Source organism: Bos javanicus, chromosome 24, assembly GCF_032452875.1.
Source record: "Bos javanicus breed banteng chromosome 24, ARS-OSU_banteng_1.0, whole genome shotgun sequence".
Classification (NCBI taxonomy): domain Eukaryota; kingdom Metazoa; phylum Chordata; class Mammalia; order Artiodactyla; family Bovidae; genus Bos; species Bos javanicus.
The window spans coordinates 2043564-2115652 of record NC_083891.1 but is presented as its reverse complement, the minus strand read 5'-3'; the positions used below and the strand labels follow the sequence as shown (position 1 = coordinate 2115652).

Genomic DNA, 72089 nt, shown 5'->3' with positions numbered 1-72089 from the left:
CTTACAGCATCGATGCCAGAAAACGTTTGAGGGTGGGATCTGGCCAGATGTACTGTCACCGGGCCTGGGTCCAAGAGCAAGAACCATGCACTGTGAAATTCGGTGATAATCTAGCCAGCCAACCGGATGGCTTGGGGACTCCTTTTCACTCTTAAAAATCTTCAAGGATCTCAAAGTAATTTTGTGCACATAAGTAATATCAAAAGGGACAAAGCTCCTCTAGGTAAATATCATCCACAGAGAAGAGATAAAATAAGATGTTTTTTTGCTCCAAACCGAACAAAAATGTTCAAGTTTACATTAGGTAAAGGGAAACTTTGAACCGACCCTGAGATGGTCTTAGAGAAAAAGAAGTGTCTTTCCTCAAAGAAGTCTGCATTGAACCTATTTTTCTTTTCATTTCTTAAGTGTTGAGACATTGTAAATATTAAATAGACATTTAACATATGCCTTAAAGAATGAGAATTAAAAATGTACATGCATGGATTGAATTGGACTTCCTACCAATGTCAGTGGTAGAAATGTACTAGATGGCTTGCTGTCTAGACAGTGAAGTGACTGACTTAGGAAGGACCACCTTCTGCTTGGGCTTCCCAGGGGGAACTAGTGATAAAAAACCCGCCTGCCAGTGCTGGAGACATGTGACCTGGGTTCGATTCGTGGGTTGGGGAGATCCCCTGGAGGAGGGCATGGCAACCCACTCCAGTATTCTTGCCTCTAGAATCCCATGCACTGATGAGGTTAGAGAGCTGCAGTCCATGGGATTGTAAAGAGTCGGACACAACTGAAGTGACTTAGCGTGCACACACGCGCCTACTGCCTGATGACCCCACACCCATCTAATTGTGTGCTCCTAAAGACAATGTGACTTCCTCCACTGAACTGACGGCACCACGAAAAATAAAGCAGTTGATTCATCTATCACTAAGGAAGTGAAGTCGGTTGCCAGGCATGACTGTGTTGCCATGGGAGCCATGTTTAGAGGCTACCTTGGTTATTAAGTTATATTTCCATCTGCAATTAACACTCGCAGCCACGTCTGACATCAGCTGAAAGGACACTTTGCTTCTGACCAGGATCATGTTCATGTGCTGTATTCACTTTTCCCTCCTTCTTCTCAATGTGGGGCTCCTTGCTGATTAAAAACAATAGTTGTTAACTGAACTTTTAAGCTATTTCCTTGTCCAAAAAGCATGCTTTTTATATTACTTCTCCTAAACACTAGAGCTTCTAAAATCTTATCTCTTCTCGACAAATTCTTTGACTTTGCTTCCATGAGGGTCTTCCAATTTTGAACTGAATGAGAATGGTAAGACATTGAAACACACACCCGTGAAAGTGTCTTGTGTTTGTAGTTCCGGTCCACACAGTCCTAAACATTCAAAGGCTGTTTTCCAAATGATTAAGTGTTTGGAGTGGGCTATGGCTGGCTGGACTTTTCCATTCACTGGAAAGAGACATTGCTATGGAAAAGGGCCTGGAGAGCAGGCTGAGGCTGGGGGCTCTGTCCTGCCAAGAGAAGGATGGAGCAGGGATGCCACACCTTAGAGCTCAGGGGTGGGAAGGTCGCTTTTGGTTACCATATTTCAGAAAATGCTTAGAACAGCTTGAGAATGGAGCTAGGATTCACTGGTGGTAAATCTATTTTATCTGCCTTGAAGGAAAAACCAGAGAGAACGATGATGTAGGAGACACTTAGGGGGCAGATGAAATACCACCAAGTGAATAAGCTCGCTTCCTCCATTTCTGGTGGCAGACAGGAACGTTCCCTGCAGTGGAGTTTTCTGTATGACTTCAGTTGTTTTGTTTTTTGTTTTTTGTTGAGGGGTGGGGTGGGGAAGATAACAGCTCTAACTGGGTCTTCCCAGGCGGCTCAGTGCCAATGCAGAAGACTCAGGTTCAATTCCTGGGTCAGGAAGATTCCCTGGAGAAGGAAATGGCAACCAGCTCCAGTATTCTTGCCTGAGAAATCCCGTGAACATGGGAGCCTGCAAGTCCATGGGGTCACAAAGAGTCGAACAAGACTTAGCAACTAAATGACAACAGGGCTCTAATTACACCAGCAGTTGTAGGACTCTCCCCTGACTCCGGAATGCAAATCTCCCCCTTTCCTGGTTATAAACCAGGAAGCTGGGGCTGCTCTCATTCAGTGCTACCCACGTTCATTACCAATTGTCTTTAACATGGAGTATGGAGACTCCCTGTAATGGGATCATTGTACTGCCAAGTAAATGATAATTCTGACAACTCAATAAAAGCTTTTCTCAAGTTCCATATCTTGCAGAAGGTGAGAGGAAGTCACTGATCTGTGCAGAAAAAGCTCTAAAGATTTATCACACGTTGTCAGACGCTGTTGAGAACCCACCGCAACAGCCCTCAGGCAAACTGAAAGTTTCTCAAGATTACAGCAATATTTATAGAGCAGCAAAACAAACATTTCAGGTACTGAAATGCAAAGATATGTTGTTGCTCTGACTCAAATACTGAATTCACTTGAGAAGATTGTTTTCTGTGCTGTAAACATGCCACCATTCTTTGGGCTGACTTTTATAAAGGATGCGGTAAATGTCACACAGAGGTAACTGAAGTGGGAAATGGTAAGAAAATTCAGAAAAACAGGATATTGTTTTCCTGGTTTGATTCTTTAAAAAGACTGGTGGCGTTCACTCTTTCGGGCTTTTTAGTACCCTTTCTGCTCTTCAATTATGTTACGTTTTCTAGGAATGATTTAGGTTCACCTTGATTCATTTTACACTCATCAAAGTATCTCAGAGTCGTTCTTAGAGAGGCTTTTTATCCTTTTTCTTTTTAAAAATTTATTTATTTTTAATCGAAGAATAATTGTTTTACAGTATTGTGCCCTCAATCTTTCCCAGCATCAGGTAGCCAAAGTATTGGAGCTTCAGCTTCAGCATTAGTCCTTCCAATGAATATTCAGGATTCATTTCCTTTAGGATTGACTGGTTTGATCTCCCTGCAGTCTAAGGGGCTCTCAAGAGTCTTCAACACCACAGTCCCTTAGCCTTGGGTTTGAAATTTCATTGAGATGTTTTTCAGCTGCATTAGTCTCCCAGGGCTGCAAAAACAAATTACCATAAATCTGATGGCTAGAAAATCAGAAAATTTATTTCTTCACTGTTTTGAAGGTCATAAGTGCAAAATCCAGGAGGTGGCAGGGCTGTGTGCCTTCGGAGGGTTCCGGAGGGTCCCTCCTGCCTCTCCAGCTTCTGTTATCTTCATCTCTTGGCTTGTGATTGTGAAATTCCACTCTCTGCCTCCGTGCTCACATGGCTTCTCCTCCTCTGCTTGTCCCTCTGTGTCCTTTCCTACTCTTGTCAGTGAATTTAGGGCCACCCTGAATGGAGGATGGTTTCCTCCTGAGATCTTTAACTGATTACATATGCAAAGACCCTACTTCTAAATATGGTCACATTCTGAGGTTCTGGGTGGACGTGAACATTCAACCCAGCACACTATCCTGTTCAATAAGCTGGTGTTTCTTGTTTCCTTGATCCTTTTCTTTTCTTACTTTTAAGAACATTGACAGTTCTTTTTTAGTTAAGCCACCTAGACTCTGGATTTTCCCTGGTGGCTCAGATGGTAAAGAATCTGCCTGTCAATGCTGGAGACCTGGGTTCGATCCCTGGGTAGGGAAGATCCCCTGGAGAAGGAAATGGGATCCCTGCATGGAGAATCCCATGCACAGAGGAGCTTGGCAGCCTACAGTCCCTGGGGTCACAAAGAGTCAGACATGACTGAGTGACTAACACTGTCACTTAGAAATCTATATCCATCCATGGCCACAGCATGCACAGCTAACAACCCCAGAACTCATTTGGAAATCACTCTGGGGGCTGTTTTTGGGGATTACAGATAAGCACACAAATTCAAGAAGAAATCCCTGTGATGTCTTTCCATGGTTTCTGAAGGACATTCAAAACCAAAATAAAAGAGGAGTAAAATTCAATGAGCCGAGCTAACACTCCCGGCACCAAATCTTCAAGGATGGTGTGTCATGACCGCTTGCAGCATATGTGGGACGCTACTTAAAGTTTGAAGTCTCTGCTACTTAAAGTTTGCAACTAGGATGTTTAAAAAGTTTAAGTTCTTTCAACTATGATACCTAGCTCAGTAACTAGTAAAAGCAGCAAATAATTATTCTTCTTTCTAGTGTTCTAAGGTCTATATGGGAAAAGTTTAGTATTTCCCCTTAAATACATTCTAATTTTGACTAATCTTTTACTCAATTCCAAGACCTCTTTACTTTCCTACTTTCCAAGTGGATGAACCACTCAGGTGGAGAAACAGGTGATCTGGACTCATTCACTGGTCAGATGATGACTTTGATGCTTGTTTCTGGCACTGAGCATATTTGAGAATTATCTTGGTGAACTGAGTCCTTTGGCAAGATAAACAAAGTGCCAGCTGCTGTTTGAATGGAGTAAAATCCTTCATGTTTTGACAATAGAATGTTATCTGTCCTAAAGGGTTTCTTACACACAAGTAAGTGATGTTTGCCTGAAAAAGAAAGCAGACCAAATGAATACCTTTAAAATGCTTAATCAATGTTTTAGGACTTCTCTACATAAATTATTAACCAAAGCAAAGTAATTCAGAGGTATTCTAATTATCTCAAGCTAATTATAGAACAATGTTCTAAATTAATATTTCCCTATTGTCAGATAGCAGCAAAGGTCAGTTCAGAAGGTTACAATCTACTGTTAAACATGGGGACATCTCTCTATTACTATCTCACTGTGGGAATTTAGTCATGATTAGTGACCATTATTTCCCATTGCAATGGCACGAGATCACAAAGAGCAGAAGGCTCAGTGTCAAAAGTCTTCTGTATATTGATGACAGGTCATTCAGTATCCCCGCGCCTCAGACTGGCCCAGCCTATGGTCACGTTGCTTCTGCCTGTGTGTTTTGTCTTTTGACATCAAGTTGTATGAGTTATTCGTGCATTTTGGAGACTAATCCCTTGTCGATCATATCATTTGCAAGTGCCTTCTTCCATTCTGGAGGCTGTCTTTTCATTTTTTTATGGTTTCTTTTGCTGTGCAAAAACCTTTACGTTTAATGAGTTTCCCTCTGTGTTTTTATTTCCATTAGGAGACAAATCTGAAAAGCGGGTTGTGCTGATTTGCATTCTGGCCAGTGGTGTGTGTTCATATTTGCTAAGAGAATTCAGGGTCGTATTTGGTTTTAACTCTTAGCAGTCTGACATATGAGAAATGGGTCTCTGTTGCTGTGATGTGTGTTCCCTAGTGAAGATGCTCAACCTCGATCGTAGTTCTTCAGCATCCTTGGGTTACTCTTCTCCTCCTGGGAAGCTTTAAGTGGCTGTGTTTAACAGCTCCGTGACTCAGGCCTTCTTAGGAGCGCCCCCACCTGTTCTAACCTAACAGGGTTAGGTTAGAGACCCTAACCTAACCTTAGACCCTAACAGCGTCTCCTGGCACACAGGGTGCTGCCCTTGGTCCCAGGCTACCTCATCCGCAGGGAGTGCCCTGGAACAGCCACATAATGTTCAGGCGCGCAGTTCGGATTGCTGTGATCTCAGCAAACAACTTTGAAAAAAGCAAGGAGCGTTTATCAAACCAAATGCACATTAACTTCTTAAAGCTATATTACATGCATTCATCTATGAAAGAGAGTCTGTAATTACTACCAATAGCAGACTTGAGGGAAAAAACCTTTTAAGACAGTGACAAAAATATTTTACTTAGCTATTGTATTAGTTTGGTTTTTAGGTCACGTTGAATTGGGAGACAGAGAAAGGGAGCAAGTGAAACAGAAGAACTCTGAAGAAGATGGTCTTCTAAAATGATGCAGTGAGTCAGTTAGAATTACCAGTGTGGAAAATTGTAGGAAAAGCATGGGAATAAAGAGGTAACTTTTGTAGCAGACACTGTTAGGCTAGTAGATGAATATAGCACTCCAGTTTTAATCTGACTGTGAACAATACAAACTAATGAGCTCTGTTTTTACTGTTTTCTGTAATTTTTTAAGGAAGACTAAAGAGAAAAACACAGGCAACAAATAACCAGAAACAAAAATTGTACCCATGGATGTGAAGCATTCATAATGTGAGCAACAATAAAGAGAAATGAAATGATGATTTGAACTTTCACTGTGGGTCAACTAATATTGCAGTGCATTCATTGTTCTAAACCACCGAGTTTTAAGAGGGATACAAGTACACACTTCAAAGAAAGTAGAATCCACAATTTAGCCTTAAGAACTTACACATTACAAAGAGAAATGGAGTGGAGAAATGGGCCATATGTGACTTTTTTTGTAATGAAGTATCAACTGAAAAAACAATAGTCATAACCTAGAAGTTGAGAGTTATGTTTTACTTGGTGGGAATTTTTAGGGCGTCCCTAAAAATTGGCTCAGCTGGTAAAGAATGGTGGCTTAGATGGTAAAGAGTCTGCCTGCCAATCGAGGAGACCCGGGGTTTGATCCCTGGGTTGGGAAGATTCCCTGGAGAAGGGAATGGCTCCTCACTCCAGGATTCTTGCCTTGAGAATTCCATGAACAAAGGAGCCTGGTGGGCCACAGTCCATGGGTCGCAATGAGTCGGCTATGATTGAGTGACTAATACTTTGACTAACTTCTTTTCGGGCTTCAAGCCTGGGAGGCAGCATCTCAAGTAGCTGGAGAGAACTGTTCCAAGAATTCGAGGGGAGGAGTCAGGTTGTATAGAAGTTTTACAACAAAGGGCAGGTAATTGAAAGACTATTGTTAATTAAAGAAAAGTAGATATCCCAAGTTAAGGAATTTGGAGCTTTTCTGTGTATGGGAAGCTGCAAGCTCTGTGCTCACTGAAACCATTCCTTTCATAAGCACTTCAGCTACCTGGGGCCCAACCCGTATTTTTCACACCCTCTCCCCCACACCAGCTCCTCAGTGCTCCCCCTGGGGAGTGGAAGCCGCCAGAGAGCAGGCAGTGTTCTTCCTGGACGCCCTCCTGGCTCAGAGTTCACACTGGAGGGCTGGATGAACCGCTCACGGCGATGCCATCTCTGTTTGTTAATATGGCAGGAAATTCTCCATTTTTCAGATAGAATAAGGAGTGATGAATAGATGGCAACTGTTAATTTCCCTACTAAGTTATCAAAATGTTAGTGCTAGGTTGCCCCTAATCTTTGAATAAATTATGAAATGAATGATACTCTGGGGCAAAATGTTTGGTTTCTTCTTGAGAGTGATTAAAGGGGAACTTCATCTGAAGTTTATTAGTTACAAAACAAATTTAATTTGTGTCTTACATATTGTGGGAGAGGGCAAATGGGGATAATTTAGGGCAAAGAGTAGGCATTTGAGCTAGCCAGTGAGCCATGCTCCTGAATGCATAAGTGGGGCTGTTAGTGGAAAATGTTTATAGCTTTGCACTTTGCAAAGTGGAATGGAATCCGGCAGCCCAATGATGCTGGCGGCAGGGTTCAAAGACCCTACAGCATGGCTGGCTGGAAAGCTGAGTGGGAAAAAGTTTCAGTTCAGTTCAGTCCCTCAGTCGTGTCCGACTCTGCGACCCCATGAATCGCAGCACGCCAGGCCTCCCTGTCCATCACCAACTCCCGGAGTCCACCCAAACCCATGTCCATCGAGTCGGTGATGCCATCCAACCATCTCATCCTCTGTGGTCCCCTTCCCCTCCTGCTCTCAATCTTTCCCAGCATCAGGGTCTTTTAAAATGAGTCAGCTTTTCATATCAGGTAGCCAAAGTACTGGAGTTTCAGCTTCAATATCAGTCCTTCCAATGAACACCCAAGACTGATCTCCTTTAGGATGGACTGGTTGGATCTCCTTGCAGTCCAAGGGACTCTCAAGAGTCTTCTCCAACACCACAGTTCAAAAGCATCAATTCTTCAGTGCTCAGCCTTCTTCACAGTCCAACTCTCATATCCATACATGACCACTGGAAAAACCATAGCCTTGACTAGATGAACCTTTGTTGGCAAAGTAATGTCTCTGCTTTTTAACACACTGTCTAGGTTGGTCATAATTTTCCTGTGGGAAAAGAAATAAGGAGGAAGTAACGTCAGCCAGGAGACACCCAGATAAGATGTTCATGGAGTGGTGTAGGGGGCAGAGCCAGGCTTCCCCGTTTGCCCAGCAGTAAAGAATCTGCCTGCAATGCAGGAGCTGTGGGAGACATGGGTTCTATCCCTGGGTCAACAAGATCTCCTGAAGAAGGGCGTGGCTACCCACTCCAGTGTTCATGCATGGAGAGTCATGTAGACAGAGAGTTGGGCTTGACTAAGCATGGCTGTTTCCAAAGGGTGGAGCCAAAGGCTCAGGGTTTCTGTGGGGAGAGGCAAGCTCACTGCTGGCAGTGAGGTGGGGAGGGTGAAGAGGCCAGGGCACTGCTTCCACAGACCGCCTCAGCCCCAGGCTCATGCCGGTCACAGGGACAGGGACACTCAGCTCAGATATTTCTGAAAACCTCTTGTCACTTCCTTCACATCAGCTCTGGTGAAGATACAGATGTATCACAGATGACTAATGTCCTGGATAAACGTATTCATTCAGAATAAGCTGACTCATTTCAGAATCACACACTCTACCTTGCTGTTGCTCTGGACTGAACGATTCCCAGCAAAATTGTTTGTTAAAATTCCAACCCCCAAGGTGACAGAATGAGGGAAGGGGACTGTTGGAAGGTGATAGGTCATGAGGCACTCACAAATGAGGCTCCTGCCCTTATGATGAGATGAGCTCATGGTGAGCCATAAAGAAGGCCGAGTGTGGAAGAATTTATACTTTCGAACTGTGATACTGGATAAGACTCTTGAGAGTCCCTTGGAGACTCCAGGGAGATCTCCAGGGAGATCCAACCAGTCCATCCTAAAGGAAATCAACCCCTGAATACGCACTGAAAGGACTAATGCTGAAGCTGAAGATCCAATACTTTGACCACCTGATTCAAAGAGCCAATTCTTTGGAAAAGACCCTGTTGCTGGGAAAGTTTGAAGGCATCACTGACTCAATAGACATGAGTTTGAGGAAACTCTGGGAGATAGTGAAGGATAGGGAAGTCTGGCGTGCTGCAGTCCATGGGGTCGCCAAGAGTCAGACACGACTGGCGACTGAACAACGACAATATGATGAGAAGCAGTGGCAGTGTCTTCCTTCAGGGAAAGGGAGCTGAGTCTTCCAGGTACACCTCACATCCTGATCCCAGTCCCACACAAGAATGAGGAGTGGTTATCATGTTCTTAGACTGATTTTCTCTTTCTGGAAAGACTTCCTTGTGGAGGAAGGATGAGTGACTTAAATCTTTAGAGGTTGTCTTCACTTCAAAGTTCAGTTCAGTTCGGTCCAGTCACTCAGTCGTGTCTGACTCTTTGAGACCCCATGGACTGCAACACACCAGGCCTCCCTGTCCATCACCAGCTCCTGGAGTTTACTAAAACTCATGTCCATTCAGTTGATAATGCCATACAACCATCTCATCCTCTGTTGTCCCCTTCTCCTCCTGCCTTCAAACTTTTCCAACATCAGGGTCTTTTCCAATGAATCAGTTCTTCACATCAGGTGGCCAAAGTATTGGAGTTTCAGCTTCAACATCAGTCCTTCTGATGAATATCCAGGACTGATTTCCTTTAGGATGGACTGGTTGGATCTCCTTGCAGTCCAAGGGACTCCCAGAGTCTTCACCAACACCACAATTCAAAAGCATCAATTCTTCGGCGCTCAGCTTTCTTTATAGTCCAACTCTCACATCCATATAGGATCACTGGAAAAACCACAGCCTTGACTAGGTGGACCACTGTTGGCAAAGTAATGTCTCTGCTTTTGAATATGCTGTCCAGGTTGGTCATAGCTTTTCTTCCAAGGAGTAATCGTCTTTTAATTTCATGGCTGCAATCACCATCTACAGTAATTTTGGAGCCCCCCAAAATAAAGCCTGCCACTGTTTCCACTGTTTCCCCATCTATTTGCCATGAAGTGATGGGACCAGATGCCATGATCTTCGTTTTCTGAATGTTGAGCTTTAAGCCAACTTTTTCACTCTCCTCTTTCACTTTCATCAAGAGGCTCTTTAGTTTTTTGCTTTCTGCCATAAGGGTGGTGTCATCGGCATAACTGAAGTTATTGATATTTCTCCCGGCAATCTTGATTCCAGCTTGTGCTTCATCCAGCCCAGCGTTTCTCATGATGTACTCTGCATATAAGTTAAATAAACAAGGTGACAATATACAGCCTTGACATACTCCTTTCCCGATTTGGAACCAGTCTGTTGTTCCATGTCCAGTTCTAACAGTTGCTTCTTGACCTGCATTCAGATTTCTCAAGAGGCAGGTCAGATGGTCTGGTATTCCCATCTCTTTCAGAATTTTCCACAGTTTGTTGTGATCCACACAATCAAAGGCTTTGGCATAATCAATAAAGCAGAAATAGATGTTTTTCTGGAACTCTCTTGCTTTCTCGATGATCCAGCAGATGTTGGCAATTTGATCTCTGGTTCCTCTGCCTTTTGTAAAACCAGCTTCAGCATCTGGAAGTTCACAGTTCACGTACTGTTGAAGCCTGGCTTGGAGAATTTATAGCATTACTTTACTAGCGTGTGAGATGAGTGTAATTCTGCAGTAGTTTGAGCATTTTTTGGCATTGCCTTTCTTTAGGATTGGAATTAAAACTGACCTTTCCCAGTCCTGTGACCACTGCTGAGTTTTCCAAATTTGCTGGCATATTGAGTGCAGCACTTTCACAGCATCATCTTTCAGCATTTGAAATAGCTCAACTGGAATTCCATCACCTCCACTAGCTTTGTTTGTAGTGATGCTTCCTAAGGCCCACTTGGCTTCACATTCCAGGATGTCTGACTCTAGGTGAGTGATCACACCATCGTGATTATCTGGGTTGTGAAGATCTTTTTTGTACAGTTCTTCTGTGTAGTCTTGCTACCTCTTCTTAATATCTTCGGCTCCTGTTAGGTCCATAGTATTTCTGCCCTTTATCGAGCCCATCTTTGCATGAAATGTTTCCTTGGTATCTCTAATTTTCTTGAAGAGACCTCTAGTCTTTCCCATTCTGTTGTTTTCCTCTATTTCTTTGCATTGATTGCTGAGGAAGGCTTTCTTATCTCTCCTTGCTATTCTTTGGAACTCTGCATTCAAATGGGTATATCTTTCCTTTTCTTCTTTGGTTTTGGCTTCTCTTCTTTTCACAGCTATTTGTAAGGCCTCCTCAGACAGCCATTTTGCTTTTTTGCCTTTCTTTTTCTTGGGGATGTTCTTGCTTCCTGTCTCCTGTACAATGTCAGGAACCTCCATCCATCATTCATCAGGCACTCTTTCAGATCTAGTCTCTTAAATCTATTTCTCACTTTCACTGTATAATTGTAAGGGATTTGATTTAGGTCATACCTGAATGGTCTAGTGGTTTTCCCCACTTTCTTCAATTTAAGTCTGAATTTGGCAATAAGGAGTTGATGATCTGAGCCACAGTCAGCTCCTGGTCTTGTTTTTGCTGACTGTATAGAGTTTCTCCATCTTTGGCTGCAAAGAATATAATCAATCTGATTTCAGTGTTGACCGTCTGCTGATGTCCATGTGTAGAGTCTTCTCTTGTGTTGTTGAAAGAAGGTGTTTGTTATGATCAGTATGGTCTCTTGGCAAAGTTTTATTAGCCTTTGCCCTGCTTCATTCTGTACTCCAAGGCCAAATTTGCCTGTTACTTCAGGTATCTCTTGACTTCCTACTTTTGCATTCCAGTCCCCTATAATGAAAAGGACATCTTTTTTGGGTGTTAGTTCTAGAAGTTCTTGTAGGTCCTCATAGAACCATTCAACTTTAGCTTCTTCAGCATTACTTGTTGGGGCATAGACTTGGATTACTGTGATATTGAATGGTTTGCTTGGAAATGAACAGAGATCATTTTGTCATTTTTGAGACTGCACCCAAGTACTGCACTTCAGACTCTTTTGTTGACCATGATGGCTACTGCATTTCTGCTAAGGGATTCTTGCCCACAGTAGTAGATATAATGGTTATCTAAGTTAAATTCACCCATTCAGTCCATTTTAGTTCGCTGATTCCTAAAACGATGTTCACTCTTGCCATCATCTGTTTGACCACTTTCAATTTGCCTTGATTCATGGACCTGACATTCCAGGTTCCTATGCAATATTGCTCTTTACAGCATCGGGCCTTGCTTCTATCACCAGTCACATCCACAGCTGGGTGTTGTGTTTACTTTGGCTCCATCTCTTCATTCTTTCTGGGGTTATTGTCCACCGATCTCCAGTAGCATACTGGGCACCTACCGGCCTTGGGAGGTCATCTTTCAGTGTCCTATTTTTTTGCCTTTTCATGAGGCAAACTGCTCACGGGGTTCTCAAGGGAAGAATACTGAAGTGGTTTGCCATTCCCTTCTCCAGAGGACCACATTCACTTCAAAAGACCTCAGTAAACACCCTACATTTCTTCACTGTGTCTGCAAACAAATGCATGCCCCGGAGGGAAAACACCCTGGAATGTTGCGCATGGCAGGAATAAAGCTCCAAAGGAACACTGAGGTCCCCGTCACTAAGGTCCTTTAGGACAGACCTGAAGTGAGCCGGCAGACAGTCTGTCATCACCCTGCAGAATTCACCCTGAATGATTTTGCATTGTCTCACCTACTCTCTGCTTATGAAACAGAGGTGCTACAGAGTGTTCTTAGCATCTTGGTCATTTCCGCGGGGGAATGTCACTAGCTTTGCAGCCTCTGTTGGAAAGGTTCCCTAGTTGACTCATCTAAAGTAAGATGTAAACAGAGCACTTAGTAAAATTATATGAGCCTTGGAGTTCATATACTTTGAAAGTAATTTAGTATTTAATCATCTGAGTGCTTATAGAAAACTTAAAACTACTTTTAACTTTTCTCATTGCTGACTAAAGCTGCTGTAGAAAACATTTTTTTTTTTAGGTTAAAGATGCCCTTTATCTTTGATTTTTATGAAGTTTGAGTTAAGAAAGAATGAAAGTGAAAGTGCTGGTTGCTCAGTCATGTCCAACTCTGTGGCCCCATGGGCTGTAGCCCGCCAGGCTCCTCTGTCCATGGGATTTCCCGGGCAAGAATACTGGAGTGGTTGCCATTTCCTTCTCCAGGGGGTCTTCCCGACCCGGGGCTCAGAGTGGTCGGTAGATGGTTTCCAGGGCACAGGAGAGATGAAGAGCCCAGAGACCGATCAGTGGAACGAGAGGCTCCAGAGATGAATCAGTTCATCCGTGCCTCTTCTGTTCCCTAGGAACACAGCAAACTGGACTCAACCAACCCCCTCGCCAACCTTCCTGTGCCAGTCCCTCCCTGAGCCTCATAACCTGGTGATTATGATCTCATAACCGCCTAGTAGGCCTACAGTACATGGAAGTAAGGCAGGGGCCCCTAATAACCAAACAGACCCTAAACGAAGCCAGAATGGAGATCTTTCCATGAATAGATACTTCCTTTATTTGACATCAACTTTGTCCAGTTTGGGATGATGGCTTTCCTGAAATTAGATTGTGATGATATTCTGTAAGTATAATTCCTTTTAAATATGCTACAACCCATAGAATCAAACACTTTAAATGAACAAGCATTATAGTATGTTAATTATATCTCAATAATGCTATTTTAAGAGGTATAAGTTCAAAATTTGCCCTTTCACCCTATGAGGACACCGCTGCTGTATGCAGGGGAAATTTCTTTTTCATGGGATCTTAAGAAAATGTGTTATGATAAAATAGAAATGCTACTTTCTTTTTTTTAAATGATAATTTTCAACCATCTTTGTGATACCATAAAACAATAGTTCTTGAGAATTTTCTTCCGTAGTCAGTATGTCTGATTTTCTTGTAGCTTTTGGAAAGTTTCTGAAAGACTGTGCATGTTCAATGATCCATCTATAATGAGCACTTTGTGACATAGCACAGCAATTCCCTTCTATCTAATGAGATGCGCGTCTACCCAAGGGGCTCCTCGGTTTCCCTTCTTCTCCAATCCAGCCAGTTGCTCAGATTGACTTATTGGTTCTGTTCATTTAGCAGAACACATTTTCAGAATCTTCATTTTTAAAAGACTGATGTGTTGTGGTTTATTTGGGGCTCCTTTCAGGTGCAACTCTGGTTTTTCTGATGCTAAATAGAAAATTGTAGCTACCACCCAGAACTCTGAAATATCACAAATTCCCATTAGCAATTTTTGATAAGGATAATGCATTTCAGAGAGAAATATTTTACACTTTATTTTTCCTCTCACCCATATCATGTCAACACTTGAAAAAATATATATTTCAAAACACACTCAGAGTTTGAAGCATTACTGTTCCTGATCACAATGGTGATCTCAGGCAAAGAGATTGGCTGAGCTCCAGAATGAAAGGCCACTCTCGGCAGAGAAAGACACTCCAGACAGAGAGGCCTCTTCAAAGTGGAGCTCCCCACGGCCTCCTGCAGGACAGCTGCACACCCAAGGGGCTTCGAGAAACAGCTGTTAAGTGGTGACTGCCTGGCCCACCTTCAAAGGAAGGTTGCTAGCAATCACTTGTGTAGACGGAGATTTCTTTCCTTGCACATGTGAGCATATATTGTATGTAAGTGTACTCTTGATGCACGAATTGTTACATTCACACACAATGCATATCCACATTTCATGCAGTTTTTTATGAACATTCTCAAAAAGACAAACTCACTTACCCAACTCTTAAGTACTCTTAGAATTTTTTCCAGTGGACTCTTACATTCTGAGGATCTCTTCTTTGGAATAATTGTTGGATTCTAAGATCGTTGACTATATAAAGCTCTTCCCTGGTGGCTCAGTGGTAAAGAATCTGCCTGCAGTGCAGGAGCTACAAGAGACATGGGTTCGATCCCTGGATCAGGAAGATCCCTGGAGAAGGGCATGGCAACCCACTCCAGTATTCTTGCCTGGAGAATCCCATGGACATAGGAGCCTGGTGGGCTATAGTCCATGGGGTCTCAAAGAGTCGGACACAACTGAAGCGACTTAGCAATGGCAATGGCAAAAGATCATTGACTATATAAAGCTTTGGTAATTTCACCAAGTACTAAATTGTTGTGATTCTATGAACAAGTTATTTTGAAGAAAAATTGCTGAAGATTGAACAAAACAGTGTTACTTAGTGTCTTGTATTACATTGGGCTTCCCTGATGGCTCAGATAGTAAAGAATCTGCCTGAAATGCAGGAGACCTGAGTTTGATCCCTGGGTCGGGAAGATCCCCTGGAGAAGGGTATGGCTACCCGCTCCAGTATTTTTGCCTGGAGAATCCCATAGACAGAGGAGCCTGGTGGGGTATGGTCCATGGGGTTGCAAAGAATGGGACATAACTAAAGCAACTTAGCACACATGTTGCCCAAAGGAGGCACAGAGGTTAGAGTCAGAAAGGCTTGGGGGACAGTTTCATCACAGCTGTGTGAATTGGCTGATCTTAAACCTTCAGTGTCATTATTTTTTATTTTAGAAATGTTAGTGATAATATCAGCATATTAAGATTGTTTTGAAGATTAAATAAAAAAAATCACAAGCCTTATATATTTAAAAATTAAATTTAAATTTCTTTCTTTTTCTCTTGCCATCCCTCAAAGCACTCAGATTCTCAAAATAATAATAGTAACACTACTATGATGTCATCTACAGAGAACACTTCTCTGTAATCATCTTTCATTTCTTTTGGTGATATGGTCCGGGCACCTGACCTTCTCACTGAGAATGTAGCTGAACACAGCTAATTAATGTTCATTAATATATACTTCACTTTTTGCAAATTTAAAGATTATAAAGAGTCAAAGGCAGAAATTACAGACCCTTGAGAGAATGTTTCATATTACTTGAAAAAGAGTTTAATCAGTCTTATCATGGGGACTGGAAGAAAGAAAAAAACACTGTTTTAGCAATGCAGGCTGTAGAATATTTTAAATATTGTTTACTAGAGACTAAACAAGGAGAAGAGTGGCCTGACTACTCAGGGAGTGAGGGTGAGGGTGCAGTGAGCAGTGTGTCCACAGGCGTGTGCTGATGGGTTTCTATCAGTTCAGTTCAGTTCAGTCACTCAGTCGTGTCTGACTCTTTGCGACCCCATGAATCACAGCACACCAGGCCTCCCTGTCCATCACCAACTCCCGGAGTTCACTCAAACTCATGTTCATCGAGTCGGTGATGGCATCCAGCGATCTCATCCTCTGTCATCCCCTTCTCCTCGTGGCCCCAATCCTTCCCAGCATCAGGGTCTTTTCCAGTGAGTCAACTCTTTGCATGAGGTGGCCAAAGTACTGGAGTTTCAGCTTTAGCATCAGTCCTTCCAATGAACACCCAGGACTGATCTCCTTTAGGATGGACTGGTTGGATCTCCTTGCAGTCCAAGGGACTCTCAAGAGTCTTCTCCAACACCACAGTTCAAAAGCATGGATTCTTCAGTGCTCAGCTTTCTTCACAGTCCAACTCTCACATCCATACATGACCACTGGAAAAACCATAGCCTTGACTAGATGGACCTTTGTTGGAAAGGTCTCTGCTTTTGAATATGCTATCTAGGTTAGTCATAACTTTCCTTCCAAGGAGTAAGCATCTTTTAATTTCATGGCTGCAGTCACCATCTACAGTGATTTTGGAGCCCCCCAAAATAAGTCTGACACTGTTTCCACTGTTTCCCCATCTATTTGCCATGAAGTGATGGGACCAGATGCCATGATCTTCGTTTTCTGAATGTTGAGCTTTAAGCCAACTTTTTCACTCTCCTCTTTCACTTTCATCAAGAGGCTTTTTAGTTCCTCTTCCCTTTCTGCCATAAGGGTGGTGTCATCTGCATATCTGAGGTTATTGATATTTCTCCCGGCGATCTTGATTCCAGCCCAGTGTTTCTCATGATGTACTCTGCATATAAGTTAAATAAGCAAGGTGACAATATACAGCCTTGACTTAGTCCTTTCCCAATTTGGAACCAGTCTGTTGTTCCATGTCCAGTTCTAACTGTTGCTTCCTGACCTGCATATAGGTTTCTCAAGAGGCAGGTCAGGTAGTCTGGTATCCCATCTCTTTCAGAATTTTCCACAGTTTATCATGGTTCACACAGTCAAAGGCTTTGGCATAGTCAATAAAGCAGAAATAAATGTTTTTCTGGGACTCTCTTGCTTTTTCGATGATTCAACAGATGTTGGCAATTTGATCTCTGTTTCCTCTGCCTTTTCTAAAACCAGCTTGAACATCTGGACCTTCATGGTTCACATACTGCTGAAGCCTGGCTTGGAGAATTTTGAGCATTACTTTACTAGTGTGTGAGATGAGTACAATTGTGCGGTAGTTTGAGCATTCTTTGGCATTGCCTTTCTTTGGAATTGGAATGAAAACTGACCTTTTCCAGTCCTGTGGCCACTGCTGAGTTTTCCAAATTTGCTGGCATATTGAGTGCAACACTTTCACAGCATCATCTTTTAGAGTTTGAAATAGCTCAACTGGAATTCCATCACCTCCACTAGCTTTGTTCGTAGTGATGCTTTCTAAGGCCCACTTGACTTCACATTCCAGGATGTCTGCCTCTAGGTGAGTGATCACACCATCGTGATTATCTGGGTCGTGAAGATCTTTTTTGTACAGTTCTTCTGTGTATTCTTGCCATCTCTTCTTAATATCTTCTGCTTCTGTTAGGTCCATACCATTTCTGTCCTTTATTGAGTCCATCTTTGCATGAAGTGTTCCCTTGGTATCTCTAATTTTCTTGGAGAGATCTCTAGTCTTTCCCACTCTGTTGTTTTCCTCTATTTCTTTACATTGATAGCTGAGGAAGGCTTTCTTATCTCTCCTTGCTACTCTTTGGAACTCTGCATTCAGATGCTTATATCTTTCCTTTTCTCCTTTGCTTTTCGCTTCTCTTCTTTTCACAGCTATTTGTAAGGCCTCCTCAGACAGCCATTTTGCTTTTTTGCATTTATTTTCCATGGGGATGGTCTTGATCCCTGTCTCCTGTACAATGTCACGAACCTCAGTCCATAGTTCATCAGGTACTCTATCAGATCTAGTCCCTTAAATCTATTTCTCACTTCCACTGTATAATCGTAAGGGACTTGATTTAGGTCATACCTGAATGGTCTAGTGGTTTTCCCCACTTTCTTCAATTTAAGTCTGAATTTGGCAATAAGGAGTTGATGATCTGAGCCACAGTCAGCTCCTGGTCTTGTTTTTGCTGACTGTATAGAGCTTCTCCATCTTTGGCTGCAAAGAATATAATCAATCTGATTTCGGCATTGACCATCTTGTTATGTCCATGTGGAGTCTTCTCTTGTGTTGTTGGAAGAGGGTTTTTGCTATGACCAGTGCGTTCTCTTGGCAAAACTCTAATAACCTTTGCCCTGCTTCATTCCGTACTCCAAGGCCAAATTTGCCTGTTACTCCAGGTGTTTCTTGACTTCCTACTTTTGCATTCCAGTCCCCTATAATGAAAAGGACATCTTTTTGGGGTGTTAGTTCTAAAATGTCTTGTAGGTCTTCATAGAACCATTCCACTTCAGCTTCTTCAGTGTTACTGGTTGGGGCATAGGCCTGGATTACCATGAAATTGAATTTTTTGCCTTGGAAATGAACAGAGATCATTCTGTCATTTTTGAGATTGCATCCAAGTACTGCATTTTGGACTCTTTTGTGACCATGATGGCTACTCCATTTCTTCTAAGGGATTCCTGCCCATAGTAGTAGATCTGACTAAAATTCATCTGACTTAAATTCACCCATTCCAGTCCATTTTAGTTCGCTGATTCCTAGAATGTCAACGTTCACTCTTGCCATCTCCTGTTTGACCACTTCCAATTTGCCTTGATTCATGGACCTGACATTCCAGGTTCCTATGCAACATTGCTCTTCATAGCATCGGGCCTTGCTTCTGTCACCAGTCACATCCACAGCTGGGTATTGCTTTTGCTTTGGCTCCGTCCCTTCATTCTTCCTGGGTTTCTATAGCCATTGCTAAATACATGTACTTTGTGCATGTTGCACCAATCTGTACCTAAGATGAATGTACAAGCTAAAATTAAGTAAGATCTCTTTCCATGATGTGTAAAGAACATGCAGATTGCTGGAAGTAATGTTATTGTAGTTTTTTCTTAACCCGATACCTTGTTCCAGAACCATCTGACATGCTGGTTACAAATGTCAAAAGTAGACCTGCTGACCCAGAATCCCCAGAGATAGGTTAACAAGCCCCCATGCATTTTTATGCACCTTGAAGCCTGAGGAATATTCTCTGTTGGCTCTTCTCAAGTAAGCCCCAGGAGAGGTAAGTCTGTGCATGCTAAGTCACTTCATTTGTGTCTGACTCTTAGCGACCCCATGCACTGTAGCCCACCCAGGCTACTCTGTCCATGGCATTATTGGCAAGAATACTGGAGTGGGTTGCCATGCCCTCCTCCAGAGGATCTCCCCAACCCGGGAATCAAACCTGTGTCTCATGTTTCTTGCATTGGCAGCTTGGTTCTTTACCACTGATGGCATCTGGGAAGCCCAATGGAATACTACTCAGCCATAAAAAAGAACAAAAAGTTGCCATTTGCAGCAACATGGATAGACGTGGAGGGCATTATGCCAAGTGAAATAAATCAGACATAGACAAATGCTGTACGACCTCACTTATGTGTGGAATCTAAAAAATACAATAGGCTGAGGCTCTTAACTCTTAATCACAGTTAAAAGTGCCCTGTCTATTTCATTCTCTTCATATTACTCTTAGGTTTCTGCATTCCCGACTTCAGTTTTGATAATTACTCTTTCATCATAAAAGAACAAATTGGTTTAAAATAGGTGTACTTGTGTCTCTTAGAGAACACTTGCACACATTAATGCTATTTCTTAATCTCGATATTTTTATACAAGGAACCACTTTGAAATTAAAGAAAGATGAGAGACATAGCAATATAAACCTCTTTTAATCAACATCATCTTTATTATGTCCATTTATATAGTAAGATTCCAGGATCTGATTAGTCTAACAATTTCCGCTCGTGGCTTACTTGAACAGGTGACTAAATTCCGCTCAAAAAAAAGAAGTCGTTGATTTGTGTTTTTCTCTGGGATAGTTCAAAACTGTTCCTGACATTATGGGATCATTGTCTTTAGGGTCATAATCCGCGTTTGACCTTTAACCCCCCAGTGGATGCTAATGCTTGAATTTTGAACCGCTGACTCCTCTCTTCTTTTACCATAAAAAGCCAAGGGTCGCTGAACAAGTGCTTTTGGAAAGTTTCCAGCAGCAGTTGTGGTTTTCCACTGTTGTGGTTGATGCTGCTCTGCATGTTGCTCTAGGATGTGGGCTCTGGCTGACTTCAGATGCATTTAATAATTCCTGTCCAAATGCAGATGGGCGGACCCACAGCCTCCCTTCGGAAAATGCTGCAGTGTCCCCAGCTCCAAAACAGGAAACGACCCACTGCCAGAACCACACCAACAGACCCAGGGATGACAAACCTCCGGCTGCTTATGATTCAACCTTTTAGTGCTGTTTGCATTTTGCTTTATTTTTGGCTGTGCTGGGTCTTTGTCGCTGCCCAGGCTTGCTCTAGTTGTGGGAGTGGAGGCTATTCTTCGTTGCAGGGCGCCGGCTTCTCACCGGGGTGACTTCTCTTATTGTGGAGCATGGGCTCTAGGGTGTGCTGGCTTGAGTTGTGGTTCCCAGGTTCTAGAGCACAGGCTCAGTTGCGGTGGCTCACTGGCTTAGCTGCTCCACAGCAGGTGGGATCTTCCTGGATCAGGGATGGAACTCATGTCTCCTGCTCTCACAGGCGGATTCTTTACCACTGGGCCACCAGGGAAGCCCTTCATTTCCTTGACTTTCTTACTGTCTCTCTGCAAAGAGCTGAACCTCATGTTAGTCCTTACAATGTAAACACTAACATCCTGATTGAATTCTGCCAACATTATCTGTGCTTAATTATTTTATTCATTATGCTGATTTAGGAAAGATGTGGAGCCATGCGTTATATAATCCTGAAAGCCAGACCTCTGGTGGATAAGCAGGGGCTGCCATTGTTTCTTTCCTTAGAAAATTAACATCTAGGTCAGGAAGGAGAGGCTGTGGATTGCCGACCCCAGCTGCTTCACTCTGAATGGAAAAATACATTAGTGACAGTAGTGAATCCTCATTTGACAAGTAGAAAGAAAGGGAGGTTGGATTACAGATGCATCAATTTTTAGCACTCAGAGAATGGATGGTTTTGCATGGCCCATATAACTCCATGTAGCTATTTTATGAGTCAAAATGCTCATTTAGTTATGAATGAAAAGTACTGTTGATATGAACATACAGCCTTGCTCCTGATCAATTAATGAGTCGCCACTCAACAAGCTCAAATGAAGAGATAAAAGAAACAGTGATTTCCATTTAAAAAACAATAGCAACTAAAAATTCCTTGACTGTTGTGTGGGCTCAGGGCAGGCCACCCCCAAGATGCCAGGAGGAATATTGATTATTTTGGATGTAAATTACTAGAGAAACAGCTGCCTCTCATCCCCTCCGTCTCTCTGAGAACAGGGAATGGATCTCCCATGTGAAAGTCTCTCTCTCTCTAAAAGTGGGCAGAGAAGCACCTTTATTAGCAGAGATGGGAATTTAGGGCCAAGGAGGTCGCATAGACAAACGTGTTACTTCTTTGCTCTTTTATGACCCCAAGGCCAAACTCTTTTTTTAAAAATATAAATTAAGTACCCAAGCCTAAATTTCTTTGTTCTGTCAATTCCTCACACATTTCATCCTCCTTTTTCTAAAATGTAGAAAAGCTGGCTACTTTGGCCCCATCTTTGTTCTTATTTATTGGAGATCTTTGTGCACACAAATTAATGTTTTTTCTCCTGTTAATCTGTCTTTTGTCAATTTAATTATGAGAGCAGCCAAAAGAACCAAATGGGCTAGAAGGAAACATTCCCTCTCCCCAGCACCATCTAAGACAGCAATGATAATAAACTGATTTATATAAAACATTCTTTGGAAAAACCATGGGGACACCAACTCTGACTGTGCAGACACCCTGTGGGAGGTTAGGTTGACAATATTTACAAGGGCTGCAGAACAGCTAGATTTCTTAGAAAAGTCGTTAACAAGATGTTTTGGTGGATGCTAGTGAAGTAATCGCTTCAAATATAAATAGCAAATATTTTGAACCCTAATTTTTAGTATTAACTGGAATGGAGACTTTACTAAAGATACACTTTAAAGGTCTTAGAATGATGCATTATCTGACCTTAAAAGTTGAAGGAGACGCTGTGGTTCTGCATTGGGAGAACGCGCGTGGCCCTCGTGCACGTTTCCTGTCCTGCTCTGATGCTTTCTGCTCTAAGGCACTGTCACTGCTTGGCTTTTCCATTAGTTTGCAAAGTCACGACAGCCCATTCTTATCTGCATTTTCATGTCCACAAATCTGATAGAAAAGAACACTTGGACCCAGACACTTAACCTGGCAAAGATCTTTCCTTCTTCCAATCACTCAACAAATGTTTACCATTGAGGTGCCCAGCACTGGGCTGTTTGCGGAGATGGGGCAGAAGGGGCAGAGGTGGATGGCGACCCAGGTCCTCCTGTAGTGATGCGGGTGCCGGACAAGCGACAAATGATTGTGGAAATAAGCCTTGAGGCTGGATGTGGGGGGAGTGACAAGGTGTCAAGGAGAGCTGAGCCGTCTCCTTACTGAGTGGCGAGGGGGCATCTTCTGGAGGGGTGACCTTGCATGGAAATGTGAGATGGGAAGATTGGGGAAGGGGAAGAATTGAGGTGTTGGGCTAGGCATGCCTGCATCTCTGAAGAAGAAATGAAGTGGCCTGTCTGAGCGTGTGAAGACCGGTATTCCAGGGGGAGGGGCAGGTCGGGGAGCCGCTGGAGAGTTTGGGAGAAACTGACTGCAGAAGCTGGAGGGTCCGCCAACGATCTGCGTCCTCAATCTGCATCATGCAGCCCACGAAATGTAGGAAGCAGAGAAATGATGTCGGTAGGTTTTCATTAAAAAGTAAATATCTGAGTGCTCAAAGCTTGAAAACAGCCTTGGGAAAGGGACAGTAGTGCAAAAAATGCAGAGCTCTTTGCACATATCAGAGACACAGCAGAGGAAGTGAAGACAGTGGGTGGGATTAAGAAGAAAAGGACATTATGACCTTCTAACCACAGGGAAAGAGTGGTCTAGGGTAAAAGCAAGTCACCCATCTCCTTGACACAGCCGGTCCCCACTGCAGGTAAGAGGGAAATGCGGAAAAACAAAAGTGACATGCGCAGCCTCTCCTGGACCGGAACCGGAAGCAGCCCGGGGCCGGGCTCCCCGCTCTGAGTCTGTCTTGTGCTCGCCGGTTAAGTGAGAGGAGCTCACAGCTACGCCAGTGGGAGACCAGGACCCTCTGCACACCACACGCCCATCCCTTGCATCTTCCTTTCCTCTCCCCAAAAGAAGCTTACGCCAGCAGGAGCATGCTTATCTCTTATGATTTTATATCCTCCGAAGATCCAATAAAATATGTGAGGATCTAATTACCCCTAAATGAACTACTCTAACTTATTTAAGGAGAAAAACTGAATAGAATGGAACTTTGTTTGGACCAAGTAATGTTAATAACTACAGTTTGTCTTGATTTATGATATACTTGGAGCTTTGGGCTCCAAGTTATTTCAAGATAAAATGACTATATCTCTGCTTTTATTCTCTAGGAAGAAGAAAAAACAAATAATTATAATGCATTATGAACATTTGCATAAATAGATTGATATCTCACCTCCCTTTAAAATCCAAATCTTGAGTTCTACATAAACACAAGCATGATTTTATAAAAATTTTCATATGGGAACAAGTCAGTACATTTCTAATAGAGCTGAGTAAATTCATCCCTTCTAAATGCCCTGCAAATTTTTTGTGCCTCTGCAAACACTGTGCAACAGTTACTCATTCAGTCATTAATTTGCCAAGTCTCCACGGAGACCCCATGGCTTATTAGAAACACCCAGGGAATAATGTGTGCAACCGTACCGTTCAGCCAGCTTGTTCAGAAGGGCTCGGGGTGTTCCCTCCATGTGGTTCATTGCTCTGAGTAATGGGGATATAGATTTTAATAGGACTTAAGTCCTGCCATCAAGAACCAAACGGTCTAGCCTAGGGTTTGTTTTTTTCCTTTCTTTGAATTTTCCATGGCAAGTTGGAGGTAAATATGTTGAAAAGACATTCACTTCTCAGGCCACAGGGAACTCTTCAAAGAAACAAGACTCCAATTCAGTTCACAGGTGGCCGTAGCCTCCAAGAGTGGTAAAGACCCCCAAACTGTGAAACTGAACACTGGGAAACAGGGAAGGGAGTGAGGGTGCTGCTGTGGGCTCTCACCTCACGCTCTCACCCATGTGGCCGCCGATGCTGGTAGTGCTGGCGCTTGAATGGAGAGCGAACCAGTCAGTCCTAAAGGAAACCAACCCTGAATAGTCACTGGAAGGACTGATGCTGAGGTTGAAGCTCCAGTACTTTGGCCACCTGATGCAAAGAGCCAACGCGTTAGAAAAGATCCTGATGCTGGGAAATATTGGAGGCAGGAGAAGAAGAGGGCGGCAGAGGATGAGATGGTTGGATGGCATTGCTGACCCGATGGACATGAGTTTGATCAAGCTCCAGGAGATGGTGAAGTACAGGGAAGCCTGGTGTGCTTCAGCCCACGGGGTTGCAAAGAGTGGGACAGGACCGAGCGACTGAAAACACAACTTGAGCATTGGGGTGCCTGTCTCAGGTGGTGTGATGACTGGCCCTTTCTTTAGAAACTTAGTCTGAGTTGCTCTGGGAGTAGATTTAGTAAAATAGAATATAAAAGGAAGGATACACAGCAAATTCAAAATTATATCCTGGAGAAGGAGAAACTAAGGAGCTGAACCTTTTCTCCACACTGGGCTGGTGGTATGGCTGGGCACGTGCACCAGGGCTCCCTGTGTTTCTGCACCCACGTTTGCTCTTCTGCTGGTCCGCTGGGTCGTCAGGGTCCACAGACACGTCATAGCCACGGTGAGCATCTGCACACATCTGTCCGCCAAGAGGCTGAGGACCCGTAGGATGGGGCCAGTGAACCGGGTTGTTCTGTTCAGGTAGGATGACTGATGGATGGTCTGGTCTCAGAGCCATGGGCTTAGGAGGAAAGTCCAGACCAAGGGTAGACGGTGGTCCAGGAAGCAGGTGCATGTGATGCTAACGGTCAGATGGGATGACGGGCGGACACTGGAAAGGAATGGAAATAAACCCAGGTCTTCTGAAACAGAAAGAAGGACGACGTGGAGACCAGGGTCTGGAGAGGATGGCAGGCCACGTCCCTCAGGGACCCCAGACCAGGATAAGACCTGTGGGCTTTATTTTATGGGCAGCAGGAGAGCCATAGGAGAGGAGGGCCAATGATGTGACCGTTGTTGATGATGGTGGTATCTTTAGAGAGCTAGGACAAAAACTATTAATTACTTAAGAAATGTTTCCAAGATCTTAGCAACCCTATGACTTTATAACCACTGAACACATAAAAAAGCTTTCAAGTATTTTGGTTATATTTATCTGTGAAAGTGGTCTAAAAAACTGGTGATGTGGACATTTTAACTGAGCATTTCAGACTCTGAATAAAGAGGAGGTGATTTGTCTGACAGGACCATGCTCTCAGTTCTGATTACTTGTTATGAACTCTGTTTATTTTTAAACGTTGACACTAATCTGTTGGAAAGAGAATTAAAAATAACTTTCTCATTAGATTTAAATCAGACATTTAATTTCATCATGCCTTAGCTTTATAATGAAAATGGCAAAATCCCCATGAAGAACGCAGGAAAATAAGTTGCTACATGATCGAAGTCAAAGAAGATATGTTCTATTCACAGAAGGGTCTTTATACAGATACCCACCTGAAAGGGAACACTAACTTCCATCATTATTTATTGAAATTAACTGGTTGGACTGATGAGCATTTGGAAGTTCTAATTTGCTATTTTGCTACCTCATGATACAAATATTTTATTTCTTCCTGGGAATCCACACAAACTCTCTAAGCCAGAAAGGACCTTTCCCTTAACTTCTTCTAGTTTTACTTACCACCCTGCCACACACAGGGAAGGAAACACATTGACTAATTTGAAATTTGACACGAATATTATGTTATGTATCCAAAATTGGCAGAAAAGTTGTGTAAGATGGTTTTTTTATTCAATGTTTTGAGACGGAATTTCTCAACTGAAGGTGTGTTAGTCACAAGCACACACCTTTCACAGTCTAAGCACGTGTAACACAAAAGCCTCTCAGGAGTGGCTGGCAGCTGCCCTTCCTCGTCAGAGAGGAGGAAGAGAAGGCATCGAACTGGAGGGACACTCACACGCTTAGACCTCCCCGAGTCGTCTGGAGCTCAGTGGAAAGATGAGAATCTGGCAACCATAGCCCAGACAGCTCCTGTGTGATTCACTATAACATATTTAAATCTCTTTAAAAGCTGAGATAAAAGGTACAGGGCAGAAGAGCAGACGTCTTCTCAAAATGTCTCAAGAAAGGGCTGGTGCCTCTTCTTACCAAAAGGCAGTTCAGAGCCTTGGTCTTGGAGAAGCGCTGGGTCTCACTTCACCAGGGCTGTGCACTGTCTCTCTGCTCAAGCCAGGAATTGGGGATCCAGCTGCTGGGCAATTCCATTTGAGGTGGAAACCAGCTTCCTGGCTTGTAGAGGGGCCTTCTCTCTGGGTCTTCATACGGCAGAGACACATGCACAGAGGTCTTCTTGTGATGAGGCCATGGATCCTCTTGGACCAGGGCCCCCCCTCTTATGATTCATTTAACATCGATTGGCTCCTGAAAGCCTTATCTCCGAACATAGCCACGTGGGGGTTAGAGCTTCAACAGGTGAATTTGGGGCACAATTTGGTCAATAGCAGCCTGTGACTTCAGATGAGTTGGTGACTCTGAAACTGTTCAGGGCAGGCTTTGCTTGCTGCACAGAGTGACTGGGAAGACTACATGAGAACAAAGCATGAAAATGTCCCAGGGCCCCCGACACCGAGCCAGCCTCCCAGTACTAAAGGTTCCTCCCGTGACTGGGGGTGGTGCCGGGGGCAGTGCTAGGGAGCCCGTGGCTCCCACTGACCTGGGATGAGATTCCCTACTTCCCATGAGGCATTGGTCTTAGGTCCTTTCTTTTTTTTGCCAAATAGGCATTTAGTTTTATTCAGTCAAGACCTAACATCCTGAATGTGAAATTGCTGTAAAGCCTTAGAATCTGGCAGGATGATAACAAACATTAAGAAGTATCACATTCTCAGGATCGCAGTTTTGGCCAGATCTGTATGTGGGAGAGAGAGACACACAGGGTCCATTCACATACATCAAATGGGCAAGAAGGAAGCTCAAAATATAAAGCACAGTGGTTAATCAGATCTTAGGACCAAATATCCCACTTGTTATTTATGTTTCAGCTCCATCTCTCTAAACCTGAGAGGTTCACGGACTCTGAGATTCTCTTAATGAAGTCTATTAAGTGACCGCAAAAGCAGGAACCAGACTCAGGAGTACAAATCTAAGAACTTAACTGCCCACAAGAGCTCACACATAGGTAAATATACCCAGGCGCCGATGAGTATGTTTGCTTTCGAGCTCGGTCTAGATGCTGGGCCAGCTGTTCCATCACTAGAGTTGCATCATTAAAGGAACTAATCGCATGACTCATCAAATGATATTTTTCCTTCTCAACTGGGTCAATTTACAGTTTAAAGAGTGTTGATAACTGTTCTGCCAAGGGATATTTTCTTTTTATAAGTGATAATTCACTCACCTAAGAGCTTTTTTCCTTTTTTTTAAAACAAGTTTTATTAAATGTCTATAATGTGAAGGGCATTTTATATTTCAATACTTATCACTGAATATTGACATTAATAGGATACTGTTAATGTCATCTATAAGTTAATAATCTGACAGAAGAAAATACAAACACAACTTATACACACCAAGGGAGATGAATTACTGAAGAGAGGAATTTACAAAGGTGAAGGAAGGAGTTAGGAAGAAGCTACATTATTTATACACAATCTGGAGGCTGAAAAATATAAAGGAGACAGACAGAAACAAAATGAACGCTTTTTATATTATAGCAGAAATAAAGCTTGTGACTATTCATGTGGTTAAATGCAATGGATCATCAATTATATTATGTTTATGCACAGAATAAGATCTGGCGTAAAAGGAATCTGCAAACCCATTATTGCGCTCTGTTGGTAACACTGTGTGCGCAACGTTCAGTTTCTCTCCTTTGATGAGCACCTCGCTGGAATTGATACTCTATCTGAAATTCCAATAAGATGCAAAATAACGTCCATAAAGAAGAGCTCCACAGATTAGCACAACGTGACTGCACAGTTAGGGGACCCTGGATGACTCAGTGAAGCACCAGAGCGGTTGCAAACATCTTTTCCTGGGATTTCTAATTCCCCACTAATACTTAAATGCAACCTCCCGGCCAGGAATGATTAATAGTCTCTCTTCTCTTTAATGTAATAATTCTCGGAGGGAACTGAACAAGCTTTTGAAATTGAATTACAAGAGTCACATTTCTGCTCTCGATTAAACACAAGTGATGAGGGTTGTGCTGTCTCTCCCACGGTAGGGGAGTGCTTTAAGTGGGTTGTTTAAAACACGGAGTTCTGTTTATATTTAAGTGCCTGAATATGACCCACTGTTTTCGAGGCTGTCCCAACGGTAAGACTGTCCAATTCTATGAGAATATAGCTGTGATATATTGTAAGAACACAAATAAAATTCATCTCAAACAACATTAGTATAGCTTGAATTGTTACAATAAGGTATCATTTAACTTGAAGAATTCTTGGATGATGTAACAGATGGACAGGTCTGGTTTATTGGATGGTTCACGTATGTGCTTTGCTTCAGTAGAAGCAAAGACAAGTTCACTCAGCTCTGAGATGAGTAGAGGTTTCTCTGAGGATGAGAACTAGAGTGGTTTTGTTTGCTTGTGAAATCTTAGCATCCACACCAGGGTCTGGCATGTGGCAAGTATTCGATGGAATGGATGGATGGATGGATGGAGGGGTGATGGATGGATGGATAGATGGATGGATGGATGGATGGATAGACTGATGGATTGATGGAATGATAAGGTATCAGAAGCATGAATATAATTCAGCAGCCCATGCAGTTTCACTGTATCAGTGCAAGGGGTCGGGCAGGAACTGACCCAATAGGCATTCTTGGTACGTGAGATGCACGTGGCCCTTGTGAACCAGGGGTGCAGGCAGGATTCTGAATCAGCCCCCTGGGAGGCTGACATCTGGGAGACCTGCCCAGAGGGATCCCTCGCCCTGAGTGGGAGTGGGGCTGCTCACCAGTCTCAGGCTAGTTTGAGAACTGGAGGAAAAGGGGTCCAAAGAAAATCTAATCATCTTCCCCCTGGAAAGATGAGAAAAGGTCCCACTCCGCCCTTGGACCTTAGAAGCCCTGTCCTGGGTCTTCACCTTTGTGACATGTATTACACCTCTGTAAAAACTGAAGAAGCCCCTTGAACTTCATGACCAGGACCATCTTCCTCAAGGATGTGGCTCATCTCTTGGGAATTAACATCGCGGTGATGAGCCCCCTATCTCCCACTTTCCTGGAGGGTCAGGGAGCAGCCCAGCATCCGTGGGGCCTGACTCCAAGTTCCAGGATGACCTCCTGTCGTAAGATAAGCGTGAGAAGCTTATCTGTCCTTTCCATAAAGCTGATTCACTTGCACAGATGTTACCCTGACTACCAGATAGACTCAGGATGAATTGTATGCTATTAGAGGCTGAGGACCAGCTGCACCCAGAGACCACGTGTGCAGAGGTCAGGTCTGCCCAGCTGGACCAGAGGGAGAGCTCGCTGTGCCTTGGCGCCACTCTACAGGTGACCTGCAACGTGTGTCATGTGTTGGTTTAACTCTGTCTCGATGGTAAACCTGTTTTCTTTCTCTATTACCTTCACGGGGAGGGCTTCTGGGTTGGGAGATTCTGTTTTTAATTTGGGGCTTCCCAGGTGGCTCAGAGGTAAAGAATCCACCTGCCAGTGCAGAAGACCGGGGTTCAGTCCTTGGACAGGGAAGATCCCCTGGAGAAGGGAATGGCAACACACTCCAGTATTATTGCCTGGAGGATTCCATGGACAGAGAAGCCTGGTGGGCTACAGTCCATGGGGTCAAAAAGAGTTAAATACAACTTAACTGTTTTTAATTTTATTTCCCAACCTTGCCTGCACCCTTGAACTGGTCTTAATCCTGCTTCAGGGGAAACCCACCGGGGTCAATGCCCAGGAAATGCCCTTGACTCTGCCATAGACAAGGGTGGAACCGTCAGGGAAGGAGAAATGGGTTGTATGTCCAAGACGGAGGCCCCCAATGTCCACCAGCAAAGGTTGTGCCCTTTCAGTGGAAATGGTCTGTTCACTGAAAACTGACCCCTGCAAGCCCGTGCTGAGCATGACCAAGAAGAAACTTGTTGTACAGTCACTCAGTCATGTCCGACTCTTCATGACCCCATGGACTGCAGCACGCCAAGCTTCCCTGTCCTTCACTATCTCCTGGAGCTTGCTCAAACTCATGTCCATTGAGTCAGTGATGCCGTCCAACCATCTCATCCTCTGTCGCCCCCTTCTCCTCCTGCCCTCAATCTTTCCCAGCATCAGGGTCTTTTCCAACGAATCGGCTCTTCGCATCAGGTGGCCAAAGAAGAGACTGTGCAGAACTAGCTCGCTGCCAGGCAGGTATTTCCCCAGCCTTTCTCAGCTTAATACTGGCAAATCGAAAATGCTGTTTAAAGACAACTGCGTGGGATGGATGCCTTCTGTCATTTTACATGTTCCCCTTACCTCCTAAACTTGTCACGTTAATACATTTTCCCTAACTTTTTTGTTTTCATTTTAAACAATCTTGGGTCAATTTCTGTTAGTAGGAAGGCAGCCGGGAACCTAAGCTGAGGACTGGGATGTGATCCAGCCCCGAATAACTCCCCGGCCCAGCGACCTGGGGGCTATGACAGGAAATGCAGCACACAGGCCAGAGTCTGCCCGCCCTGACGGGCAGAACCCCTTGTCTTGAACTTGGGCCAGGACAGCATTGTTGCCCAGAAACCTCAGATTCCTGTCGGCTCTGCTTTTAACTAAGAGAATTCAGAGGTCAACCAAACCAGAGCTGGTTTCCCCACTAAGAATGATTCCCACGCATCCTTGCTTTACAAGATCCCTATAAATTCCAAAGGAAGCTAGGCGTGAGCTACACAAAGGCAGGATGAAGGCAGACTGTGAGCAGGTAACCTTGTAACAGGCCAGAATCTTGGCTTTCCCTGCCCACCAAAGCCGAATGAAAAGTAGAAATAGCTGGCTTTAATCCTCAGCTGGCAGAGAGGGGAACACAGGGCTCATGTCTCCAGAACTGTGCCCCGTCCCCCGTGAGGAGTCTAGGGGCTTGTGTAAGACGAGGGCTACCTCGTTAGAATTTCTGCAGCCCTTCACAGAGCGCCCGCGTTAGATTCCAACCCTTCAGTGTTCACAGAAAGCCTCGTCTGTTGTGACATCCCTCTTGGATCGTCTCCCACCTGCTCTGACCATCCAGCCTCGCATCCCCACACCTGGACGCAAGGTGGAGCCCCCATGACAGCGGGCTGAAGGGCCGGCAGCCCTCAGCCGTGGAGGAGCCGTGCACACGGGGAACCCTTTGTCCTGGGGGTTGTACACACTCTCTTTCACTCTTGATATTTCTCCTGTGAAGCACTTTGTGCTAGAAGCACCTTTTTATAAATGTCACAGAGAAGAAAAAGGCAAGTCATGAAATGGTGTAATGTACCAGAGGCCAACCCTGTGCTTGGCTGACGCCTGCCGAAACATCCTTCTCTGCAGACATAGCCTTAAGAGAAAAATGTTTGTGGGATATATGGAAACTGGGAAAATGTTTGTGGTCAAGGAGAAATTAAGAAAACAAACTATTAGGTGCTGTATAAAAACCAGTGCAAGTTCAGTCAGGAGTATTTGTTCATTTTGTGCATTTTTCCCTTGAGAATTAATGACGGGAAATACCATCTAGTTCAACATTTCCCAGACTTTCAGAGATAACCGTCCTCTGTCTTCTTTCATGGGCCTGGGAAATTATGTTTATGTTCTTCTTAAAAAATAGAAGAAAAAAAATATATCCAGTAGATAATTGCAGAATAAAGTCATAAACCTCAAAGCCAGTGCCAGAGTGACAAGATTAAGTCCAGCCTGCCTCCCCTTCTCGGAGATAACTTGCAGCAGCTGTTTGAAGGTGACCAGGGAGCTCTCATCAGAGAATTCTGGAGGAATGGTGCATTTAGTAGGGAATCTGTGTTCTACAGCATCATTTGTTCCCTCTTTGATCTCCCCACTAAAATTGCTAGTAAAAGAATAATTTCTCAGTAGTATCTTGCAGGAGTGGATTTTCCCTTTGAAGAGGAAGAGAACTGCTGAGCTCTGCTCCCAGGCAAGTCCAGGAAGCAAACCGGATGCTCCTGTTTACATAGATGCTATCTGCATAGGAACCATTGCTTATTGCACTCGGAAATACATAAAAACCTATGTAATGGGGTAAACCCCACACCATCAGAAGGTCTAAAGAGCAACATTTCTAGAATTGGAGATTTTTGTGCAAATGTTGGTGGAAAAATCAGTAATAGGATGATGGCTTACTTTACATGGATCAGCAAAATTCATTTTATTTGAGAAAAGAATTCTGAGGAGTTATTATTATAAATTGTCCTGCATGAAAAACGCAGTTTTCTGGGTTATGTCAGCAGTGGGTCGCTACTTAAGGTTTGTTTAAAATCCGGTGTCTGGGTTCAGACGCAATCTCCACTGCGGTCCTGGAAACAGCTCCCATAAGTGGTGCTTCTTCAGAGGTTGCGAACCACAGCTTTTGCTAAATTAATTTAGAATACTTCCTCTTTCTGTTTGCAAATCACTGTGCTTAAAAAGGGATTGAACAGCTGTCGTCAGGATCCTCGAACTGTTGGCCTGATCTTGAACTGAGTGTGGGTGGGACTTCTCCCACGACCTCTGACACCTCGACCTCTGACAACACAAAATTCCCTAGAGTGATTTATCTCACAAATAGCAAAGTAGAGAGAAAGGCAATGAAAATTACTGACTTCGGTATTTGTCTAGATTTCTGACTCTACGATGGGTAAAAGCAGTGTGGCTTTGTCTAGTCAGCCACGGTTCGTGAAGCGTAGGGGCCTGGCCAGCAGTCCGGGAACGTCTACCACCCCAAGCCCAGGACGTCATCCCCTACGTGGACCCACGCTGCCCCTTCCCGCCCTTGCGAGAGTCAAAACTCCTGGGGGAAGTGAGCATTCCTCCGGCATCTGGGGCAAAATGTTTGAAGCAATTGCTATGGGGCCTTCACCTGGAAGAGTCTGGAAACTGCAGCCCTTGGTGTAAATGCATATCAGTCCTCTTACAGAGTCTTTGATGCTTTTTCATTTGAAATGAACTCAAGAGAAAAACTCACAATAGATAAAAGCACGTATTTTCTTTCCTTTAGACACTATTGAAAGGACTACATTTTTGATATCTATTTTTTTAATATGTTATTTAAGGAAGTAAAATCAGGGCATAGACAGTAACCTAGGTGGTGATGTGTTTGTTTTTCAAGAGTGAGGAAGCAGAAGTGGCCCCGTGTCTGGGGGCCGCTCGCTGGTCAGGGGCTCAGAGGGGGTTCCATGCTGCGCTTCTTGTATGAAGGGCACACGTGGGGCCTCTTTGGAGACTGGTTTCTCCATGCGATCACACAAGTCCTTCTCAGACAGCAGGACGAGATGAAAAGTGAGCTGCAGAAACCAGGAAAACAGCTGGGGAGAAAAAGCATCAACATGAAGGTCAGGAGGACGTGTGGAGGGGGCAGTTTGCTGACCACACAGTCGGGACAGGAAAGGGGTCGTGAGAAAAGAAGAAAGAACAAAAGCATGTGCAGAATAATTAAGGGTAGATGGTCGGCAGAAGAGTGGAGCCCTTACAACAGAAGCCTGTTGTGTTTCTGGACGAGGGGACAAAGCAAGGCCCAAACAAAAACGTGCAAAAGATCTGTGACAGTCCTTTAAAAATGGGAGATTGGGTCACAAGATTTAAAGGACAGATGGTGCTCTAAGGAGCCAAGAGTCCAAGATCAATTCCTACTGAGCATCTTAGGAGAGCCGCTGGATGTTAAATGTATGGACAGGATTCTCAGGGCTCCGCGGTAAACAAGTCCTTGATAGAGAGGAAGTAACCCAGGAATCCTCAGACTCTGTAGCCTCACTAGGTCATCTGTGACCTAACAGATGCCCTGACTCACTGTTCCAGCGAGGCCCTGCACGGTCGCTAGTGCCCCTCCGGTGGACCCCTGACCTCCCCCTCACATCCCCTGGTCCCGAGGACCTCGGGTGCCCTGTGTCCATCATGGGTGGGTCTGTTTTGCTGACCCTCCTCTCAGAGTATCCCCACTCCTCATCCTCCACCCAGACTCTTTCCGTTTTTTAAACTTTGTTATTTATTGGCTGCATAGGGTCTTAGTCTTGGCACCTTCACTGTGGGTCATCTGCACTGGGCACCCTGCTTCCCTGGGCAACTTCACGGTGTCCCACGGGGGTTGGGTGGGGTGCATGAACTCTCTGGATGTGGCTCAGGGTCTCCAGTCATTTTGGCAGGAAGGCTTCATTGCTCTGAGACATGTGGGATCTTAGTTCCCCTGAACCAGGGGTTGAACCCACATCCCCTGCATTGCAAGGTGATTCTTAACCACTGAACCACCAGGGGAGCCCCCAGACCTATTCTTAAGACTCCAAGTGGTTGTCCCAGGGAGTCCTCCCGACCACTCCCTGCCCAGGCCTCCACTTGCTGGGCTGTCTCCTCAGCGTGGTCCCTGGCTCATGTTCCCTTGGACTTGCAACGTCAGCGTTACACCTACAATAAGCCACCAGCTCAGAACATACTTTTCAAAAGCCCCTTATCATCAGTGACCCTCATGCAAGCTTTATATCACTATACGATTAGAGCATTTCAGAATTTAATTTTAGTCTTTTCTTTCCTGCTGCATTAATTTGGATTTAAAGTGAGTTGACCTCTCTTTGCTCTTTGAACGTTTCCTGTCCTTACCCTCTTGCTGTGTTTAACGTGACACACGTTTGTTCTCTGGTTTTTAGTATTGTTTTGACTTCTGCCTCACTGATGCTTAGAAGGCCAAACTGTGTTCATGCTTAGTACTCTTCTCTTCTAAAAACACTATTAAACACTTCATTTGATGTTCAACTATCTTTAACAAGTCCATGTACCTGCAAGTCCACTGGACTTCAGAGGCCAGGCAGAAAGCTCAGGATTAAGTTCAATGGCTTGTGTGGGTGGGGTTTGTGGTGCCCCAAATAATTACAACCGTGGCATCAAGGATCACTGACCACAGATCACCACAGAAAATATAATAAGGAGGACAAATCTGAGAGACTGCAAGAATTACCAACCCAGAGACAGGGAGTACAGTGGTAATGAACCCATCTGCCAATGCAGGAGATGTAAGAGATGGGGGTTCAATCCCTGGGTCAGGAAGATCCCCTGGAGGAGGGCATGGCAACCCACTCCAGTATTCTTGCCTGGAGAGTCCCATGGACAGAGGAGCCTGGCGGGCTGCAGTCCATGGGGTCACGGAGAGTCAGACGCGACTTACTGACTAAACAGCAGTAAGTGATAGAATGTCAAGCTCTTGTTCCCTGAATCTTGAAGACTTTTCTGTAGGAAGAATGTGTCAAAGAAAGTAGGATGAAATTACTCCAGGAGAGAGAGCAGACCATCATTCTTCAGTTATGGTTTGGGGAAGATCAGTTCATCTTCATGAGGACTTTTAGCTTTTAAATAAACAACAATGAAGGTATTATTTGTTGCCTGCAAGGTATGGAAAATAAGGTCAGATGTACCTGACATTTTTCTGATTTTGCAGTCTGTATTCCCACCTTACCTGTGCTTTACTTTCACTTCCTCTCTTAACCACTTGCAAGTAACTTGTTTAGACATTGGATATTCAGTTCAGTTCAGTTCAGTTGCTCAGTCGTGTCCGACTCTTTGCTACCCCATGAATTGCAGTACGTCAGGCCTCCCTGTCTATCACCAACTCCCGGAGTTTACCTAAACTCATGTCCATCAAGTTGGTGATGCCATCCAGCCATCTTATCCTCTATAGGCCCCTTCTCCCCCTGCCCCCAATCCTTCTCGGCATCAGGGTCTTTTCCAATGAGTCAACTCTTCGCATGAGGTGGCCAAAGTGTTGGAGTTGCAGCTTCAGCATCAGTCCTTCCGATGAACACCCAGGACTGATCTGCTTTAGAATGGACTGTTTGCATATCCCTGCAGTCCAAGGCACTCTCAAGAGTCTTCTCCAACACCACACTTCAAAAGCATCAATTCTTTGGTGCTCAGCTTTCTTCACAGTCCAACTCTCACATCCATACATGACCATTGGAAGAACCATAGCCTTGACTAGACGGACCTTTGTTAGCAAAGTAATGTCTCGGCTTTTTAATATGCTGCCTAGGTTGGTCATAACTTTTCTTCCAAGGAGTAAGCGTCTTTTAATTTCATGGCTGCAGTCACCATCTGCAGTGATTTTGGAGCCCCCCCCAAAATAAAGTCTGACACTGTTTCCACTGTTTCCCCATCTATTTCCCATGAAGTGATGGGACTGGATGCCATGATCTTAGTTTTCTGAATGTTGAGTTTTAGGCCAACTTTTTCACTCTCCTCCTTCACTTTCATCAAGAGGCTTTTTAGTTCCTTTTCACTGTCTGCCATAAAGGTGGTGTCATCTGCATATCTGAGGTTATTGATATTTCTCCAGGCAATCTTCATTCCAACTTGTGCTTCTTCCAGCCCAGTGTTTCTCATGATGTACTCTGCATATAAGTTAAATAAGCAGGGTGACAATATACAGCCTTGACGTACTCCTTTTCCTATTTGGAACCAGTCTGTTGTTCCATGTCCAGCTCTAACTGTTGCTTCCTGACCTGCATATAGGTTTCTCAAGAGGCAGGTCAGGTGGTCTGATAATCCCATCTCTTGAAGAATTTTCCACAGTTTGTTGTGATCCACACAGTCAAAGGCTTTGGCATAGTCAATAAAGCAGAAATAGATGTTTTTCTGGAACTCTCTTGCTTTTTCGATGATCCAGCAGATGTTGGCAATTTGATCTCTGGTTCCTCTGCCTTTTCTACAACCAGCTTGAACATCTGGAAGTTCACGGTTCACGTATTGCTGAAGCCTGGCTTGGAGAATTTTGAGCATTACTTTACTGGCGTGTGAGATGAGTGCAATTGTGCATTTGAGCATTCTTTGGCATTGCTGTTGGATATTAGCTTGTGCTAATTGGAAGAACTGCATAAATGTGCATTTTGCTGAGACCTGAGTGCCCCTTGTTTGAACAGGAAGCAGAGGTCTAAGTGTGCTCTGTTCCCTCCTGGCTTTGTCCTGGTCACGGGCATTGCCCGCCTTCTCACCCTTAAAGGACATCACTTGTGTGATTGTCTGCAGTCACCCATATCATTGCCACCAGAGGTTCAATTTTGACCAAAAAATACCACAGACTATTCTTTATATCAGTGAGAAAGATACCTGTGTTCTGATTATATCAACAAAATACTTTCATACATGCTGTGCTATTTAAACAATGATGCATTAGAGCCCTCTAGTCTACTTTTCCAAAGAACAAATCATTGGCATAACACATAGGTATAATAAGATTATAGATTTAGAAGTTGATGAACTAGTCAATATCACAATGTTTCAATGCTAAACTGTATTCTTATTTTCATAAATAATTTCATATTAAAGCATGTTATGAACTTTATGATTTGATAAAGCCTTTTGTAATCCATCGTGATGCTGCATATAATGTCATGCTACAAAGCAAATTCAGTGTGACTGTTGGTGAGACCCATCTGACAGCACAAAGTATGAATTTCAAGCCGTCAGTCCCAGTGATGGATTAGGAAGCGTGGGTGTGATGTTATTGAACATTTTTTTATGACATGCATTATGAATGGTCTGAATATCCTAGATCATTTCTTACAACTAAAAAACAATTTTAGTGACACCTATTGATTTTGTTGTATAAAAATTTCTGCTTGACTGACTATTCTAATCATTCGAGGCACTGATATTTGTCAGTTGAAGAGTTTACCCGTATGGAATAGTGCACTGAAAGTCTTGTGTTGATTCAGAGTTTGTTGTTTTAGAAATAAAATGGGAATACTTTTTGAATGTGTACTGTGGTCTTTCCTTGGAAGTATTATTTGATTTTACAATGGCTTTACTATTCAGTGAAGCCTACTTGTATAACGCTATTAAAATTAGCACTTTTTTGAATCTGTGATTTTCTGTAAATTGGCAATAACAACAAGATTCCATCAAGAATAATACACCCCGTCCTCTCATTACAATGAGATGTGTGCTGTGGGTTTCAGGTGATACACAGTTAAGACTGAAACATATTTCCTACATGTGGCTAGGATTCCCAGCCTCCTAAAAGGTAGGTCGCTGGGCAGTGGAGATTCACTTCCTGAGTCTTATGCCCTGTCTTTCTCAGTCACAAGACTCCCATCCTTTTCTCTTTACTGTTTAAACTTTTATAATCAGGCCCCTGGAGAGCAAGCTTCCACCCCTAGGAATAAGAAGTCTGGGGTAACGATCGGCCAAGAATCTGTGAACCAGAGGATCCATAGAGGTTCACAGCCAGCTAATGGTAGCCTAACAAACAAGGAAGGATTTTGCTAAGAGCTTTCAGTTATGGGCTCTGACGTTTATGGTTCTTTTGCTCTTTCTCCATGTTCTTCTGCTGAGTTTCACGATTATTTTGGCTCATGTCCTCATGCGGGCCCGGTGGGAAGCTGGTGGCCTGCTCAGTGCCCTTCTGCATGAGCTCTTAGTTTCAGTGTGATGGTTCACATCCCATCAGCAGAGGCCACAGGACTGGAAAAGGCCAGCTTTCATTCTAAACCCAAGAAGGGCAATGCCAAAGAATGTTCAAACTACTGCACGACTGCACTCATTTCACATGCTAGCGAAACAATGCCCCAGATTCTCCAAGAGCGGCTTCAACAGTACGTGAATCAAGATGTTGCAGATGTTCAAGCTGGATTTAGAAAAGGCAGAGGAACTAGAGATCAAATTACCAACATCCACTGGATCATTGAAAAAGCAAGAGAGTTCCAGAAAAACATCTATTTCTGCTTTATTGACTATGCCAAAGCTTTTGACTGTGTGGATCACAACAAACTGTGGAAAATTCTTCAGAATACTAGACCACCTGACCTGCCTCCTGAGAAATCTGTATGCAGATTTCTGCATACAGATCAGGAAGCAACAGTTAGAACTGGACATGGAACAACAGACTGGTTCAAAATTGGGAAAGGACTAAGTCAAGGCTGTATATTGTCACTACATGATGTGAAATGCCAGGCTGGATGAAGCACAAACTGGAATCAAGATTGCTGGGAGAAATACCAATAACCTCAGATATGCAGATGACACCACCCTTATGGCAGAAAGAGAAGAAGAGCTAAAGACCGTTTGATGAAATGAAAGAGGAGAGTGAAAAAGTTGGCTTAAAGCTCAACATTCAGAAAACTAAGATCATGGCATCTGGTCCCATCGCTTAATGGTAACTAGATGGGGAAACAGTGGAAACAGTGACAGACTTTATTTTCTTGTGCTCCAAAATCACTGCAGATGGTGACTGCAACCATGAAATTGAAAGACGCTTGCTCCTTGTAAGAAAATCTATGACCAACCTAGGCAGCATATTAAAAAGCAGAGACATTACTTTGCCAGCAAAGGTCCATCTAGTTAAAGCTTTGGATTTTCCAGTAGTCATGTATGGATGTGAGAGTTGGACTATAAAGAAAGCTGAGCACTGAAGAACTGATGCTTTTGAACTGTGGTGTTGGAGAAGACTCTTGAGAGTCCCTTGGACTGCAAGGAGATCCAACCAGTCCATCCTAAAGGAAATCAGTCCTGAATATTCATTGGAAGGACTCATGCTGAAACTGAAACTCCAGTACTTTGGCCAGCTGATGTGAAGAACTGACTCCTTAGAAAAGTCCCTGATGCTGGGAAAGATTGAGGGCAGGAGGAGAAGGGGATGACAGAGGATGAGATGGCTGGATGGCATCACTGACTTAATGGACAGGAGTGTGAATAAACTCCGGGAGTTGTTGATGGACAGGGAAGCCTGGCATGCTGCAGTTCACGGGGTCACAAAGAGTTGGACACAACTGAGGGACTGCACTCGCATCCCATATAAACCACATTCACTTTGTTTAATGGGAATGTTCACTTTCTGAATGGGAAGATGTAACAAGCGGACATATTGTGTACTGTGTTAGTTGCTCAGTCATGTCTGACTCTTTGCCACCCCATACACTATAGCCTGCCAGGTTCCTCCATCCATGGGATTCTCCAGGCAAGAATATTGGAGTAGGTTGCTACTTCCTTCTCCAGGGGATCTGGAGGGGACCCAGAGATCAAACCCAGGTCTGCATTTCAGGCAGATCCTTTACTGTCCGAGTCACCAGGGAAGCCCAGCAAGTGGTCATACAGCACTGGAAACATTTCAAACTCTGTTGAGTTTACTTTCGATGCACAGAAAAGGTTTTAAGTAGGAGATGAGGGTCACAGTGCAGCCAGACCAGGGCTGCTGAGTTCAGAGTGAGAGTGGGGTGGGGAAGGGGAGCGTTCCTGAGGTCAAGTGCAGGGCTGAAGGGACATTAACCTCTACCTGACACTTTGGGATCAGTTTTAGAGTCCAAATCATGGACCGTATAGTTCTTTAAATAAGAGAAGAAAAAGTGGTGTAGGAAAATACAAATAAATACAATTTTCAAAGAAGTCTTATTGCAACCCCACCCCCCCTTGAATGTAACCTCGGGTGCTCAGTCAGTAAAGAAAGTACCTGCAATGGAGGAGAGCTGACTTGGATCCCTGGGTTGAGAAGATCCCCTGGAGAAGGAAATGGCAACCCACTCCAGTATTCTTGCCTGGAGAATCCCATGGACAGAGGAGCCTGGTAGCTACAGTCCGTGGGGTCACAAAGAGTCGGACACGACTGAGCGACCTCACTTTCACTTTATTTAGATCTCAGGTGGCTCAGACAGTAAAGCGTCTGCCTACAATGCAGGAGACCCAGGTTCAATCCCTGGGTTGGGAAGGTCCCCTGGAGAAGGAAATGGCAACCCACTCCAGTATTCTCGCCTGGAGAATCCCATGGACGGAGGAGCCTGGATGTCCACAGTCCATGTAGTTGTGAAAAGTCGGACATGACTGAGCAACTGACTCGTTCACTTTCACTTCCCCAAAATAAGAACAAACAAAACGCGCCCCCCCCCAACAAAAACACAAAACAAAACATACCAAAAACCAAAAAAGCAACTTTTTTCCTTTTGAAGTTACTATTTCTAATTCTTGGAGAAGGCAATGGCACCCCACTCCAGTACTCTTGCCTGGAAAATCCCATGGACGGAGGAGCCTGGGAAGCTGCAGTCCATGGGGTTTCGAAGAGTTGGTCACGACTGAGCGACTTCACTTTGACTTTTCATTTTCCTGCATTGGAGAAGGAAATGGCAACCCACTCCAGTGTTCTTGCCTGGAGAATCCCAGGGCCGGGGGAGCCTGGGGGGCTGCCGTCTCTGGGGTTGCACAGAGTCGGACGTGACTGAAGCAACTTAGCAGCAGCAGCATTTCTAATTCTTAGAACAAGTGAACTGTCTCAGGTTCTGTGTTTATGAATTCTAGGCACTAAAAAAGAATTTGCGCTTTATCTTAAACACTTTTTTTTTAAACAACTAAAAGAAGACATATTTTAAAAAGGAAGAGTTCTCCCTTTACAGGTTTCAGAGGGCTAAAGAGAACACTCCACTAAAGTCAGACTTTGAGCCAAGGAGCCCAGAGAAGCTGGAAGCAGTGGGGATCCGGCTACATTACCAACACCTTGGAGTAAAAGTACAGCGCTTCTCTCTTACCCAGGACAAAGGCAATCCTGATTGTTAACCTATTTTGTGTTTCCAAATATAACCAGAAGAGAGACGTTTAAATTAGCAACCTCTTTTATTAAGGGGGAAAAAAAAGGTTAAAAAGATAACCACCTTAAAAAGAAGGAAGGGTCTGTAACTGATGAGTAGCCCCAGGGCAGGACTGAAGCCACCTTGGAGGAGGAGTTAAACAGACCGGCCTTCAGTTGGTGCACTGGTCAGAATTCTCCTGGTGGAAGTGGTGTACCAACGGAAAGCTGCGGAGACCAGAACTTTCTGAAGAGCCGGCTCTGTGAGAGAGAGTCCAGCTCGTGGCCTGTGTCCACCGCCACTGGGTGGAAACCACCGTCCAGCAAACAAAGATGAGATTAAGGAGAAGGCCCCTGTGCCAAGAGGACACAGAGCTAGAAACAGCGTTTGAGGCCGCCTCAAGGCAGGAGTGAGCTGGCAGGTTTCCTTACCAGCCAAAGACTTCTAATTGCCCCAGATGGCCTGCTCCTCTGACCAGCACTTCCCTTAGGGCAAAATAAAATAAGAGTGTTTGTAGGGCTCCAGCTGAGTAGAGACAATGACCACCCTTTGCTTTTTTGCTTCAGAAGGAGACTGGTGCTGCCGGCTTGCTTGATTTTCCATTGACCCCCAGTGACAGGAATACTTAGGTGAGCGATTGGTCAAAAGAGGGTTTATCTTTTACTAATGAGAGAGGGAGCCTGGGACTAGGAATAAGAGAGATCCGTCACTGTCATTAAAAAAGGATTCATTTTTGTGTGGCCAATTTGGTTTTAAAAACAGGGTTTGTTAAGGCCACAAGCGTTGAATAATGTAGGTTAAACCGTGATGGCCCTGTCTGCAAGTTTTGTTGCTGATTTACTGTCTGAAGCTAGACACCCATGCACATGCAGAAAATACAGTAACCTTCCTTTTTGTGGCAGGCTAAAAAGAAAAGTTTCAATCCGGCACAACTTCAAAAGTGAGCTTCTGATGGCAAAATCAGAATGTTCTTCTTTCTATGCTTCCCTTTAAAAAGGTAAAGGTAAGTGAGTTACCTTTTAAAATGACTTTTAATGCAGAAAAACTATACCTGCCAATAAGCTGTAAAGAGGCTCTAAACATGCAAAGTTATGCAGAAATGAAGAGTGAAACTGTGAATTCTTGGCTTTAAAAATGTAAACTAAGGTTTCTGAGTGGAGAGCCTGTGTTGCTCCCTGCGACCAGTCCAGGCCTCATTTCTGCAGGAGAGAAGGGCAGGATGGTTTTCTGATGTCTAGGTCAGTGCAAGGTTAAATGCCAAGACTGTGAATAACTAAGGGCTTCCTATCAAAATGTTTGCTCAGTTCAGGATGAGGGGTGTCTGTCCTCTGTCTTAAGGAAGGATGCAAGGGTTTGGCTGGCACCCAGAGGAGTCTGGGGCAGGGCCAAGAGGGAGCTGGGAGGAAGGGCCGTCGCCTCCGTGGTAAGTGCCAGAGCTTGATCCGGGCCGGTGCTCAGGAGCCCCAGCGCTGCCTCCCATCTGGGAGTTTGTTAGGAAGCAGCACTGGGCCTTTAAGAGCATCTTGTGTATATCTTGTCTGCTAACAGCCTGTTGATTGTTTGCTAATCCTCCTGCTGAGTTAGTTATGTCACAGGTATCACTCCCTGCTACAGTGTTGAAATTAGCATTCAGAGATTAAAAAGAAAATTGTGTGTGTCCACAGTGTTATATATGTGTACGCGTGTGCTCAGTCATGTCTGACTCTTTGTGACCCTGTGAACCATTAGGCTCCTCTGTCCATGGGATTCTCCAGGCAAGAATACTGGAGTGGGTTGCCATTTTCTACTTCAGGGGATCTTCCCGACCCAGGGATCAAATTTGGGTCTCCTGCATTGGCAAGTGGATTCTTTACCACTGTGCCACCTGGGAAGCCCGTGTGTAGCTTTTCCCCACAAAACTAAGTGCAAAATATCATTAACAAATGGTGACGGTCATAAGAAGTATTTGACACAGTCATACAAATTTGCATCTCAGTTTACAAAGCCTTAGAACATTTTCAAAATGTCCGCTGGGTTTTTCCCCTGTGAACTTTAGAATCTTACTCATTTTTCTTCGCATTTAAACGTGACTGTAACAGGCAAGTCCGACGATCTCCCGTCCAGCAAGTATCATTTCCTGCAAGCACAAGGATGACAATGATGAGTATAAACCACCGCTGAGCCAGACGGCACAGATGGATGAGCAGGCGCACTGCAGGGCTGCGCAGGCGTCGGCACAGCGTGGAGAGCAGTGCGACCACCAGGACCCCGAGCTCAGACTTGCAAGTGGAAGGACAGTCGGCCCTGTAAGGAAGAGGTCCTCTCCCCTTGATGGAAGGAGTGCAGCCTCTGTCCCACCGCTCTGTGCCAGAGCTGCAGGCTGTTCTCAGGGACAGTGAGGGGAGGGCATCCACAGGGCATGAGGGAACATGTGGGGAGGGCGTCCACAGGGCGTCAGGGGACAGTGAGGGGAGGGCGTCCACAGGGTGTGAGGGAACAGTGTGGGGAGGGCGTCCACAGGGCGTCAGGTGACATTGAGGGCAGGGCGTCCACGGGATGTCGGGGGACATTGAGGGGAGGGCGTCCACTGGGTATCAGGGGACAGTGAGGGGAGGGCGTCCACGGGGTGTCAGGGTCAGTGAGGGGAGGGCATCCATGGGGTATCAGGGGACAGAGAGGGGAGGGCGTCCACAGGGCTGGGGTGACAGTGAGGGGAGGGCGTCCACGGGATACTGGGGACGTGAAGTGCTTTTCCTTGGGAAAGGCCCCAAGGAGAAGGTGCCGCTCTGTCTGTGGCGTGTTGTCAGGGTGTGCCACCATGATGCCACCGTGAAGTCATGGAGAGCATCCAGGTTCCTAACTTCCCTTAGATGGTCTACTGCAAAAGTGAAACCTGTGGTTCTTGGGTGTAAATCACATTCTTATTTCTGAAGTCTGTTCTTTTCAGCAAATTCATTACTTCGAACCATGCCACTGCCTGTGAGATCCGCCCCTTTGGGAATATGAGGGTGTGAAGGGGCTCCTGTATGTCACAGAAGCAGTCAGTCACGTCTTCAGGATGGCTCCTGTCACTCTTCTCTCGCCTCGGTTCAGTTCAGTCGCTCAGTCATGTCCGACTCTTTGCGACCCCACGAACCGCAGCACGCCAGGCCTCCCTGTCCATCACCAACTCCCGGAGTCCGCCCGAACCCATGTCCATCGAGTCGGTGATGCCATCCAGCCATCTCATTCTCTGTCGTCCCCTTCTCCTCCTGCCCTCAATCCCTCCCAGCATCAGGGTCTTTTCCAGTGAGTCAGCTCTTCGCATCAGGTGGCCAAATATTGGAGTTTCAGCTTCAGCATCAGTCCTTCCAGTGAACACCCAGGACTGATCTCCTTTAGGATGGACCGGTTGGATCTCCTTGCAGTCCAAGGGACTCTCATTTCTATTTCCTAGGAATGAAGATAAAGACAGGGGACACTTTGGAGACTGGAGACATCAGTCTGCATAGCCCAGTCAAATCTGGGGACACTTCTGAGACCAGCTTGGAGGAAAATTGTCTCATCTGAGGTAGCTCTATGTCATCAGGCAGTTCCACAAGAACAGCCAGTCCATTCTGGCCCAATGGTTCTTGATAACGACCCTTCTTCCTCCAGGAACAAACGCGCCACCTGTAAAGGGGAATAACCTTTACATCAAACACGGTCTCCAGCAATGCCACAGGTAGGGTGAGCCAGGTGCCACAAGATGGCTGTTGATCCAGCGATACCAAGATGGGTTTACAGAAGTAAAAAGGGACCGGCATGAAAATGCTTCCGGAATAGCTTCCTGCAAACAGAGCGAGTGTAAAATACATCGCTCTCCGTGACGCTACGACTCTATGACCAGCAGGGGGCAGTGCGTGACGCCGTGGGCAGCTCGAGGGCGACCTGGAGAATCTGGGCAGGGAGCGTCCCAGCCTTCGTGCAGAACCCACTGTCGACTCATCCCCTCTGGATCTTGAAATGAAGAGTTTGAGCGCATCAGCTGGTACAGGGCCCAGAGAGCAGGTGACGACAAGCTGGGAGGGTGGCGAGGGGGCCTCATGGCCACCAGGGAGCCTGGGGCACTGAGCCTGGGGACCAGGCGTTAGCAAGGACCCCCAAGCTTTGCGGGGACGTCTTTCCCAGTCAGGGCACTCCGCCAAAAGATAACGGATGGATCGCCCAGGCCTGAAGTTCTGCTCGACGTGAGTGATAACAGGTCCCCAGAGCAAGAAATTGGTGAGAATCACTGTGTCTGGATTTTCACAGGGCAGAGGTACAACCATCTGAGGGCTGGGGGCTGACTGCACTTTGGAGGGTGCTCGTTCTAGTACCTTCTGCCCTGACTTCTCTCCGGTCTTGACATGTAGAGCATCAGGAGCTGTCAGAACACACGTTTAGAGGAAGTCACTGTGAGAATAGAAAGGGGCAGGACTCTGCAGAGACCGGGATGAGCAGGCAGAGCTGCGCAGGAGGGAGGGTGGAGCCTGGAGTCGGCAGGAGGCCCCCAGGCTGAGGGGTGGGGGTTGTGTGTGTGAGTCCTGAGCAGTTTACTCAGGGAGTCTGCTCCTTCCTCCCGGGGAGACGTCAGCTCCAGGACCCCCGAGGCTCTCCTGCACCTTCCACTGTCTTCACGCATCAGGTGCTGCTGAAGATCACCGCTGGATTGAATTCCACTGGAGGAGGCTATACCCGGCTTCTGGATAATTTTCCCAGGAATGAGAGAGCGGGTCAAGGGAGGAGGTTTGACCAGGGAGGGGCATTTTCTGGAAGGTTATGAAAGTGAACCAAGAACCTTCAGGAAGGCGCCCTGCCCGGGAAACTCTGGGCCTCGGTGGAGGCTCACCCCCATCTGTCATTCCCCCCGAGGGCCGTGCTAGAAGCATCTCTCAGAGCTTGCCACCAAAGAGCAGCCGCGGCCGCCTCTTTCAAAGAGACTGTTGCTCCTATCCCATCTTAGTCTTAGCGCTTTTGTTTCTGAAACACTTAAAATAGTCACCCATTTTTTGAGAACCTGTTTATTTTTTCCGTGGAAATGAGCATACACAAAAATTCTAATTATGTATAGTAAAGTAGGTAAATTTTCATGTTAAGATCATAGTTTGATTACCTAAATGCATGGGGTAAGTATGATCACATTTTATCTGAAGTAGCTGACATTTTACATGCATAAAAACATGAAAGAAATTGTCATCTTGGGATGGACCATTCTCAGAGCCCTGAAGCTCCTCAGACACGTGGAGCAAGAAGGCAGGTTTAAGAATCAAAACAGAAATGGCCCCACTGACTACTGTGTAGTGAATTCCGAGGACGGATTCTCGAGGCAGAACTCTGACGTCAAGTGAAGCAGAGAGAGGATTCCTCCCACCTCCTCCCCAGCTTGTCTCCCAGCTGACCCTCCTGATCTAGAGCCAGGATTTTGGGGAACACAGAACATGGAGGAGATGGAAACTGTCAAAAAGGGAGCCTCAGCCAGGTCCCCACGTGATGGAGAATTTCTCTCCCCCTTGTCACTGAGAAATGACCTTAGCATGCAGGAAAGAAAATAGACTAGAGTCTCAAAGCCCCCTGAGTTGTGTCTGAGCTTTCAGTTCTCAAATGCCCAAAGAATTAGTGATTGCTTCATTGTTGGTACATGAGATCTGACCAACACATTCAAGTTCTTTGGGAAGCTCTGAGCATCTGAGGACAGTCGACTCACGCCTGCCAAAAACGTAATTGCTTGGGGAATCTGTTTCACCCAGTAACATCTGGCCTTTATGAATATGCATACATTGTGTTCTTTAGTGAACTTTAATGCAGAAAGTGCATGAAAAAATTTGTACAAAATTTCTGGTGTTTTGAACAAATTGGAAATCAAGGTCTTACAGAGAGCCAGTTCTCCATTGGTTATATATCTGTGATGTGATTGCCAAAAATAAGTACAATATCTATTTACTCTATGAAAGTCTCATTATGGCTAATATGGAAAAATACAGATATAATCTCTTACATTAGACTGTAAGTCACAGGAATTATAAATAGCTAAAACCTTGCACATCTAACTGCACTTCTCAAAATGCATTTGCTGCCTGTGGGTTTGACCCGCAGTGCTAATGAAAGTTTGTGGCAAATGACAAATACAGCAAACAGGTGACGGTGAAAGTGTTAGAACCAAAATGATGCTGCTATTATTATTTTTTTTTCAGAATCTAATGGGCATGACTTTGAGTGAAGAGAGCAAAGTGAACAAGTATGCTGAATAATTCCCTCCTGAACGGCCTGTAAAAGTCCTTTGAACTTGTCAGGAGAAAATAATATGCTTCTTAACAACTGCGGTAAAATGTAAGAACTTAAGACTTGATATTTTCAGAAATGACACGCCCCAGTTTCCTGTGGGTATGTTGCGTACAGAGCCCTCTCCACACAAAAGTGCTGCTTTTCTCAGTTTGAGGAACTGCAGTGTCTTCCCAGCCTTGTCCACTCCAGGGCATATTCAATCTTAGGTTCCATTTCCAGCAAATTCCTCTGCCTGGTGACCGGCATGCCATTCTTCAGCCCAGGGCTGGTGGCTCTCACCTACCTGCTGGGCCTGCTCTCCAGGGCTGGACAGGAGCCTGTCTGCACCAGCAGGGTTTGTGCTGAGCCCCAGGGCAGCCCCCGCCTCCTGCTGTGCCGAGGTCAGGGGTGGGGGTGGGGGCAGATGGGGACCTCAGAGGAAGCACTGGGAAGAGGGAGGTGGTCCTGATGCGGGGACCAGGGTTTCCTGGAGAAGCACACCCCCGACAGAGATGCTGACGGTACCACCCTTTACTGTGGTCCGGCTGTGTGCCAGGCACTGCCCACACTCCGTATACACGACATTGCATCTCATCATGAGTAACACTCCTGTTGTCCCATTGGAACTGGGATTCACACTTGACTTGTCTGATTTCATGATGGAGGAAGCATGTCCCAGACAAAAGGAGAGGTGATCACAGAAATTTTGGACCCACTGGATGGCAGATTTGACTGGAAGGCAAGAGTACTTTTTTTATATATAAGAAAACATAATAATGCTTAGTGACTGCCAAATTAAAGGGGGGAAGATTGTAATTATATCTATAGGTGGCCGAAAGCATAGATTATAATTCAGCATCCATTTCTAATAAAAAGTCTGAAATAAAACAGGAGCAGAGGGAACTTGCCTGAGTGGGATGAAGGCTAAGACCAGCCAACTGTGAGCATAATATGAGACCAGCAGTTCTCACCTGAGCTTTTCCCCGGAACCAGCTAATCTGTTTCTAGTCTATGATTATTTTAAAAATATCCCTTACGTTTCCTAGGCTAAGGGAAAGTCAATCTGGGTCTTCTGTTTCTTAAACTCACGAAAAGTTGAGAACTGTAGATGTGGAAGAAGTGAAGTGAAGTGGCTCAGTCGTGTCCGACTCTTTGTGACCCCATGGACTGTAGCCCACCAGGCTCCTCAGTCCATGGAATTTTCCAGGCAAGAGTTCTGGAGTGGGTTGCCATTTCCTTCTCCAGGGGATCTTCTCAACCCAGGGATTGAACCCAGGTCTCCCGCACTGCAGGCAGACGCTTTACCATCTGAGCCACCAGGGAAGCCTATAGACGTGGGTAGAGGGTTATAATAACACCATTGATTCTCACGGGCAATGAAGTCCATCAACTTCCCATGTCCTTCCCTCACATCCTCTTCCTCAGACCTTCTAAAACCACTGAAATTTCAAAGTCTATTAAAAGCGAATTAAGGGCTTCCCTGGTAGCTCAGACGGTAAAGCGTCTGTTTACAATGCGGGAGACCTGGGTTCCATCCCTGGGTTGGGAAGATCTGCTGGAGAAGGAAATGGCAATCCATTCCAGTACTATTGCCTGGAAAATCCCATGGACAGAGGAGCCTGGTAGGCTACAGTCCATGGGGTCACAAAGAGTCGGACACGACTGAGCGACTTCACTTTCCAGAAGCCCAGTGGTTAGCAGTCCGTGCTTCCACTTCAGGGTGCATGGGTTCAATCCTTGACTGGTGAACTAAGATCCCACAGGCCACACAGTGCAGAAAAAAAAAAAAAAGAATTAACCTTTAGATAAGCCTCAAGAGCATTCACAGCAACACTATCGATTTCTGTGTTTAAATATGCTCAGAACTTGGTTATGCTGAACTTCCAACCTCTTGTATTTCTTATAATCAGCTCACAGTGTTTGTTGATTACAAATGTAAACTCACTTTGGCTAAACCATGTGGAGGTGGGTGTCTGTGGTCCTTGTAATGAGGACCATGTTTGTTCTGGGATCCCCAGTTCAGGAAGTGTGTGTGTGGGAGCAGCGGGAACATCTCCTCTTGCAAATGAACCAGAACGACAGGAAACAAGTGAGAATTAAAAACACACAGGCAAAGTGCTCACTCCAGTGCCTGGGCCCTGGCGAGCAGTGGGCCCAAGTCACTTGTTCTGTAGCTGGTACTGATGACATGGTAGAAACCGTATGCATTTTGTTTTCACACAACCCTAGGATCATAAGGCAATAGCTTCTATTCTTAGATCACATTCAGTTTGTTCTGACTCTGACATGCTGTGGTTCGAGCGGTGTTCTAAGTGTCTCATAAGCAGCCCTCAGTGCTCACAGCCTTAGGAAGGGGGCCCTGATGTCATCAGGTGACTGATGTCCCCTCCCCTTTGTGGATGAAGTGAGATGCGCACGGGGGCATTAGATCACTAATGCAGGTTCAAACTCACAGCCGTGAGTCAGGACCCAGGCTCTGGCATCCTGCTTCCAAGACCATAGCTTTACCTGCTCGCCGAGGGGCCTTCTTAATGTGAGGGGATCCGTAAATAGCCAGTGACCGTTAACAGAGCAGGAGTCAGCGCTGGAGCCTGGCCAGGCATGGGGGGCAGGACCTGTAGCTGGTCACCTGGAGGGAAGTCACAGAAGCTGATGAAGGGCTGATGAAGCCGGGCGAGGTTGCCTTCCGCTCTCTGACCTGGAGCCTGTTGAGACTTGTTCTGACTCCCGGTAGTTGCCATGTCAACAGCGTACCCTCCAAGCCCGCAAAGCATCTCCCGTTGCAGCTCCCGTGGACCTTCTGTTAGTCAAGAGTTAGGGCACCCAGCCTGAGGAGGGGAGAGTGTGGAGAAAGGAGAAAGGCAGGTAGTCACTGACCCTTCATGTCCTGAAGGCTGAGTCTGTGTCAGTTGCAAAATTCCCAGATGTCCTGAATGCAAAGAAGACTCCTCTCTTTCCTCCTGCCTCCTTTTTCATTTTTCCCCTCATCTTTTCACTGTTTGGAAGCTGAATCCAAATGCTTTACTAAAACTCAGTATTCATTTTCTGTAGAGAAAACTCTTCGTTGTAGACCAGGGTTTAAGCTTCATGACAGCAGGAAGGAGTGAGAGGAGGCAGGCGAGGTGGCAGACGTGAGTGTCCCTACCTAGGGGCCGCCCTGGAATTCACACTCCTCGCAAAGCTAGGCCCTTGCTGTCTCAGTTGGAGTCTCACCGCTGCCCTAGACACGGGGTTCCTGGACCCCTCCTCAAACTTTTCTTTTCCTCTTTTGTGTAGTTGAAACAATTTGAGATGATCAAAAGAAACTGTCCTCCCAAACTAAAAGTGTAATGAAATAGCGCAGAGTCAGATGTACAACTGACAAGATGGGCTTTATCATGTGAATTCACTTACCAGGGGCAAAGCCTCTCCTAATCAAACAGGTTTTTAAACAGAAAATGTTTCTTCTTTCCTCTCTCCTTCCCTGCTTCCTTCAGGGTTAGGAGTTGGTCTGGGAATCCACTGACTGGACTCCTCCAGGGACGGGCATGGGGTCTGCGGGTGGGCCGCGCCAGGGGAATGTCAGCGCTCCTGCTGGAGGCGCCCCTCAGCCTAGAGCGCAGGAGCCGGGCGGGTGGGAGTCAGGAGCGCTTCCCCAGAGACCCCGCCCCCAGTGACGTCACCACACCTGTGTCTGGAGGAGGAAGGAGCTTCCACCGCGAGGGCGGGCTAAGGGTCGTCATCCTGGGTTTGGGATTTTCCTTTACTTTGAGGAGGCAATGGCACCCCACTCCAGTACTCTTGCCTGGAAAATCCCATGGACGGAGGAGCCTGGTGGGCTGCCGTCCATGGGGTCACACAGAGTCGGACACGACTGAAGTGACTTAGCATAGCATAGCAAAGCATTTACTTTGAGGAAACTCCCTATTTCTGAGCATTAGTTACCTTTCCGTGTGGGTGTGTGTTGCTCATTTGTGTCCCACTCTTTGAGTCCTGGACTGTAGCCCACCAGGCTCCTCTGTCCATGGGATTCTCCAGGCAAGAATACTGGAGTGGGTTGCCCTTTCCTCCTCCAGGGGATCTTCCTGACCCAGGGATGGAACCCGGGTTTCCAGCATTGCAGGTGGATTCTTTACCACTGAGCCACCAGGGAAGCCCCATGAGAGGGTAAAAAGTACAGATTGTGGCATTATAGATGTTTTAAGTTTTCGTTCTGTCTTTGTGATGCTCGGAGTAAAGCACTTCATTACCTGTACTTCAGCTGTGTTTTTATAAAAAGGGAAGACTCCCACTTGGTCTGTGAGGACACTTCCTGGGATATATTTTGCCCTAGAATATATATTACTCATAGTTCAGTTAGCTAGCGTATCATCCACCTGACTACTTAAGCCCCAGACTTAGAAATGATCTGGGGTAAAACACATCTCCAATCCCTATATCTCTTCCATCCATCTCATATCTTGAATCCACGTCTTGCATCAAATCTTTCCTCCACAGAGGCCTGTTAAATCCAACCCAAGCTGCCATCATTTCCTGTTTAGACTCTCACAACTGTCTCCTAACTCATCTCTAAATTTTCTGCTCACTCCTGACCAGACCGTTCTCTCCACAGCAGCAAAGGTGATTATTTTAAAAGATAGTATAAAACCCAGTAAGCTGCCCTTTTCCTTAAGTCTCTCCAGCGAGTCCCATCCACGTGGCGTGGACTCTAATCTGGGCATGCAGGCTCCGGGTTGCCACCCCTCCGGGCTGAACCGACAGGAGCAGGAGCCCCGGCCCCGCTTCCAGGCCTGTGTTGGGCAGGCCTCCTGGTACGGTCCCCTCCCGTCCAGCATCCCAGGGACTCCTGGAGGGTCCTGACGGTGCAAGGGATCTCGCCAGACCCCCGCCAGCTCTCAGGCTAGGCTCCATCCTCTAGAGTAGCCTCCGTGTAAGATGAAGGTACCATATGACCCCCATATGCCTTCATTTTGCCTTCTCCGTTCACTCTGACCATCTGCTGAAAGCTTTCACCCCACAACAACCACATATAAGATTCTCTATGGTTCCATTTCTAATTGTGGCATTTTGCGTACAAAGATTTCCTTTTACTGAACATTTTAAAACTGGAGCGTTTTTGAAAAGAAATGCTTTTTTTCCTCTTCTAGATAATTGTGTCGAGTTATCTGTCATTAGTGGAAAAGGCAATGGCACCCCACTCCAGTACTCTTGCCTGGAAAATCCGTGGACGGAGGAGCCTGGTAGGCTGCAGTCCATGGGGTTGCTAAGAGTGGGACACGACTGAGCGACTTCACTTTCACTTTTTACTTTCATGCATTGGAGAAGGAAATGGCAACCCACTCCAATATTCTTGCCTGGAGAATCCCAGGGACAGAGGAGCCTAATGGGCTGTTGTCTGTGGGGTCGCAGAGTCGGACATGACTGAAGCGACTTAGCATCAGCATCAGCATCTGTCATTAGACAGTTTTAGAAGAGATTTTTTTTTTAATAAAACCATGATAACATTCTATTAAGAAATGGTATTTCTAGTGAGAAAATGTTATTTCCAGGTCAAATGAAACCAACAGAGACCTATGGAACACCTTTTCTGTGATTTGTTATATATTCCAGTATTCTTGCCTGGGAAATCCCGTGGACAGAGGAACCTGGCAGGCTACAGTCCATGGGGCAGCAGAGAGTCAGACATGACTGAGTGACTAAGCACACACACAGTCATTATAAAAATACAAAGAATATTTAAGAACTTTCCTGCTGATAAAAAGATTATAATTGAGTCTAAGAAACAAGATATAAATCCATGATGAGTAAAATAACAATATATCACAAGATTCTTTTTTAGACTCACTGCCAGATGAATTACTTTTACATTAATTGCTTTAGCAATTCCTGTGGAAGGACTCTAGGAGGAGGTAGGATTTGAACTACATTTTGGGAGGCAGAGTTCAAGGAGCCAGAAGTCAGAAGAGCACCCCCCGCAGGTGACCTGGCAGGTGGGCGTGGGCAGAGGTGAGGAAGATCCAGGTGCATTTATAGGGAAGAAAGTAAACAGCCTTAGGATCAGACAAGGGGCAGAAAAATGACTCACTTGCTAGCAGAAGGAACTGGAAGGAAGTGTGGAAATCTAGAGTGAGTACCTAAGCATGCAAAATAGTGACTTTCTGGGTGGGATCTGATGCTTAAAGAGGTGGGTAACCCGGAAGAAGAAGATGAGACCCCAAGGTCAGAAGGGGCCAATATGCAACTGGGGAAGCTTGCTTGCTTGCTCAGTTGTGTCAGACTCTTTGTGACCCCATGGACTGTAGACAGTCATGCTCCTCTGACCATGGGATTCTCTAGGCAAGAATACTGGAGTGAGTTGTCATTTCCTTCTCCAGGGGATCTTCCTGACCCAGGGATGGAACCTGCATCTCTCACATTGCAGGCAGATTCTTTATCACTGAGCCACCAGGGAAGCCTCTGTGGGTGACCAGTGGCAGATGCAAATGTTTATTCCCAATCTCTTCCCCCAGACGGTGTGTCTGTGATGACACCCACCTACCTATCACGTCTCCTCCTCAGGGTTTGTGACCCTGACATGAGACAGTACCTGTGAAAGACGCTTTAAAAACCAGAAGTTGGCACACGTAATTATTTATCATCTGGAAACTGAGACATCAATAATATTTAAACAGGAGGACTTTGTGTTTAAATCAGTGCTGGGTAAATACACTTGGATTCCTTTTGGAAAGGCAGAAAGGAGTTTGGAAGCCCTTCTGATATTCAGTAACTCATCACAGGAGGCAAACATCTTTTTCAGCCTGGCGTTGGATATTCACAGTGCTAAATGTGTCATTGCAAGAGTCAAAAATGTGGAAATGAAGTTATTGGGTGAAATAGTACCATTGGGGAAGCGTGAAAACAGTTTGAAAGGCTTCTGATTACATGTTTATGCGTCTTGGCATGTGTACAAATGAGATGTAGCATCAAACAGAACTGGCGGGCCTGTTCCAAGGCCACCCAAGAACACACTGCCTACAGGGAGGAGAACCCGAAATAATTCTCCCTAGTGGGGGGCGGGCGGGGGAAGCGATTTAAAAATACAGTCACCAAATGAGAAAGGTGAAGGGGGAAGGATAAATTAGGAGTTTGGGATTAACATATACACCCAACTATATTTAAAAACATAATCCACAAGAACCTAGGGTATAGCATAGGGAACTACACTCAATATTTTGTAATAATCTGTAAGTGAAAAGACTCTGAGAAAAGATACATATGTATGTATAATTGAATCACTTTGTGTAAACCAACTATACTTCAATAAAAGTATAATAAATAAAAATTATTTCTAGAAATCTAGAAAACTTTTTAAAGAGTCTAGAGATGAGTGGGCTTCTGCATTTATTCCTTTCTTTTCAGACCTTAGAAGCACAGAACAGAGGTGACTGAGTCCTCCGTCCGTGACTATTACTGCCCTAACTCGCTCTGTTCTTCCAATCGTCGCCTCTGACATTTCTACTGTGTTCCTTTCATCTTCTGTCTCTGTCTTGGAGATTTTAACTTCTCTGCCGGGGCTCCTGTTCTCTGCATTCGTGTCCCCTGTGCTGCTTGCTCACGATGGCACGCTTGTGACGGCGGCTGTCAAGTCTTTGTCAGACGACTGAAGCAGCTCCCTTGTGTCTCCCTTCATGCACTTTGAGATCTTCCTGCTTCTTGGTGCGGTGCATGGGTACCGACTGGAAGCTGGGTGTTTTGAGCGTCACGGAGTAAGAATCTGGGTGTTGCTGGCCTGTCCTAGCTGACGTCACTGCACTCGCTGGGTGGTGGAGGGGCCGCTGTCCTGTGACTGGGGGACCAGGGGACAGGCGGGTGCCCACTCGTCTGGGATGACTGGCAGGTAGGGACTGTGTGTGGTGTGGCTGGAGCAGAGGTTCCTGTCTGAAAGGACTCTGTCTTGGGGCTGCTCCTGTCCTGGCCCTTTCACGAGAGACAGGGCTTCGGCTGGGGTCTCCTGGTGGCATCTGTGGTTGCCTGTCTCTTTTTCCCTAAGCCTGAGAAGCACAGGGACCTCACCATGTGTCATTCCTTGCATCCAGAGGCCCTTGGGGAAGCCTCCCTTCTGAGCCTGCTTATGCTTGTTTTATGTATTATGGCCAAGGTTATTAGTTATGCTTAATGAGAAGAAGAGAGGAAAAGTATGTCTACTCCATCTTCCCAGAAGGAAAATCCTCCTCATTTTTTTTTAATTTCATTTTCACATTTCTATCCTTTCAATTGAATTAAGGTTCTAAGAGAATTATGGAAAAGGACCAAGAGCATCCAAATTGGGCCTCAGCCCAGTCGCGGCTTCAACCTGAGGGTAGAAATATAAACATCAAAGATGCCACTTCATTTGTTGCTGGGCTAATGCCCTGTAACCAAGGTAACTGTGTAATTTGTCATCTAAGCAGAGGTAGACAAGCTGAGACTTAAAAGGTGCTAAAAGTATTAAGATCACGTAATTTGAATATTTGTTTAAGAAAGAATATTATATATTCATGTACATTAAAGCAAAATATAAAAGGCTTGTTTATATTATCTGAATATTAAAAAACACTTAAGCAGAATTATTATTCTTATTCCATAGTCACTTAGTTTTAAAAATTGTTGGCTGTATCCTTGTTGATCCTATATCGCTCATACTTTCTAAAAATATATGCTTTTTATAATTTCATCTTATAATTTATGTCTGTATAAAATATCTGTTTCCTTTTTAAAGTTATATATGGTGGTTATAGGTTCTGACATTTCAACACTTTTAATTGACCATAAGGAAAATAATTGTGATAGGGTGCAGAAATACCATGTTTATTTAAAGTAGAACTTTTTTCAATTTTGTGTTTTTCATATTGAAATTGTAAATATTTTAGCTTGACTATTGTGTTGGCAGATATTTTGTCCCCATGAAAAGTACCCTTTTTTGGCACTGATTTGTTTGAAGCAAAGTGCATTCAATAACTTGTCTCTAATTATAATTTTTAGTGTTTTATTAAATCTAGATATTTCAAAATCATAGATCTTTTCAATTTTATTCCACCTAGTATAGAATCAGATCAGATCAGTCGCTCAGTCGTGTCCGACTCTTTGCGAACCCATGAATCGCAGCACACCAGGCCTCCCTGTCCATCACCAACTCCCGGAGTTCACCCAGACTCACGTCCATCGAGTCAGTGATGCCATCCAGCCATCTCATCCTCTGTTGTCCCCTTCTCCTCCTGCCCCCAATCCCTCCCAGCATCAGAGTCTTTTCCAATGAGTCAGCTCTTCGCATGAGGTGGCCAAAGTACTGGAGTTTCAGCTTTAGCATCATTCCTTCCAAAGAAATCCCAGGGCTGATCTCCTTCAGAATGGACTGGTTGGATCTCCTTGCAGTCCAAGGGACTTTCAAGAGTCTTCTCCAACACCACAGTTCAAAAGATCAATTCTTCATTGCTCAGCCTTCTTCACAGTCCAACTCTCACATCCATACATGACCACTGGAAAAACCATAGCCTTGACTAGACGGACCTTTGTTGGCAAAGTAATGTCTCTGCTTTTGAATATGCTATCTAGGTTGGTCGTAACTTTCCTTCCAAGGAGTAAGCGTCTTTTAATTTCATGGCTGCAGTCAATAGCCATATGTAAAATTTAATTTTTCCCATTAAAAATGAGAGTTCTAGCAAAAGATGCCTTCTAGACTGGCCTGTTCTGAGGCATCACTGCAGAATGTTGGGTTACATGTCGTGCAGTTGCAGCTGTCGCCGTTTAACCTGCGGAGTCTCCACAGGGCTGATGCACAGGTGTCCCGCTTGTGGGTCGTCCAGTTTCCAGGAGAAATCCTCTGGCATCTCCTCTCTGGAATCTGGACTAAAGGTTCCTGACTACAGCAGCATTCGCAGGACCCACTTCCCGAATGTTCAAGATCACCGCAGGGCCCTGCGCGGACTTACAGTCAAGTCTTCCGAAGCTCAAACAGCTCTGCAGCCTGGTTGATGATGAGCTGCAGACAGAAAGCGCCAGGGATGAGCCGCAGTGCTTCTTATTAAAGTCACTGTCGGCTCTGAACCGGTTCCTGTGTGTGTGTGTGTGTGTGTGTGAGAGAGAGTGTGAATTCTGACAACTGGGACACGTCTATGAATTGTGTACCCCACAACAATGTCAAATAAAACTTGAGTTCATGGGTTTTATTTTAGCAAGAACTTTGCTTTCACCCTGAGACTATACTGTACCGAGTTCTACGTTTGTGCTGTTGTCACTCAGTCCTGTAAACACTGGAGCGAGGAGCGATAAACCACACACTCGGGACCCTCCCCCCAAGCACGCGGGCCACTCGCCCTCCTGAGACCCAGCCCTGCGGGGCCTTCCGCCCCGCCCGCCGCCCTCTCTCCCACCGGCTGCTGTCCCCACGGCCGGACACGAACTCCAGCGCACGGTTCTGATCAACTTCAAAGTGACGCTGTAACTTCCCCGTACCGTCCGTGTCAGATAAAACCCTGACCTAGTTTTCCTGTATTAGGATGCGGGACTCTAGTTGTAGCATATGTTTGTTCTGTATTTCTCCTTTTGATCAGCATATTTATATTTGTTTGTGTTGTACTCAGAGTTACAGTGTTTACTTCCACTGTCTGATGTTTAGTTCATTTTGAGGCTCAAATATTCATGTTACACTAGAACTCTTCTATGTCTGCTGCTGCTGCTAAGTCGCTTCAGTCGTGTCCGACTCTGTGTGACCCCATAGGCGGCAGCCCCCCAGGCTCCCCCATCCCTGGGATTCTCCAGGCAAGAACACTGGAGTGGGTTGCATTTCCTTCTCCAATGCATGAAAGTGCAAAGTCAAAGTGAAGTCGCTCAGTCGTGTCCGACTTCACGACCCCACGGACTGCAGCCCACCAGGCTCCTCCGTCCATGGGATTTTCCAGGCAAGAGTGCTGGAGTAGGGTGCCACTGCATTCTCTAACTCTTCTATGTCAGATATATTTATTATTATGCTTTCTGCTGCATTTAGATTGGCTCAGAGGAGTTCAGTGGGTGAAAGATCAGGTGAAACGTGGGCACTCTGGGGCCTGGGTGCCATCAAGCCGGGGACCAGAGCTATCTGGGGTTGTCGGGGTGTCGCCCTCACTCTCTAAGGTGCCTCTGGTCCGTCCCAGCCCCGAAGCCCTGACTGTACTGCGGTCGTTCTGAGATGCTCCCTGATCCCGGGTGGCCCCAGGCTGGCATCTCACAGAAAGTGACGCTTCACTCAGAGGTGAGGTCAGACCAACCCTGCCTTCCCGGGAGGCTCCCTCAGGTCACCAGCCCTGGAGGACTCTGGACACTTGCTGCAGGGCCTTTAATGCCACGGAAGAAGCTGAGGACCATGACACCATCCTGTGGCAGGACCAGATGGGGGGACAGGGACACAGTGAGAAACAGATGGAGAGGGGGAGAGAGAGGGGGAGAGGGGGAGAGAGAAGCGGAGAGACAGAGAGAGGGGGAGAGACAGAGAGAGGGGGAGAGAGACAGAGAGAGGGGGAGAAACAGAGAGGGGGTAGAGAGAGACAGAGAGAGAGAGAGACAGATGGAGATGGGGATAGACGGGGGGAGAGAGACAGAGATGGGGGAGAGACAGAGAGATACAGATGGAGAGGGGGAGAGAGGCAAGGAGAGAGACAGAGAGCAGGGTAGAGACAGAGATACAGATGGAGAGGGGGCGAGAGAGGGGGAGAGAGATGGGGGGAGAGACAGAGAGAGGGGGAGAGAGACAGAGAGATACAGATGGAGAGGGGGAGAGAGGCAGGGAGAGAGACAGAGGGGGGTAGAGACAGAGATACAGATGGAGAGGGGGAGAGAAGCGGGGAGAGAGTCAGAGAGGGGGAGAGAGAGAGAGGGGAAGAGAGACAGAGAGAGGGGGAGAGAGACAGAGAGAGGGGAAGACAGACAGAGGGGGGAGAGACAGAGAGACAGAGAGAGGGGGAGAGAGACAGAGAGACGGGGAGAGAGAGAAGGGGAGAGAGACAGAGAGTCAGAGAGAGGGGGAGAGAGACAGAGAGACAGAGAGAGGGGGCAGAGAGACAGAGAGACGGGGCGGCGGAGGTGGGGGGAGAGACAGAGAGACAGAGAGAGGGGGAGAGAGACAGAGAGGGGGGAGAGAGACAGAGAGACGGGGAGAGAGACAGAGAGTCAGTGAGGGAGATACAGTTAGAGATTGTGAGAGACAGACAGAGCTGGAGAGAGAGAGTCGAGAGAGAGAGAAAGATCCAGAGAGAGAGAGACAGAGACGGAGTCAGAGACAAACGGAGCTCCTGTGGGAACACACGGGGTCCACAGAAGCTGGGACGGACCAGGCCCAGGGTAGTTCCTCAAGCAACATTGATTGAAGTGAATTTTACCAATTAAACAGAACTTTGTTTTTCTTAGAACATAGTTCCAGCTGTGTTCTGTCCGTCTCTACTCGAGTTGCTTTGTCAAACTCCTGCCCTGACTCTGATCGCTCCTGTCTTTTCCCGCCGGCTGACCCAGCTGGAGGAGCCGGCAGTGCGGACCGCAGACCTCGACCGCCCCGTCGGAACCCACAGTTAAAGGCGGATGCGCGGCCATGGTTCTCGGGTGCCGCTCCCAGCGCCCAGAGCCCGGGGCTTTGGTTCTAAGGTGGGGGGGTCTGACTGCTCGGCGTGTCACGGGGAGTCTCTGAGAGAGGGGAATCAGGTCAGGGCGGTGCCGGGAGCTGGGCCTCAACCCTGGAGGCGATGGATCTGGGGAGGGTGGTCCCCAGGACTCTCAGTCTTGGCGGTGGGGCCCCTGGGCTTTACCTTGGCTTTGGGGGGATTGTTCCCTGCGTCTGGACAACCATGAATTGACACTAGATTTCCAGCAGAATTACAGCTTTACATGCTGTCTGCATGTTCATGAGAACTCCATTGGGACATTAAGAAAAGATGAGTCAAGCAATTAATTACGCAACACAACTCAGAATTTCCTAAACTGATTTAAAATACTGATTTAAATTACTGTGTCTAAAAGAACTCGTCAAATACTCCCCTAATTTAACGATGATTCCATCTATTATGGTTCTAGTTATCTATATGTGTCTATATCTATTTGTACAGAGGTCTTCCCTGGTGGCTCAGTGATAAAGAATCTGCCTGCAGTGTAAGAGATGCAGGTTTGATCCCTGGGTCAGGAAGATCCCCTGGAGAAGGAAATGGAAGCTCATTCCAGTATTCCTGCCTGGAGAATTCCCATGGACAGAGGAGCCTGGAGGGCTGCAGACCATGGGATCTCAAGACTTGGACACAACTCAGCAGCTAAACCACCATGACCATTTGTACAGAAAGACATGCACATCAATATATATGCATATAAATGTGTATAGATCCGTGTAAATATCAATATCTCTGCATGTATGAAGAGAAACTTTTTTGGCAAATTAGTATACTGAATTTCCCAATCACTTGTGTGGAGATCACAGACTTCCTGTAACAGAAACCTGCAGGAGACAGAGAAGGAGAAATATGGTTGATATCCCTTATATTTGGAATCTAAAAAGAAATGATACAAATGAACTTTCTTACAGGACAGAAAGATACTCACAGGCTTAGAACCAAACTTTTGGTTGTGGCAGTGGGAAGGAGGGATGGTTGGGGAGTTTGGGATGGACACGTACACACTGCTAGATTTAAGATGGATGACCAATAAGGACCTACTGTACAGAACAGGGAGCTCTGCTCAGTGTTATGTGCAGCCTGGAAGGGAGTGGGGTTTGGAGGGGAACGGATAGATGTATATATATGTATGGCTGAGTCCCTTCTCTGTTCACCTGAAACTTACAACACTGTTAATCCACTTATCTCAATACAAAATAAAAAGTTGAAACAAAAGCAGCAACACGACTGAAGTGACTTAGCAGCAGCAGCAGCAGAGGAGGCTGGTCCATACCCAGGCTGGCTCTGCCCCCTGCTGCTCCTTCCTGGAACCATCCGAGGGCACACTGCTGCTGGAGGGAGCTGGGAGGAGGCTCCGTTTCACACTTCCCTGAGGGCTAGACCCGAGAGGTATTTCTTGGTGATTTATAGCAACACAATTTAGTGAGAACTGGAGAATGAGTGGGGATTTGAGGCTTTTGTTTTGCTTTTTAATAAGGAATATTGACTGTGGCTTGGCTTATATTTGATTCTTTCCCTCTTTAGTAAGAGAAGCTGTATAGGAACTGGCTGCAAGAGGCAAATGACACCATTGTTGGAAACATGGACTCCCACGCGCTCCTGCCTGGTCCCCCCACCCCTGGAACTTGGAGAAGGCACACGATCCCTCCGGGCCTTGCTGTCCTGCCTGGAAACTGGAGACAAGAATGACTAACCTTGCGGGGTTTCTGTGAGGATTAAATGCATGTAACCAGCCTGGACATGAAGAATAAACCTTAAAAAAATTTTTTTTTTAGAAAAGTATAAATTTGTCAGTCTGTTGTCAGTCCAAGTCGTCACCTTGTGGTCAGGAGAGGTGGTCTGGCGGGGGGGATCCCACCAGTCCTGCCCCAGGGCTGTGGACCCACTCGGGTGTGGCTGTGTGAGTGTGCATGGGTGTGGGTGCAGCCGAGCCCCGGGGACAGGGGGGATGTGTGAGCTCCTTCCAGCCAGGTGGCCTGGGCAGAGTGACATACACGGCTCTTCCTCACAGAAAGCCATCCATCCGTGTGGTCTAGAAAATGCAGATAGATGAATCATGACGTAATGATGACCAAGGTGAAGCTGGTAGAGGCTTTGGGCTCTGTCTGCAGATGCCACCCACCTGTCCTTTCCCCCCGGAATTCCTCCAGCATGAGCAGCAACCCCCAGGCTCCTCACGCGCAGAAGGGATGAAGTCCATCAGCAAGTGGTACCCTGTGAGGGGTGTGACACCTGCTCACAAAGGGAGGCGCTGATTGGTTGCTTAAAACAAAGATTAACCCACCTCCTTGTCCAGCTTCCTCCTGCCTGAGCATCACCCCGGTCCACGTGGAGAGTGGTACGTGTGTTATCAGAACATGACTGTGACCAGTTTGCTAGGAATAGCTCGTGATTTTCTTCCTCTGAAAAAATAACAGGACTCTCCACAGAGGACCCAAGTCCAGATTGATTTACGCCTAAACTGTCTCAGCACAAGGGGATGAGGAAGAGAACCTCAAGGAAGGGCTTTAAGTGATTGCCATGATCCATGGAAGGTCGGGACCCCAGAACCGGGGAAGAGAACAGGGTGGGAAAGTGCCCAAGCTATGGAGACAGGTCCTGGCCAGTTACGGTCTGGCCACGTGGCCTTTGACCATTCCGTGGCCTCTTTGAGATACTTCATCAGTAAATTGGAGATAACAATATTTACTTCCAGCCAACAGAGCACCAGGAGGACACCATGGAGCCAGTAAACTGATGCTTGTAAGGATTACTTTTTTATATATTACATTTATATAATATATGTGTTACATCCAATAAAATTTATATACTATATATAATAAGATTTCACCAATGTAAAATCACATAAAGAAGGGTAATAAAGAAGTGAATTCAGCCATGGAACTATTAATAATAATCTCTTTCCAGTATTTTTACAAAGTATATTTTCAATGTTTTCTAGTATAAATGAAAATCGGGAACCCAGAACTTTAGAACCAAAAATCTACTTGATGAGCAAGCCATTCCTAGTCCTCAGGATCAGATGAGTTCCCTCTACTAAATCTTGAGCTTTCTTCCGTTGTGGTGCAGACATGACAGCAGCCGTCAGCCAGGGTGTCCTCAGACTGGCCTGTGTGTGTAAACGTAAGTGAGGCCAGCACAGGCGGCGGGGAAGCGGCCCCGGCTGTCAGGGGTCACCTCCCGGCAGCGCTGCAATGACCAGGGTCTGGGGGCTACCGTTTCCTTCCACTCCTGAGGCTCACTCTGCTTTGGGGGTGTGACAGTACTGTAGTTGGCAGACCCTGTTCTCGTTTATTTTAATTTACATAGTCCACTTTATCGCGGTTTGGAGGAGTTGGCATTTATCAAAGCACCAATTCAAAACGGTTTTGTTTTTAAGCATTCATCTTGTGAGCGCTGCCAAGGTCACTAACAGGGAGCGGTTGTCTAAACAGAGCCACGGGTGGGGACAGTTCACGTCCCCAGTTCCCTTTCCATCAGCCTCTGAGCCATCCCGGGCTTGGGGCACTTCACAGACATGAAAACCCTACAGAAGCACACCGCCGAGCCTCCCTTCATCCCCAGCAACTTTTTTGACTTGCAGGAAGCACTGGCCCCTCAGACAGAGCAGCAGTGGCCGCCGGGCTTCTAATGGGTGGACACATCCGGAGTTTGGGGTGCGCATCCCTCCACAATGGTCCACTCAGACCCGCGTTACCCTTTCTCCTGCAGGGCTGGGGATGGCACTCAGAACAGGGTGGTGTGACTCAGATTATTCTCCTAATTGTAGGCTCTGCTGTGCATTCCTGCAAATCTATCATTTCAGAAAATGTACTATCTAGATCTCTCAAAGAGCCAGTGCCACGGAGCTCGGCTCAGAGGTGGAGGAGAGAGTAATCTTCTTGGTGGGGCATCTCCTTTTCCTATTTCTCTCTGTGCATTCACACTGAGGACTGCGTGGAACAGAGAATTTTCATATTTCATTAGGAGGATCAAAGTGGAATAAACCCAGGACAGAGGCTGGGAGGAGGTGATATTATAACGTGTCTTATTCTCTAGTCTTCTGCCTGTTGACCATGCATGGAGAGTAGGTATTTTCATTTTGAAATAACTGCAGATTTTTGCTCCTTCATCTGCAAGATTTTTCCTTCCCTCTCCTCTCACTGATACTAAGTCATAGGACTGGTTTCTGAAGGAGCATAATATATAGTCTTGTAAGGCGGCTATCGGAGAAGGCAATGGCACCCCACTCCAGTACTCTTGCCTGGAAAATGCCATGGACGGAGGAGCCTGGTAGGCTGCAGTCCGTGGGGTCGTGAAGAGTCGGACACGACTGAGCGACTTCACTTTGACTTTTCACTTTCATGCATTGGAGAAGGAAATGGCAACCCACTCCAGTGTTCTTGCCTGGAGAATCCCAGGGATGGCGGAGCCTGGTGGGCTGCCGTCTATGGGGTTGCATAGAGTCGGACACGACTGAAGTGACTTAGCAGCAGCAGCAGCAAAGCAGCTATAATGTCAGGTAAGAGAAGCCCCTCTAGGCTGGCAGAAGAAGTGAGCTGCCTCCTTCTGGCTGATCAGAGGCCGTGAGAGGTCACACGGTGGGTCAGAGCCAGCTCCCTGACTCTAGCGTGGCGTCTGGGGAGGCTGCCTGAAGCTTTGTCATCACTCTCAACCTGGTCACAAGGCCAAATGCCTCTCTCATTCTCTCTTCTTTTTCATACAGTTGCTATTTTTTAAAATTTTATTTTAAATTCAGCTTTATTAAGGAATGCTTGACATAAACCATGGCAGAGTCAGACACGACTGAGCGACTTCCCTTTAACTTTTCACTTTCATGCATTGGAGAAGGAAATGGCAACCCACTCCAGGGTTCTTTCCTGGAGAATCCCAAGGACAGGGGAGCCTGGTGGGCTTCCGTCTATGGGGTTGCACAGAGTGGGACACGACTGAAGTGACTTAGCAGCAGCAGCAGCAGGATAATTGAAACCTGTTAGGAGAGCAGACCACTCAATCCTAAAAGAAATCAACCCTGAATACTCATTAGAAAGACTGATGCTGAAGCTCCAGTTCTTTGGTCACCTGATGCAAAGAGCCAACTCACTGGAAAAGACCCTCATGCTGGGAAAGATTGAAGGCAGGAGGAGAAGGGGACGACAGAGGATGAGATGGTTGGATGGCATCACCGACTCAATTGACATGAATTTGAGCAAAGTCTGGGAGAAAATGGTGAAGGACAAGGAAGCCTAGTGTGCTGCTGTCCTTGGGGTAGCAATGAGTCAGACATGACTAAGCGACTGAACAACAACAAAGCCCACCCACAGATGCTTCTGAGAATTTGGAGCTCAGGTTAACAATCCTGTGAGTAGTAGGAAAGACAGGGATTGCTATTGTTCCCACCAATCGTGATGATGGTCGTATGAAGTTACGTAAATCCGTCCCCTGATGGTAGATGAGACACATTCTAGGTATGCCCAAGTTCACATTCACGACTATTTCTGCATGAGATCTGACCTATGTTTGTGTTTTACTGTGAGGCAGTTGCGTTTATCGAGAAGGTTTTCTGTGCTGCTGATGTAAATCCTATTACACATCCATAAATATTGATGAGTGTCAACATGAATGTCCTCTGACACCCACAGAGCTTACATCAAAGCAAAAATGCATTGTTCCTGAAGCCTTTGGGCATTTAGATGTATCATCGTAAACTACAAGAATTACAAATTTTTATTATTAAATTGACATAAATATACAACATGTGATTCTTGACTGCATCTCCTGGCTGGCTTTGTCTTCATGTCTAAAAGGATATTCTGATGCTTGGCCACTGTATCTGGTACCCACAGCTGCAAACATCACATAATAGACATTAATGTTATGAGCATCCTTAGACACTCAGTAGCTTCATCAGCCATCACCCCATGGGGCTCAGAACTGGGCTGGACTCTGACATTTGCTCCAGCTCAAGCATCTGGGGGTCAGATTGAGGGTCCCCGGGGCCCCAGAGGCCAGCACAGCATCCTCTCTTCCAGATGAAGATGAAGGTCAGAGAGGAGAGTCCACGGCTCGTGCTTCTCCAGGCTTGGGGTCTTGTCTTTCCCAGAAATTTACCAGAGCAGATCACTGGTCAAGCTCAAAGCTAAGAAATGGGGAAGCACATTGCTTTTCTTCAGTGGGAGGAATTGCAAGGTTAGGGAGTGGGGACGCTGGCGGGCATGGAACATTGGAGCAGCAAACTCTTCAGCTGCAGTTACTCACCTACATGCATCCTGTCCACCAGGAGCAGAAAGCCAGTCCTTCCACGGAGAGCTGGTGTCCGCACGGTGGTGGGCAGCACCCTGCTCTACACGGGGACTGCTTCACCTGGGTCACTTGGCATTCGCTGACACCTGTCACCCTCTCTCTTGTTCATCCTCTTGTGTCTCTCCCTATATTTCTCTGAAATAGCTATAAGCCAAAGTTATTCCTGGATTCATTTTGAGACACCTGTTATGATCAAAACAAATTAACTGGTTCTCTCTGAGAAGCCTGAGAAAGTTCACCTGCGCATCATGATTTCATGACAACAGTAAGGGTCTGTCCTAACATGCATGGTTCAAAACTGAATCTGAGAGGCTTCATTTTAAAGGCAAGTTCATTGTTACATTCATTGTTTCCAGCTTTTTAGTAAGCACAAATTTTTACTCATGGGCTCAATCATCGAATAATGATGAAAACCATTTAATGTTTGGATTTAACTAAGACCTAATGATAGAATCATATATTACATGTTCTGGTTTTCATTGAGATTATGAACTAAAGAGCCTCTTGATGAAGGTAAAGAGGAGCATGAAAAAGCTGGCTTAAAACTCAACCTTCAAAAGACTAAGATCATGGTATGCGGTCCCATGATGATGAAATGCCATCATTTCATGGCAAATAGATGGGGAGACAATGGAAACAGTGTCAGACTTTATTTTCTTGGGCTCCAAAATCACAGCAGATGGTGACTTTAGCCATGGAATTAAAAGACTTTTCTCCCTGGAAAAAAAGCTATGACCAACCTAGACAGCATATTAAAAAGCAGAGACATTACTTTGCCAACAAAGGTCCATCTAGTTAAAGCTATGGTTTTTCCAGTAGTCATGTGTGGATGTGAGAGTTCGACCATATAGAAGGCTAAGCACCGAAGAATTGATGCTTTGGAACTGTGGTGTTGGAGAAGGCTCTTGAGAGTCCGTTGGACTGCAAGGAGATCCAACCAGTCCATCCTAAATGAAATCAGTCCTTAATATTCATTGGAAGGACTGATGCTGAAGCTCCAATACTTTGGCCACCTAATGCGAAGAACTGATTCATTGGAAAAGGCCCTGATGCTGGGAAACATTGAAGGCGGGAGGAGAAGGGGATGACAGAGAACATATGGATGGATGGCATCACCGACTCCATGGACATGAGTCTGAGCAAGCTCTGGGAGCTGGTGATGGACAGGGAGGCCTGGCATGCTGCGGTCCATGGGGTCACAAAGAGTCGGACACGACTGAGTGCCTGAACAACAACAAGAGGCAAAGCGTGTGAGGCCTAAGTCCCCTGGAGCCTCCCGGAACTTCGCCAGAGTGCTCCTGCCATGTAGACAATGCTGGGCTTGTGCTTGCGCCCCGCCTGTCCTCCGCCTGCAGTCAGCCTCCGAGCCCGGCTCAGAGTGGCCTGGGCGGGTCTCTGGGTCGTTGACGGGTGAGGAGGTGAGTGCGCAGGAATCCTCGGTGAGTGTCTCCGGTGCTGTCAGTGCTGAGACCGAGCCACAGGTCATATGGCAGGGAGGGGTGCTCTTTCCGTCGGCGTCTCCTCCGCGTTGCAGAAGGCCTTGCTCCACCTGCAGCCCGGCCCCACGTTCCGTTTCCGCTGATCGCCATCACTGCTCAGCCCCGAGTCTTCTGCACCGCGCCTCCCATGTCTGTGTTCTGTCTCTGCTCTTTCTCCATAAACACACTGCTCTGAAAATCAGACCAATAAGATTTTGATTGGGCTTTCCAAGCCTAGCTCAGACCCAGGTTGCCGTTAACTGCCCCGGAGAATGGGAGCCGAGTTTCCCCTCACTGACCACTCCCACGGGGTCAGGAAGGTGGGGCTTAATTCCACGTGTGTCCGTCTCTCTGCGAGGCTTCGAGCCTGGAAGGGTAGGAAACCAGACGTGGTCCTTCGCTGTCAGGGGAACCGCATACGTGGCGCGGTGCTGTCACGCCACGTCTACTCCTGTTCACGGCTTTTCAGCTTGCGTCAGCATCACTGTCCGCCTGCTTTCTCAGCTCCCAGGGAGCAGCTCCCCCGGCCCGTCAGCCCCAGGGCCTCCTGCCCTTCTGCCCTTACTGTGTCCTACTCTTTCCGACCAGTCCCTGCTGAGGGGATGGAGGGCTTGGGACCCCTCTTCTGTCTCTTTTCTTGACCAGGTCTTTCAGTCACTTGATTTTAAGTATCACCTGTGCATTAATTGACTCTGAAATTCTCTATCCGGAAAGGTCGCCATTCCCGAGTTCTGGGCTAACATATGCAATGGCCCTAATGCTTGGACATCAAGTAAAGTCCTCGGTCTCAACGTGGCCAACACAACTATCGATGTCCTCAGCTCCCCTGTCCACACGTCCCCTTTCCTGTCCAGTGAGGGGCAGCGCTGTGCATGCTCTTGCTCTGACCATAAACAACTTCTGATCTCTGCTTATCTTACCTCCCATTCAGTCTGTAGGTAATTTCTTTTAGCTCTGACTTTACCATATATCCTGGTTTCCACTGATCTTTATCACCTTGACTGCAAATGAAGCCACCCCCAGCTTGCTCCTTACTCCTCTAGAGCAGCTTTGTGATGCTTCTCCCTGCCTCCCTGGGGTCCTTCTGGAGCCCCCTTCTTCAGCAGGGTGGCGGCAGAGAAGGCTATGTAGCACACGCAGGGATGGGGCCATATGGCACCAACTGTGAGCACTCCGCTTCGCAGAAGTGACTCTTTCTATGCGATGCCTTGAGTGTGTCCTCTGCTTTCCCACGCCTGTCCCCGTTGCTTTTACAATCACTCTTCTCTCGCTTTACAAAAGAAAGCCACAGCTCCACCCTCCCCAAATCTCATCGCCAAACTTTATCCCACCATGAAAGCCCTCAAAAAACCAAACAAAGGAACAATTGTAAAAAGAATTTTTCCTGGGAGAGTTTCAAGAAAGCAAAGTCAAAACTAGCTGCAGTGAGAAATCCCAAGAAAACCTTATTTGGCCCATGTTATAAACTTACAGCAAGGTTTCTATTGTACCCACAAGTATACAGATTGATAGGTATGGCAAACTATCTGTCAATGTATCTATGGAGCCATCTATTCATCATAGAGCAAACTATTACCCAGAAGCAAGCATGCAGCAATGCATGTTCATCTGGGCTAAGAAAACAAAGGGAGGTTTCGTCTTGCGAAATCAACAAAGACCTTCCAAGTGAGAGAAAGAGAAGGCTGCTCATTCAGAACTCAAGTAACTATCTTGGTTATGAAAATGAGAAAAGATGCAGAGTGAGGCCCAATATCTCCCTCAGGCCAGGTAGCTGTAACTTATAAACTTGAGACCTGCACAAAAGTCCGCGTGTGCACTCTAAGTCAGCCGTGTCCAACTCTGAGACCCTATGGACTGAAACCTGCCAGGCTCCTCTGTCCGTGGGATTCTCCAGGCAACAATACTGGAATGGGTTGCCATGCCCTCCTTCAAGGGGTCTTCCTGACCCAGGGATCTTCCTGACCCAGGGATCGAACCTGAGTCTCCCGCATTGGCAGGTGGATTCTTTACTGTCTGAGTTACGAGGAAAGCCCCATGCTTGCCATCTTTTAAAACTCAAAGTAAGTAGCAGGGAAAGTGCCTGGACATAGCTGGCTGCTAACAGGCAGGGAGCATTCCAGCCCCTACCCCCCACAAATTACTGCTAAATATCAGCTATAGACAGAAATCTACTTCAACTATGGCATAAAGATTGGAACAATCAAAACCTCACACCCTTGAAAAGCATCTTGCAGGTGCTGAAAAGACAGAATTAAAAGTTGTCTCCCACATAAATCACAGTAGTTGTTCTTAAAGATTAAGTAAATGTGCTTTTTTAGTGACAAAGAGTGTAGCATGTGCATTAAATAAATAGTGAAGGAAAGGGTTTAGCACATTTCTCCTGAAAGTAAATGAAAAGTCATCCCCTTCATGTTTATTTGGGTGTTTTCATGACAAAGGAAGATGACCATACAGTATCGTGTTCTAAAGAAAATTGTAATGGCCTCTTGTTTAAGTAAGAATAATGTGCCCCACGAATATCAATCCATTTCACCGGACACAATAATTGGGCGTTTGGAGACACATTCTTTAAACTTTATCTCCTGTCCCTACTCCCCATCCATACAAAGTTTCAGAAGAAATACTTGAACAGAAAGTCAAGACTCCATTAAAACCCAAAGAAAAGAGAAAGAGTAACCCTATTTCAGCATTCCCTAAACTCTGAGACAATGCTATTACCTGGAAGACAACATGATAAACCCAATATGCTTTTCAATTACCACCTTTAAATAGCTGCATTATAAATAACCTCCTCCAATCAGTGCCACGAGAAGTGACTTAAATGGTATTTATAACCACTTAGATTAGTCCATCTTTAAGAGAAGAGACAAGGAACAAGCATATAATACTTTCTTATAAACATTTTTATTTTTTAAGTGTTTATTTGTATGTTATTTGAAGGGTTTCCTTTGCTGTTTTTTTTTCTAATATTCTTATTGTTTAAGGTAATATAATGTAAAAGCATAAATAGCCTAGGAAAATCCCTTAACTTTTAAAGACTTGATTTGTATAATAGATCCATATTTGCTGTGTCAGCTATCATAAATTTAATCATAAATATCATGATATTCTTCAATACTTTATTAATTAAAAAGTGCCCATTACTTTTGCCTGTGTAATTTGCATCACAATGGAAAAAAAATGAGCAGAGCAGAGGCCTGTCAACTGAATGATTAAAGTGACAAATGTTTTATTTGCTGAAATAAAATAAACATGAAGGAAAAGAACTTGTTTATAAAAGAAATCTTGTGGGATAAGATGGGTCATTTGGAGCACATCTTTTTCCTATAAACAGCACATCTCTGCCCTAGGGCATCACCTGCCCCCCTGACTTACAGGCTGTGAAGTCTTGGGGACACTTTGAGGATGTCCCATTAACTGCCCA

General features: G+C 45.7%; 1 long non-coding RNA gene across 4 annotated transcripts; it reads left to right on the top strand.

Moving 5' to 3' along the window:
- Nucleotides 1–13176: 13176 nt before the first annotated feature.
- LOC133237445 (uncharacterized) lies at nt 13177–58707 on the top strand. 4 transcript variants are annotated; one of them, XR_009733191.1, is made up of 9 exons: nt 13177–13518; nt 42612–42674; nt 42948–43048; nt 44124–44330; nt 45461–45727; nt 45893–46053; nt 48216–48351; nt 56528–56665; nt 58011–58706. It is a non-coding gene; the product is annotated as an uncharacterized LOC133237445 (long non-coding RNA). The 4 variants fall into 4 exon arrangements; XR_009733190.1 differs by having other exon boundaries at nt 45896–46053; nt 58011–58705; XR_009733192.1 differs by having other exon boundaries at nt 44129–44330; nt 45461–46053; nt 58011–58707.
- Nucleotides 58708–72089: the final 13382 nt, after the last annotated feature.